Source organism: Aquila chrysaetos, chromosome 14 (genome assembly GCF_900496995.4).
Source record: "Aquila chrysaetos chrysaetos chromosome 14, bAquChr1.4, whole genome shotgun sequence".
Lineage (NCBI taxonomy): Eukaryota > Metazoa > Chordata > Aves > Accipitriformes > Accipitridae > Aquila > Aquila chrysaetos.
In genome coordinates, this window is record NC_044017.1 from 28437326 (window position 1) to 28499711 (window position 62386).

The following is a 62386-nucleotide window of genomic DNA, read 5'->3' on the forward strand; positions in this document are numbered from 1 at the left end:
TGCTGTACCAAAGGGGTTCCTCCTCCCTCCCTTGGGGGCTAGACCACTTCAGAAATGGGATTCCGCCAGGGCTGGCAGCCTGCTGTGACCTTTGCCTGTTTGAGTAATGCACGATAACGAGAGATCTGAGATACTTCTGAACACACAGCTTGGCAGGATGTTAATTAAAACAGAGTAACGCTACCTCTGCCGTTCGCAGGGTCGTAGCTCAGAGCACTTTATGAGCGCCTAGGAGGTAAAGGAACATGTTCAAGGCCACACAACACATCTATGAGAGAGCCGGGAGTAAATCCAAGTGCTTTTTGTTTATGTTATCAGCATACAACCTGGCGTATGCAATGAATCCAGGACAAGACCAGGTGGATGCACCAGAGACCAGTGGCGTGAGAAGGCAGAAAAATTTGCTTCCAATCGCTTCGCTTGAAAGGGAAAGAGCATCTTGCCTCCATCCTCGCTCACTCACACCAGCAGCAAACCATCACTGTCCAAATCGCCTTTGTAAAGGTCACCGCGGTCCCTCGCTCCCCTGTCGGATGATAAAGAGGTTCAGTTTGTTGCTTCCAAATTCATGGCTTCTTTGGGCGCCGGGATGGCCGGAGTTCTGCTTCGTTTTACCACCCTGTCGTGACCTGGGTTTTCTTAGCAGTTATTTGTTTTTATTTATTTAACTGCATAAACTGATTATCCATGTAACAACTTCAATCAATTATCTGTGGCAAAGAACTTCTCCGGAACTTAATTAGCAAAGTTCTTCCCTGACCTAGCAATATCTGATTGCATCATATAAGAGCTTAACTTTGAAATGGCAACACAGTTCATTAAAAATAACTAATAGCTGCAGGGTTTAAAGATGTAAATGTTAATTTTCTTAATGAGAAAAAAAAAAGGGCATGCAGACTCTACCTGTCTATATTCATTATACTGTGTCCACATGGGATGACTCACATTTGCAAAACTCAGGTTTAATTAACATGCTTATTTTTACAATGATATTTCTCATTATAATAAATTAAATGTTTAAACAGCCAGTGCAAACATTTTGATCCAAGACAAAAATGCTTGCACAGTGCTAGTTTAAGCATTTAATTTATTATAATCCTTTCCATAACAAATGCCTTAGAAGTTGATTTTTTTTTTTTTTCCACTGTGAAAGGCTATTAGTATTATTTCCTCTGGTAACGTTTAATCCAAGACAATCAAAAATGTAAGGCGTGAACAAAACCGGACTGGAAGCAATGATGATAAATGAGATAGCGAAGGAATCTGCCTGCGCCGGAGCCTGCAGCTGGTGCCAGCTCTGCGGCCAAGCTGCACCCTGGCAGGCCGCGTTGTCATGAGGAACTTATACACAAATTAATCAATTTAATGACGCATTTCATCCCGGAGAGCATCCACCCCCCCGGGCGTACCCGGTTGGGGGGGGGGGGGGGTGTCTTTTCTAAAGAAGACCCCCTTCCAGTGGGAGTTTGCTTTCTTTTAAACCCCATCCCGGCTGGAGAAGGGGGATGGATGTGGATTCTGACCGGGGGGGGGAATGTCAAAGCCCCCCCCCCGCTGCCGACGGGACCCCCGCACCCCCCGGGGCCGCCACTAGATGGGGGTACGGACCCGGCGGTCCTTGCCCTGCCGCGGCCGGGGGAGGGAGGGCCAGAAAATTGGGGCTGGGGGGGGAAAACATAGGGAGTAAGTGGATGCAGCGGATGGAGGAGAGTCCGGCATCCTCCCCCGTGAAAGCGGAGAGGGAGGGGGTTATGCTAAACTCGTGATTTTTTGCAAGATTTAGGAGCTCCCTGGTCAACGTAACTCCTGATTTTGGTGGAGTTTCTAGCCCGGGCATCGGTGCGGGACAAGAGGTTCAGCCATGGAATCAGCGGCCCTCCTTTCAACAAGACTCAGCTGCTCATTTCTAAAAAGCTTCTGGCCCAGCTCCTGCATGGCTGGGGTCCTGGGGGGGCAAGCTGGGGCAGGGAAGGTGTCCTCCTCCGCTTGGTGTAAATTCCCCAAAGGCAATACTATTCCCCAAAGGCGATGCTATTCCCCAAAGGCAATACTATTCCCCAAAGGCGATGCTATTCCCCAAAGGCGACGCTATTCCCCAAAGGCAACGCTAATTCCCCAAAGGCGATGCTATTCCCCAAAGGCGATGCTATTCCCCAAAGGCGACGCTATTCCCCAAAGGCGACGCTATTCCCCAAAGGCGATGCTATTCCCCAAAGGCGACGCTATTCTCCAAAGGCGATGCTATTCCCCAAAGGCGACGCTATTCCCCAAAGGCGACGCTATTCCCCAAAGGCGACGCTATTCCCCAAAGGGATGCCGGCTCAGTGGGCTCCGGATGGGGACGTGAAGCCTGGTGAGAGGCAGGGAGAGCAGGGCATGGCGGGGGCTCGCGGGGGCATAGGGAGAGCTGGAAGGGATGCTCGGTCCGGCTGGGAGGTGGGAGCCAACCTCCATCCGACTTTCCTCAGGTTTGCGGCCCCGGGAGACATCTCCTGCACATCCTCGGGGGAAATTTCCACCTTTGAGCCGGAGCGGAGTCTGCAGAAAGGAACGGGCCAGGAGGCAAAGTCCACTCGAAGTGGTCAAGTCTTGCAAGGGGTAAAGCCAAGGTAGGGTCGTGCAATCGGGTGAGGAAAGCCCACGTGTTCAAAGCCCCCGAGCAGCTAGAAAAACACAAGGCAGCGAGCCGTCTGGGCTGGGGACAGGCACGCAAGGACCCGCCGCGGGTCCCCAGCGTAAAGCCACCAGCATCCCCTGCCACCATCCCACCCTCGCATCCAGAAAAGCTCCCACCCTGGCTCGGCGGCTTGGAACCGATGTCAAATAACCGTAGCTGTACAGGATATTTCGGTGATGCTGAAAAGTTAGTTTGCAAGTCACTCCAGTTTAGTACGTAATTCAAAAGTATATCGTTTGAATTAATAAGTAAAGCCCTTCAGGGGAATCTCGTTATGCTGTGAAGAGCATTAGCAAAACACGAGTTGGGAATCAGTTTAGCCAGTTGACAAGCTACAAACCAGCCGATGGTCCAGGCTGAGCCAAATCAGCAAAGGAGAAGCAAAAGCTCTCTTGGATTTACCTCAGATGAATGACCGTGACGGATTTTTTTAAAGAAACGGGCATTAAAACACTCATGGACAAATTACCAAGTCTACCCAAACCACTGAATTAAATTCAGGGGTTGCTTATGGTCTGACAAACGTCCTGCCAGAAGGCGCCCATTTATTTTTCACTGCTTGCTGCTTGACAAACCGCTGCGTTCACAGAAAACTCAGCGGATTAATAAACTGATCCCACTGCTTAACTAATTGCGAAAAGCCAAAAAGTGATTTGAGTAGTAGGACGATGGTCATTACAAAAATATCCACTGACTTTGGAAAATTGAGGGCACAACATTTTTACCTCGGAGGGCAGCTTTATGTAGGCCACAAAGTGCCTTGGGTATTTCTTAGAGTCCTCCAGTGTATTCATGTATTATTTCCTCGGATATTCAGTATATTTTTCCAGCAGGCAAGAAACTGGGGCTTCTGTGTACAAGTTTCATCTGCTCAAAATGTGAAAAAATATAGATCCCCTTAGCACATTCTGCTACAGTAGAAGCAAAGTGTAAAAGAAAAATTCCAAATATGTAGATTTAAAAATAAAAACACAGAACTCTCTCCTCCCTGAAAGGGATTTGAAGCAAAAAAACCCCTGGGCTACAGATAGGTCTAGACTTTAATTGTCGAGCTGCCTAAGAAGAATTGTTGGCCTGAGGTCATTTTAATCAGGTTGCATGTCAGCTTGCAAAATCTCCAAATTAGCTTACAGCTCGGGGAGAGAAAGATGTTTTTCTTTCCTGAAGAACACAAACAGATTGTTGTGACATGTTCTCAGTCATCATGACAGATCAGATCCCTGCGTTGCGCTGCGAGCCGGGAAAGAAGTCAGCCGCTTCTCCGGCTCCTTCGGAGATTTGGGCATCTCCCAATTTGTCAGAGGCAGGGATGGAGTTCATAGAAATCCTTCTGAAAGTGAGGTTTATATGCAAAGACTCTGATAAAAGAGATTGACCTTAATTGGGAAGCAAGTTTCTTTCACAATTTTTAACAACCTCCAGGCCTTCCTAGCAGTCTGATGAAAGGGAAGTTGTGAAAAGAAACAATCTGTATTTATGCAGCAAGAACTATCATACCCTGAGCTGCGCGGAGAATGACAAGGAACCGGCTCATCCTTTTAAAGAAAGGATTAATTTGCCATTTTCTTCCCGAGTTTGTAAAAAGTAAGGCTGTGGGTGGATTTCAAAACAGGCTGAGTACTTTAGTTAAGATTTACGGCAGGCTCTGAGCCCGTGTGAGGCTCCGCTGTGGATCAGCTGAGCTGGGATGGTGTCCTCCCAGGGTGTCCTCAGCCTGCGCGTCCAGTTCAGTCCCTTGGCTCTAGCACATTTGGATGCTTTTTTTCTTTTTACTTCTCCATGTTCGGTTTTTCATCTGCATCAGCAAATGGCTCCGACGCGATCACCGCGGGGAGGGGAAGCAGGCGGACAGGACCTGGGCTGGTGACTTGGTTTCATCTCGATGGGCTACCAGGGGGAGAGGCAAGAGCAAATTCATGACAACTGGCTGACACTGGGACACGTCTCACCTATCTGGTGGCCCCCAAGGGTCTGCACCTCAACTAGTAACCAGCAGTATCTCGCTCACAGGAAGAAGGAAAGAAATAGATGTCTCCAAACGGCAATTCCTCCGACTTCTAGCTGCTACCTCTTTCTCTTAACTAGTTCAGGCACTTTATTTAGGGAAAATGAATCTATCTGTCCTTGGTAGCGGCCAAGGGCTCAGTGTTGCCTACAGCCAGGAGAGGACGCAGGCAGACGTAGGAGCCCTGCCCCGAGACCCTGGCACGCTGCAAGCGTCGGTGCACGCCTGGGCAGGGACGGACCCGCGGCGGCTTTGCCGGAACAGGAGAGGATGGGACGCGCAGCCGGCGCTCCTGCGTTCGCCACGAAGGAGCCATCCTCGGTAGTCGACGTAAGACCCCCAGGCCTTTAAAATTGGATGGGACGAGAGGGTGGGGGGGGATCTCTCCGTTGGGACAACCCCAGCGGCAGCAGAAGAGACTGTATTTCCCTCTCCCCGCTTTTTCTTTCTGTGATTCTGCAAGCCAAGAGAAGTCACAACCGTACGTCTCCGGGAGCTGCCGGTTTCTTTCTCCCAAAGGCCTCCGCACTGACAGCAGAAAAATCTTCATCTTCGCTGTCGTAGGAGTTTGAGGACTTTGTTGTTGTTGCTGTTCGCTGGCTCCCTGCCATCAGCCCTGGTGGGACCCAGGGCAAGGCAGCAGTGCCACGCAACCCAGATGTCAGCAAACCGTTAATCCCAAGGGACAGACCCCCGGGGTGAGATTCCCGCTGCAACTTCTCCAATTAGACGGCTTACCTCCCGCTTTGCCTCCGCTTTAGCCATTTCGGACCTAACATATTTTATTGTTCAGGCTCCTAGTTAAACGGCTGGGAAGCTCTGGATGCAAGCACGCAGAGATTACTGGTTCAATAATAGAGTCGGGCACGTTGGCTTTACTTCGTTTTGCTAATAAAGCTGCAAAATAAAGCTGTTGACTCTTCTTTCATCAGCATCAGCCCCATGAGGCTCTCCCATGTCTCGCCTGGTGATTAGAGCGGAGGGCTGGGAACACGGGTCTGGAGTTCAGCCCTTAATGAGCCACCCGTTCAGTGCGTTTCACTCGGGGCTCTTGACCTCTTTGCACCTCGGCCAACTCAGCTGTAAAACTGGCTGAAGGGCAGACCTTGTGGAAACGAGCCACCGTGCCCCGGTTGAGCCTTGAGTCCAGGTTTCCCGGGTAAACACAAAATAAAAATCAACAACAATTTGAATCTGCGGCGACCCAGCTCAAACGCCACGAGGACGTCAGGCCTTGCCAGCGTAAACAGCGTCAGTCTCCGGGGTCCCCCGTTACAATGTCAAGAGCAAATCTAAGTCGCGTCCCTGCGATTTGTGCTGCAGCGAAAAAACCAAGGTGCTGCGGACACCAGCACAGACAAGGCAACGTGGTGCCAGCTCCGGCACCTGGGTGCATCGGCACCTACAGCACCGAGCAGTGCTGGGAAAACCCGGGTGGCATGCCCCCATCCAGGCGGGGATGAGATTCCCCCAGCCGTAGGGAGCAAGATCCCCGTTACTTTCTAAGTCTCCGAGCCGCGAGACAGCCCACAGCCCATCCCTTCTCCAGGAAGGCTCCTCACAACAAAACCGGCAGGAACCGGGCCAAAATAGTTCCGTCCTGATCCCACAGCCAGGATGGCAGCTCTGTTTTAGCTCAACGTAAGAGAAGGAAATGGAAGGAGGAGTCCGCGTCTGGTACAGCCTGTCTGCTGCGTAACACCTTCTGGGTGCGATGGGGATGCTGAAGAGAAGTCCTGCCGCAGCCATCGGACCCTGCCCAACACACGCGCGCGCCTGCTCACATGAAACACGGTGGTTTCTCTCAAAGTTGAGACCGATCGAGAGATTTTTTTCCCTTTTCAAAGGGAGGTTGCAGGTCAGACTCGGAGGTGGCATAGAGGAGCCAGAGCTGGCACTTTGTGAGGGGGCAGTGAAGAAGGGAGAGGGACCGTCCCTTGGGATTTCAGCGGTGTGAGGTCAGCCTTGCACGTGCTGTTTGTCACGGCAGGCTTAGTAAAACGGAGCCAGACAGATTTTGGATAGAGGAAGAGCATGTGGGATCCTGTCAATCCAGTCCTGTGGCAGGGCCATTCGCTCCTACGCCTTCTCTGCACGTCCTCATACAGTCCTCCACCGTGCAGCCATGGGGAGATGAGACTCCTGAAGCAGAAAGCTTCTCCTTGGGCATCAACAAGAGTCCCAGATGTACTTCTCCAGATATCTCAACATTACGCCGCCTTGCACCATGCAGATGTACCCAACCAAACGTAGGCTTGGAAAGGGCTGAGGTTGAGAACTGTCTTACAAAGCCTTCTCCATACCAGGTACCTACCACTTATAACCCCAGCTGCCCTACAAAGTGCCCTTTAGTGACTGGTGACTTGTAGATGCGGAGAAGAAGCTGGCATGAGGCGTCTTCTGGAGTTGGGAAGGTGAGTATTTACACGGTGTTTCCACCGTACGACGCGGTGGGATCGGTGCGGGTGGCTGGGTGTGAGCCCAGACCTTCAGCGTACAACGGAGATCAGTGTTCTGGTGTAAGGATCCTTTCGCTGAGGATTTTCCATCCCTTGAGGAAAATATGCTAACAGGCTTTAAATAATTAAACAAATCACATTGCAGGCAAAGCCAAGCTGATCTTTAAAATGCATTATCCTCAGAAGGGGAGAGAAATGCTCCGTGCTTTCTGCCTTCCTCCGACCTCTTCACACATTTAACTAATTCATCGCACGAGGGACCACCCAGCTGCGTCTCGACCACGGAGCAAAGGCTATGCCAGTCACCTCCGTCTTTAAAACCAGTATTGCCACAGCTGGGGGCCAGGTTCCTTCAGCGCCAACGAGGGCAGGCAGCGGGGGAACAAAGCTCTTTTCATCAGGCCAAGCTTGCACGGAGGACGTCGCTCTGGCAGAGCCACTTGCAGGTCTCGGCCGGGAAGGGTGGGCTTCCCTCGGGGCAAGGAGATGCTGCGGGGCAGCCACGGCCACCTCCTCGCAGGAGCGGGGAGTCACGCGTGGTCGCGGCCGGGGACAAGTTTGGCTTTCCGTGGGCAGAGGCAAGGAAATCAGCTACCTTGAGCATCTCCTCTTGGCCACCGAGGCCACGGGTGGTGGAAGCCTTCGAAGGGAGGAAGGCAGAGCAGCTGCGAGGCAGTTCCCTCCACCTAGGGCAATAGCTCTCTGCAAGCTAACTCTTCTTCTTCCCCCCCCCAAAAAAAACCACCCGGAGGCAAGTCCTTACTGCCTGCGCCAGGCTGTGCGAGGACAGGCGAGCAGCTGGAGGCAGCGACCAGAAGGTCCGTCAGCAAGGAGAAAGCGTTGCCAGCGAAGAGCAAGGAAAGCCCAAACCCATCCTCAGCCCTCCCCGACGTCCCCCCAGCCCGGCGGCGGGGCTGGGCTTCTCCCCGGCACTCGCAGGACCCCGCGGAGGAAAAACCGGTGGGCAGAGAGGCCGCTGCCACCCCCTCTCCAATTAGTCCGGTTTCCCGCGGCGGTGTTTTCCGTCTCCTCAGCTCTCCCCCATGCCGTGCGCGGCCCAGAGCAGACGGGCTATCACGCGTGGGGCCTAAATTATTTGACAGTTCCCCCTTTTGGGATTAGGGAACGCCGCGGCAGCGGCTGCTCGTGGCAAACGTGAGGCAAACCCTGAGGAAACAGGGCCGCGCCGAGGGTCCCACGGCAGCCAACCCTTCCCAGGAGCTCGTGATCCCTTCTCTCCCGCCTCGCCCGGCCTCCGGATTCAGGGGCTGCCATTCCTCCCCCCACCCCTCGCTCTTCCAGGCTGTCCGAGGGGAAAGGTCCCCGGCTGTTTTTCCTGCTATTTCTCAAGCGTTTGCTCCCCTCGGCAGACCACGCCAGACAGGCATGAGGGCCCCGCGGCTCCAGGCTTATCAAATCCCATCTCGGGGAAAGGAGATTTGGCCTTAGCCAGGCCAAAATTATTATCGTTGTTGTTGCTAGAGCTTGATTTCATAAGGAAAGCCGTGGAGGGAGGCCAGGGAGTGCCCAGAAATGATGATTGCGCTTGGTCTCTCTCTACTCTACCTTTTATCTCTCAGGGAAATATTTATCCAAGCGGTCCATGGCTCCGGTTGAGCCATGGCACTGTCTGCTGGGTTTTCCAGTGAGAACTCACCCATTTTCTCCAGGGTGTCCCACCCTAAGCACAGAGGTCCTCGGAGGGAACGCAGCTCTGACAGCCCTCAGTGGGCAACGGAGAGGCCCTGGACCACCTTGATGGACATGTCATAGTCTCCACAGTTATTTCTGAGGACCAACAATCTCAAGAAAAGGGATGTGAAGCAAAAAAAAAAAAAAAAAAATCAACGCAGCACTAAAATTCAGCAGCAGACATGGTTATGTATTGGTTTTTTCACTCTCCCAGGTTTAGTTTCTTAAACCTGATGTGAGGGAGGGTTTTTCTGGAAGAATTTTTTTTTTTCTAAAGTAGAGATCTGAATCTGGGGGAAGAAGCATTATAGATTGGATCAAAAATAGCCTGGTGTAAGAAGCGAAATGAAAGAACAGAGCATAGGTGAATAAGGATTAAACTTGCTGGAATCAACCTGCGCAAATGTCTCACAAAGGTAATGAAAGCAAAAAAAATGTTTAAAGTGTTGTCAGAAGGGTGAGTAAAATATACGTTTCAAGAGATTGGATTTGTGAAAAACATTCTGGCACTGCAGGTGCCTCCGGGACAATCTCATTGGAAAAATTCTCTAAAGTCGGGTCATGAAATTATTAGAAGAACAGTGCATAGATCGAAAAAGTGAAATATAGTTGATTCATGGGTGCTTTTGGATGAAGGGAAAAAAAAAAAAAAGCCAGGCTCAGCTTTTGCTACAAAGCAAAAAGAAACATAGCAGATTTCTCATCAAACTGTAAAGAAGCCTCTGGGAAAGAAACAGATTGATGCTACCAAGTTGTTTTAAGATAATAACTACCTCCAAAGCACAAAGCCGTGGTTGGAGGTTAAGAAAGAAAGTAGCCTATGAGCAATTTACACAGAATAGCTACAAAAGAGACCACATGGTTAAAGGTAGGAATGAAAGCATGTTAAGGACAGCTAGTTATTTTATTTCTTTAATTCAAGGAAAACAGAAGGCACAGCCACTAGCGAAATTAAGAAGAATAAGATGAAGACATATGGATAGATGGGATTCAGCCCTGGGGAAAAACAAATCAGCCTTTAGTGTCCTGGGGTGAGGAAGAGCAAACCGTGATGGGCCATATGTCCTCACCCGACTGCAGGAGGGAAGGAGAAGGATTCGGGATGAGCGAGGTCCTGCTCCGAGCACGTTTTGGGCCATCCTTTTGAGCTGTCCTGCGGAGAATGCACCCCAAGCAGAGCAAACGGGGATGCCCATCTTCTCCTGAGAGTAGCATCGGAGCAAGGGACGTCGCGGGGCTTTCCAGGGAGAATTTCACGGCCTAGCAGGAAAAACAACGGTTTTGGTATTTGAAATTCCGTGTGTTGCTGGTCAAAGGGAGGACGGTGTCGGCGCAGCCCGTGCACAGGGCAGGGGGAGAGATGAGGAAAAGCGAGCGTCCCAGGGACACCTCAACATCCAGGGCCACCACGGAGACGAGAGCCATGACGATGACATATATACATGGGTTCTCATCCTGTGGTCTCACTGCCAGCAAGAATCCTTAGAGTTTCTCAAATCCTCAGGCTGTCATCAGTTAAATACCTGTATTGGGTTTGTGTGGCAAGGTTCTGGGGGGAAGATCTACAGGGGTGGCTTCTGTGAGAAGCTGCTGGAAGCTTCCCCCATGTCCGACAGAGCCAATGCCAGCCGGCTCCAAGACGGACCCGCCGCTGGCCAAGGCCGAGCCCATCAGCAACTGTGGTAGTGCCTCTGGGATAAGGTATTTAAGAAGGAAAAAAAGTTGCTGGAGCATAGCAACTGCAGCCAGAGAGAGGAGTGAGAACATGTAAGAGAACCAACCCCGCAGACCCCCAGGTCAGTGAAGAAGGAGGAAGAGGAGGTGCTCCAGGCGCCAGAGCAGAGATTCCCCTGCAGCCCATGATGAAGACCATGGTGAGGCAGGCTGTCCCCCTGCAGCCCAGGGAGGTCCACAGGGGAGCAGATCTCCACCTGCAGCCCGGGGAGAGAGGAGCCCACGCCGGAGCAGGGGGATGCCCAAAGGAGGCTGTGACCCCGTGGGAAGCCCGCGCTGGAGCAGGCTCCTGGCAGGACCTGTGGCCCCGGGGAGAGAGGAGCCCACGCCGGAGCAGGTTTGCTGGCAGGACTTGTGACCCCGTGGAAGGCACCCACGCTGGAGCAGGCTGTGCCTGAAGGACTGCAGCCCGGGGAAGGGATCCACGCTGGAGCAGTGCATGAAAAACTGCACCCCGTGGGAAGGACTCATGTTGGAGAAGTTCGTGGGGGACTGTCTCCCGTGGGAGGGACCCCACGCTGGAGCAGAGGAAGAGTGAGGAGCCCTCCCTCTGAGGAGGAAGGAGCAGCAGAGACAACGTGTGATGAACTGACCCCAAGCCCTATTCCCCTGTCCCCCTGCACCGCCAGGGGGAGGAGGTGGAGAAAATTGGGAGTAAAATTAAACCCAGGAAGGAAGGAGGGGTGGGGGGAAGGTGTTTCAAGATTTGGTTTTATTTCTCATTACCCTACTCTGATTTGATAGGTAATAAATTAAACTAATCTCCCCAAGTCGAGTCTGTTTTGCCCGTGATGGTAATTGGTGAGTGATCTCTCCCTGTCCTTCTCTTTACCCATGAGCCTTTCGTTCTATTTTGTCTCCCCTGTCCAGCTGAGGAGGGGATTGATAGAGCCGCTTTGGTGGGCACCTGGCCTCCAGCCAGGGTCAACCCTCCACAATACCAAAGCCAAGATTTTCTTTTTCTGTAGGACTTTTTTCCTCAAAGGACTTTGGTTATTTTGAAGAGACGTCAAGTCAGCGGGAACTGAATCGGCACCATGTTATGGTGGTGTAAACGCGTGGAAAAGCAGAGCCGTGAATCAGGTGCCTGGTCTCAGTAGCCCTCACGAATTTCTGTTCAGGCCATCACGGAGTTCAAATAACTATTTGGGACACTTAGAAAATGAAGATAAAACGCATAAGGCACCACAAGAGACTTATGGAAAGGCATGCAGCATCACCAAATCCTTCTCATTTTTAATATTTCCATTTCTCCTTCTAAACTTTTTCTTTAAACTGAAAAATAATGAGAAAATGTGCTTCCCTGAGACAAGCCAGTACTATCGGCTAAGCAACCTCACATTCATCGTAGCACTCCAAGTATTCCGGAATGCTTTTCAGCCCAGAGGATAATAGCATTAGACGACCAGAAAGGCTGTCCTGTAAAATACTGTTATTATGATTTCCAGTCTCAGAAGTTGGCTTAATCCAGCTGAGCACACACATGTTATTTAGAGAGGAGACTGAGCTCAGACACTAGTATCATCATCATCTTTATTGCAAATGAAGAATTCAGCCGGTGAAAGGCAAGTCACGTTTTTTTGTCCTAAGCCCTGCAAACACTGGCTGTTGCACTCGTCTGCGCTCCGCAGCGAGTGTCTGGAGCTGCTGAATGCCGAGCTGTTTGTATGGATTTGCATCTGTCTAAAAAAATCTCGTTTTCTCTCTTGTCACCTAATCAATCAAACAGCAAAAGATGTGCTCCTCGCACCCTCCAAGGAAAACAGCTATGTGCCCAGACAAAAGGCAAAGCATGAGCGTAGGGGTTAACTAGAGGTGGTAAGCTGCAAACCGTGTAAAAGGAACGGGTTTTTTCCCTTGTGTCTGCTTGAAATTTCATGCTGCTCTTCCTCTGCCTGTGGAACAAAAGAAGAAGAAGAGGCAGCGATGCTCTGAGTTGGGGGAAAAAAAAAAAAAATATCTGGGATCGATCCCTGCATGAGAAAAATACGTTTGGAGGATTACTCGGGGGATTTGCCCGCTGAGGACCGGCAGCCGGGCACCCATCCCCGCGGATCGGCCCGTGGCTGGCACCATTGCTTGGGATCGCAGGAGTCTGCCCGAGCCAAAACCTGCCGGGGCCACCGCCGCCCTCGACCGCACAGCCCCGGGAGTGTAGGTACCTCCACGAATATCCAGCCTAGATGTACTAATTACACCTATTCGTTCTTGCACCGATAGCGTCTTTGCTAACGCTCCTCCTCGACACCCCAGGCTCAGCCGTCCTTTTGCTAGCCGAAATGGCGCAGCCTCCCTCGGTCCTTCCATTCGCATCCCGGGGAAGGAGCCGTTGGGCACTCGGATGGGTACCGGGATGGGGGGACACCGGCTTCCCCCGCCTCAGTCGCAGGGAAGCAGCCGAAACGAGCCGAAGCCCGGCGAGCAGCAGCTCTTCCCGGGCAAGCGCTCCCTCCCTGGCACGTTTTCCCACGGGAGATGAGCACAGGGGCCTTAAAATAAATCTGTCTTTTTAAAGCAGCGATGCTAAATGGAGGTTTGAGATCAAAGGCTGGGATTCGCACATTTTGCCAAGATAGACATATCCATTCACGAGATTTTTGGTGTAACAAAATACTTGCTAATGAAGAGGATCATAATCTTATTATTAGCCCCAACTACAAGAGTATGTCATTCGAGAGCGGGCTAGAATATGCCCTAGTTTAGGAAGTTGCACAGTAGGCTTCGCTTTTGATTTAATGAGCTGTGATTGTGTTTATTTTCGGCGGCAACTATGCCCGTTAAATGTTTGTTTAAGGTCTGATCGTTAATGACAGTAATCGACAGGAAGGATGAATTTGGGTTGAAGGGAAGGAAAATGGGGATCGCGTCGCTGGGATTCGGTCCCCAAGCACGTGGATGCAAGGCGATCGGCGGGGCCTGAGTTTTCTCCGCTTTTGTGTCGCTTGATGGTAGTTTTTAAGCTACTGGTCACGTCAGTGAGGGGATTTAGACAGGAAAAGGATTTTTGCAGTTATGGAGCGGGGACGCAGAGGAGAGGCAAGCGTAGGAAATCAACTGCGGGGGCCAAACCCGCCTCCTGAGGGCACGCGGAGCTGGGACGAGCCACGGTGGGACAGGGTCACCGCCTGGCCTCTGCTGTCAGGATCCCAGAAGGTGTAAGACGGCGGGGATGTGTCCGTAGTGTGCAACAACTGAGCAGGAAGACATAAACCTGCCAGATAAGCGAAGTAGAGAAGAGGCGGGAAGAGAAATATAAACGAAGATGCATAATTTGAAAAAAATTTGCTCTTGCAGAGTTGGTTAGCGTAGGCACTGCACCGGAGTGAGATGGGGGCCCGTGGGCCAGGGTCCCCGCAGTTTAACAGCCCCCCCCCCCCCCCCCCACCCCTCCAGTGCTGTTCCCTGTCTGGGAAACTGGAGCTGGGCCACTAAGCAAGCAGGGCAAGGCAGAGCACGAGCCAGGCTGCCCCCCTTCACGCTCTTTTTTTCCAGTTGATATTTTTTTTTTTTCCCTCTGCTTCCAGCCTTAGGAAGGATGCTCTGCTCTGTGTTTGGTAATGTCAGCCCCAAAGGGGTCCAGCACTATTTGTTTTCCAGCATCAAAGAGCGCAGGCGCAGACACGCGCCTGCACGTTTATGTACAGGCAGGACGTCCGTGCGGTGCGTGAAGGGCGGACAGACACACGGACAGACACACGGACAGACACATAGCCGGTCGTAGCCCTGAGTTTAAGCTTCCCATGTGCAATATTGGAACAAGCAAATAGGTGCAGATGAACGTCCCCTCCAAGCCCAATTCCCCTATGATCCTACTGTACTTTAGATGCTCAAAAAACCCCAACTGGGCATCACGAGCGACAGGAAACAGAAGAAATCCCAGGGATACGTCCACTTTAGAGGTCAAGTCGCAAGGTAGCCGTGACCTTGTGAAATGAAAAGATGAAATTACCCCCCAGGCTTTGCCCCCAGCGAGCCTGTGCCGGGGCTGGGCTCGACGCGGGACCCAGCTGGAGGCGAAGGGCTCTTCGCTCGTGCCAGCCACCGCGCTCACCCAACAGCAGCGTGTCAGCTCCGGCGCCTGCCAATTCCTGCGGCAAAGCGTAAAAAAAAAAAAAAAAAAAAAAGCAGTTAAAACGTCATTCTGTTTTAAAAGAAATTTTAAATTTCTTTTTTTATGTCGGCCCTCTGGCTGCCGGGGCACCTCACCTCTCCGCGATGGCATCCCCTGCGTTCCTGACTCCCCCAAAACTGGAGCCAAGCCCCGGGGACGGACACACACACATACACACAGGGTTGGGAGAGGGGGTCACAGCCCCGGGGGCGGGGGGGGCTCCCACGGCTGCTGCTGGCCCGGCTCAAGGGGCTCATTGTGCCCGGGAATGGGGCGGTCCCGTCGTGTGTCCCCCCCCCCCCGGCTCCGCCGGCCGGGGCGGGCCGGGGCGGTGCTGCCCCCCCCCCCCCGGGGGAAGGGGACCGGGCCGGGGAGAGGGGCGGTGGAAAAGGACGGGAAAGTTTTCCCTCCAGCGACAGCCATGGCAGAGGGCTCCGAGAAGGTGCCCATCGCCCGAGCGGGGCCCGAAGACGTGGAGCGGTGCCTGCCCCCCGTGAGTGCGGGCCGGGGTGGGAGGTGGAGCGGGATAAAGCGGCTCGGAGCGGGACGCCGCGGAAAGGGAACGGGGAGAGGGGAGGGGGGGGGGGGTGTCCCAGGGCCGTGGGTGGGTGTTTGTGCGGGAATTTGGGTGTCCTCGGCCCGCACCCAGCCCCGCGTTTTCGGCAGGCGTACGCGGCGGCGGCGGCCCCCCCCGGGCCGGGGCGGCTGCTGAAGGCGGGGGCGGCCGTGCTGATCGCCGGAGCCCTCCTGCTGCTGGCCGGGGCCATCGGAGCCTTCTACTTCTGGAAAGCCACCGAGAGGCAGGTGAGGGCGGGAGGAAGGACAGCAGCCCACCGAGGGGGGCTGGGGAGGCGGGGGGAGAGCCTGGGAAGGCTCCTTGCGAGGTCGGTGAAGAGGGCTTGAAGGAGATCTTGATTATTTTTTTTCCTCCATGCTTTCACACAAAAAAAAAATCCAACCTGAAAAACCAAAAACTCACACTCGTTATCTTTACCGGCTGTTCGGACGGAGCCTCGTGGAAGCGCGTTTATTAATGAACACGAAACGTAGCTTTGAGAGCACAGACACTACATTGATTTCTGCTCGCAAATCCTCAGCGAACTCAAACCCCAACAAGTCCCCAGGGATTCACGTCCTGGGCAAACTCCAGCTCCCAGGACAAAAAAACCATTGAAACGTGTAAATTCCTTTTTCACATCAGCTGCATTCTTGGTCCAGATTCTGCCTGGACCCTCAAATATGTAATGCTATATTTAACCCATTAACAGGCACCATTATTTCACTCTGACGGTTTGTATGACTGTGTGCACACACAGGCGTTTATGGTTAGCAGCTGTGGAACAATTTTTAAAGTCATGGTAAGTTTTATTATTTACATTTTCTGGAGTACATGAAAAACCCTGTATGCAAAGAACAAAACTGAGAAGGTGCTGATCAGTTTAAGAACCAAACTTCAGAGCATTAAAACATGTTGTTATATTAACTTTCCTGTTTACATAAGATTTTGGTTTAAAACATAGTGGCGCACACGTGAATATAACTTGCTCCCTCAGTGCAATTAGTATCTTTGAATTTACTTTGGAAGAAGTTTTGTACCACCTCCAGCCACGCACCAGTCCCCATCAAGGAGAGCCTTGTGCGAACCCCAGCTGCCGGAGCAGAGGTGTGCCGGGGAGACAGACCCACGCACATAGGAATAATTCAGATAATCAGAAAGAACGTACAAGGTTTTACACCAAAAAGGTGTAAAGGGAGAGGGACCCGAATGGGTTGGGGGGGGGGGGGTACAGCGCATTCAGCTCTGACCGGGTGGGTGCATTTCCAGAGTACAGGACAAAGTTTCCTTTTTTTTTTTTTCTTGATTGCTCCCATCATCTAAATGCGGATTTGCAAAACCTGTCACATTCGTAGTTGTCTTTACCTGGTGATCGACTTGGAAGCTTAAAGACACGGGGAAAGCTTAGAGGTATTATTCCAAGCTGCCTTCAAACTCAGAAAGCTACACTTGACTTGCAAATGTTTAGGAAGCGACTGTAAAAATTAAATGTAGGGTCATTCATAAAAAAAATTAAGGCAATTTTTAAATTATTATTTTTATTTTAAATCTTTAAATTCTCCCGTAACTGTCAGGAGTAACAAAGTCTCAGCTCCAGCTCAGGCCCTAGCAGGGGACACCATGTACTTTGGTCTGGTTTTATGGACTGCTTTCAACAGGAATCCTAGACAGCGGAGAGAATATGGGACTGAATCTGTATAACTGAGGAACCATAAATCTTTGGCACCTTAGACTTTCCTAAGCAAAGGTGAGAGAAGAAGAAATTTGTCTCTAGCTGTCAGTGTAAATTTTTCATTAAAATGCTGTAAGGCTTTTTTAAGACCAAAAGTAAACTGCTTGTGCAGCACTTTTAGCAGAGCTGCACAAGAGAATCGCAAAACCCCTCCACAGATTGTGGTCCTCCAGCAAATAGAAACCACGCTGCAGCTTTCCTCACTGAAAATAGGATAAGACCAAATACGCTGACAAGGAAAATACGAGTCTATACAACTTCACATCCAATTTAAACAAAGTTCACATCCATTACAAGCTAGGAAGCATGTTCATAGTCAAGAGGAACCTGTTTTCCTGCGCCTCAGCAGAACACCCTAGGAGATAAACAGGGGTTAGCCTCCTTCGGAGTAGGATGTTCACTCCTGCTCTCCTTTGGGAATCATGCCAGCATAAGAAGCGATTCCTAAAATATGACCTAGAAGGAGGTTTTTATGTCGGAATGAGCCTGGATGTGGACTCACCCCACATTGTTTTTGAAGTCAAGCTGCGAGTGCTCCCTGGAGGAGGGACCTCAGGAGGTCTCTAGTCCTACCCGCCGCTCAGAGCAGGGCCAGCTGTGGGGTCACAGCTGGTTGCTCAGGGCTTGATCCAGTCAGGCCTGGAAAACTCCCAAGGATGGAGAACGCACGACCTCTCCGGGCAACCTGCCCCGATGGCGAAGTGTTGCAATAGTGCGGTGTTGGTTGCTGGAGGGCTACGAAATGCCTACAGAGATAAGAGTCAGGAGGTGAGTAGGGATATGACAAGTCAGATTGACCCATCGCCTGCTGTAGGAGGAAGGTAATAAGCAATTACTGACATGTGCTACTGCTCTTTTATCGATTCCAGGTGTACAACGTTCACTATACTATGAGCATTAATGGAAAAGTACAAGATGGATCAATGGAAATAGATGCTGGAAACAACTTAGAGACATTCAAAACGGGAAGCGGGAACGAAGAAGCCGTTGAAGTTCATGATTTTCAGATCGTAAGTACCACCACCCTTATCCTTCACGTAACACGCTCCAGCGCTGGACTCTAAGGATACCCTGCCCTGCCCGACTTCTCCGTCCCGGTCGGTCTCAGGTTCCAGCCCCCAACTATCCACACAAACATCCTTGCTCTCCCGGCTTGCTTTCACAGCAAGCCAGGCCGTTTCCTCCAAAACAAAGCCTAAGTGCCTTTTGGGGATAGGCCGTGCCAGGTCCCGCTCTGGGAAGCAGTACGGATTAGGCTGCATCGGGTTTGGCTCCACGAAACACTCTGCATTTTCAAACCATTGAACAGAGCTACGACACGTGCCCTTGGAGTCTTGCTAGAAAAACCTTCTGGCAGGCTGTGACACAGCCCTTGCGTGATTTCATACGATTTGAACTGGAAAAAATACCTCCCCCTCCCCAAAATATCACCCTTTTAGGAGCATTGGGTCAACACGATAAGCCAAGTAGACACCAAGAAGAGACCACTATACAGTGCTGGACCCGGGCAGCTCGCTCTGCCCTGAGATCCAAGGATGGGAGCTGCTCTCCATGGCTTGGCTTCATCTCCAGGGGAGAGGGTGGAGGCATTTAGCATAGCTTATGCATCCATGCACCAAACGGACAGTGCTGGGCCGCTGGTGCTGACAGCAAACACGTTTGGGTACCCCAGCAACTTGGCTGTGGCGGCTCGGCACAAAGTCTGGACTAACAGATGCCGAATCTTAGCAGAGCTCAGCAGCTCGGATAAAGTGGTTCACTGAGCTGTACCAACTCTGAGCTACTAAAGGCACATCTATGTGATGTTGCAGAAAGCTATTTACAGGGCCCGGATCCTGCAATTAACATTCTCAGGTGCAAAACACCCTACGTAACTTCAGAGTTAAGTCCTCTGTAAGTCAAAGCAGCACCTAAAACAAAGATGCTGCTGCTAGGAAGACCTACCCAGGGCTTCTGGAGCAGCCGCCTTCCCCTTGCTGCATCTAGAAAGGTGAGGAAATTCAGCTCCTTGGCTTCTCAGCAAGTACAAACCAATCCACTCCAGGAGACCCAGGACCCAACAGCTGCAGATCAGCCTTTATGAAACTCTCATTAACATCACCATAGCAACATTATTAGCAGCTGAATAAGAGCAGCCACAACGAGCTCTTCCCATTTTTCCTTCGCCATTCCACATCTGCACAAAAGCACCAGCCCACTGGAGAGATGCTGAATTCATATTGCCTCCATGTGTGCTGCTGGTAAGCTACCGCCTGTCACAGCCAGGTCAGAAATCAGCTCCCAACACCAACCAGCTAACGGGACCTTCCAGGGACAGTGCCTGCTTTTAATTACAGCGGGCCAGGGACAGGCTCAGCGAGAGCAAAGGGATGCTGCCAGTTGGGGTTTGAGCCAAGAATGCACACAAAGGAGAAAGAAGTTGAAAAGATGTGCTTCCAACAGCCAAGTATTTACATTAGCAGCTTTGGATTGACTGGCGCCACTCAAATGATTGCACCGTCAGTGAAAACTTGGATTTAGCAACATTACGATACTTACTCCTAGCAGGCTCGGTGCACCGCAAAGTCTCATTCCCTTGTGCACCCATCCCTGCAGAGCCATCCCCTCTCTCACTGCTTTAGAATGAGTCATTTGGTTTTGATGGGTGTCTGTCCAACTGTACGGGACTTGCAGGCACACGGGCCAAGACTCGGGTGCCTCAGTACCGTCCATCTCAGGCTGCACTAGATGCCGGAGGCATCCACGATGCCCGTACGAGGCAGGTGAGAGGGGTCACGATGACACCCATGTCCCTGTCCTGGCAGCGAGCGGCCGGGCAGAAAACCAGCACACCTCGGACGGCACTAGATAATTATATTTAGGTGGCTGAATGGAGCTTGCGCAACCCTATGAAAAAAGTTTTGCCATTTACAACGAGGTATCAAAACTCGTAACGTGAAAGAGAGCTCTTTTACGGGTACCCAAAAACCTACAGCAGAAACACAGAAACTACAGCCAAGGCTCCCGTGCCAAAATGTTGATGCCCAAGATGCTGGCGCAGGGCTGGCAGATACGACCCAGGACTTGCAGGAGACCTGGAGCCCTCTGGAGCTGCTGGGATACCCTTCTCTTGCTTAAAACTAGATATCCATGGTTTAGGCAACCGCATTTCACCCTCATAGGCCAGATGAAGGGAGTCCCACACACAGATTTCTGCACCAAATTCCCCATCACGAGCTTCCCCTTGCTGTCACAGTCACTTATGTGTATAAATTGGACCAAGCTGCCCCCGTATTTTTGTAAACCTGTGTCGTAAGGGTACCGCACCACCAGCTAACACAATTTTGAGGCTGCCTACGTTAGGTGCTAAGTTACAGTTCGAATCGTGTCAACTAGTTCCTTAACAGAGCTACTCCAAGTAGCCTACAGCGGGCATGGAAGCACTTATATAAAACACCCCCATCTCTCAGAAATCGAGCGAAAACTTCTAGACCCACTTGACCAAAATTGTAAAGCTAAAATGATGAGGGAAGAGTGTTTTATTGCATCTGGTTTTAAGTAAGATTTAACCTTCAGACTAAAGATTCAGTGGCAATTTTAGCAGAGCTCGAGCGCTTTCTTGGGGGCGGTGGGAAGCCGGAGGGCTGCGCACAACCCTCTGCCTTCTGCTTTTGCAGGGCATAACTGGAATCCGTTTTGCTGAAGGAGAAAAGTGTTACATCAAAGCTCAGCCAAAAGCTCACGTCCCTGAAGTTGATGCTATGACTAAAGCGAGCCTCTCGTCTGAGCTGGTAAGGGGTAATTTATTTACTTTTTAAAAACAAATCTTTGTATAGAGAGGGTCTTAAAGCGGTATTTAAATATAAATATGACATTTGAAAGCCACTGTGGATAGTGGTAGGGTTGTTGAGGGTTCATTGACTGATTGCAAGGGGTCCCTGAAAGGTAAGAAAAGCAAGATTGGCATCAGAGGCATCGCTGTGTCCAGGGGCATCGCGAGAGGCTGCACATTAGTGAGGGGGGAAGCCATAGCCCAATTTCTACCAGATCCATAGACCTCAGTGACAAGAGCAGCTGCCTGAGATCAGGCTGTGCACAAGGCTGGAAGGGAGAGCACGGAAGCAGCAGCTCCTTTAGTCAATGCAAAGAGGGGTCGTGGTAGATGCCAGGAGATTTCTATCAACACTCTTGAGCAGAAGCAGGGACTCCGTCACTCAAGTCCTCTTAAATAGTCAATAAAGGGGAATTGTGGAAAACATTACTGCAAAAATTGAGCTAATGCCGAAGCAATAACAGTTTAAAAAGTCAAGAGTTTGTCTTCTTAGACAGCATCAGCCTTCATTTTACGATACCGTGTTAACTAAATTTCATGGAATCTGCATCACAACCACCACTAAAGCTGCAGTTCTCGCCCAGATACCGCCAAAACCTCTCCTTACCTCATATTTGTGAAAAAGTCTATCGCTTTATGTGTGCAAATCCTGAGTTTCCCAGAGCTCAGAACCCCAAACCCATCGCTCACGCAGGAGTGGCTCCCAGTGACTTGAGTACAGCTGAGCCCGGATGCTGGCAGGGGCTCAGCCCCCGGCAGGAGAGCCACAACCCCTTTCCCTGGGTTTGCTCCACTCCCAAGAAATTAAAAGCAGATACAATTAGCTGGGAGAGAGGCACTGTTAAGGCTGCACCTACCTGCAATGGTGCTGTGATTACTGAACATCTACTTTAAACTTAAGGGGAAAAAGGTCTCTCTAAATCCAATCAGCAAGGCACCAGCAACGTGGCGAAGCCCCCTGAAGTTGGTGGGATTTTCCCCATGATGGGGAAGAGATCTTGCCCAGATTCCAGGCAGAGACCTGCATTTTTCCCGCCTTGCCTTATTTTAAAGGCAGGCTGGGCTTCTTGACTTCATTAGCACTATTGCCTGAAGTCAAGGTTTCCATTTTCCATCTTTTTGTAAGAACAAAGTCACAGTCCTGATGACATTATCCTCAAATAGTCAAAAAGGAATTTCTAATCTTCTACCTGGCTGGAGCAGACCTATTCCCTTGTCCTGTTTTCTGTGCATCTTCTCCAAAGATGCATCACCTACACAACCACTGCAATAAATTGTATGCACTGAGGCCAAAACAAGCAGCCGACTTATTCCAATGGTAGCACTATTAACCTTTCCCTGTTGCTCGACTTTCCAGGTTAGATGTACGACGGGAATGGCAAAGTAGTATTTATTTTTCTAGAGCAAGTCCTCTCTCTGAAACACACATATTTAGGAGAAAGTACGCATATGCCATTTTCTTACAACACGTATCATAACCAACACTGCCTATAAAAATGGTTGATTAAAATAAGCTTTTAGATACCCAAACTGTGCCTGCTCACAAGTCAGGATCATCTCAAAAAGAAACAAAGGATATTTTTATTTCTGAAAACTAGATTCAGATATTTCTGATGCTGATAAAAGCTTAAGTGGGAGAATATAAATAAAGAGCACTTCTCACTAGACAGATTGGATAGCGAACTTAAATGACTTGAGACCTACAAAAGAAATCAATAAACACACTAAAGGAACAACAACTCGACAGAATAAATTGATCTAGTCAGTTATATAACAAGTTTTGATGACTTTTATGGAAGCAATTTAGAATTTTAACTTTGAAATCATACTGGTTTTCATGATTCAGAAGTTGGGTTTCTTTTAATATTTCACTGTTGCTATAAAATACTTACACATTTTATGTAAAATAATACTTTGAACTAACAACTTTAAAGAATCAATCACTGGCATTTTCCTACATTACTTTGAAGATATGAACCAAAAACCTGCAGGGTACACTTCAAAAAGGCAGGCTCCTTTAACTCGCACTTCAAACTTTTGGTCAATTGAATTGCTTTTACCAAACAAGACCTTTAATCAGACCGATCATGTTGACTTAAAACGGGAAGCTGGAGCAGTTCTCAAGCTATAATCCTCTCTAAAACTTTTGAACAAGATTCCCCCCCCCCACACACCTCACTGTAAGCATAGTTATATCTTGGAGTACATCAAATGAGAACAGGGCATGATAAAAGATTAGGGTCTTGGTTTTAGCTGGCGTATTTCATTGGTGCTTTGCTGAAGGTGGTAAATCTTCAAAGTTTCTACCACTTGAAAAATCTGGCGCTTTGGGCTGAAAGATCTCTGACACCTAGTCGTTGTACATGGGGCAAAAGCCTTCCAAGACAGAGACAGATGAAATCTTAGCCCCAGCAAAGCTGACAGTAGTTTTGCCATTCATTTCAGTGGTGGCAACCTTTACTCAGGCTTTGGCTCGGTACAATCCGTTCACATTCATGAAATACAAGGATGCTCGGTATTAGCTGCAGCGGATGATTATACAGTTTGATGCTCAAGAATTAACAGCAAGCAGGCACATGCCTGTTCACTGAGCAGCAAAGGATTTACGCTGTTCTATTTGCAGGAAGATGAAATCATGCCTGTGAGATTTGACGAAAACTCCCTTATCTGGGTGGCTGCAGACGAGCCTATCAAGCATAACAGTTTCCTAAGCCCCAAAATTTTAGAGCTTTGTGGGGATCTTCCAATTTTCTGGCTGCGACCAACATATCCCAAAGGTAACACTTCTTTTATTTGAAAAGTATGCTATCCCTCCCTTCATCTAAACACCTTCCCCAACTCAGGTTTGCCACCGAGACTTGCACACCTGGGAAACCAGGATCCTTTATCCTTTCCTCCCTTGCCCAGCCTGTCTTTCAAGCACTTGTGGGTTGGTGCTGAGACAGGTTTGGAGTTTATCCACACTTACTAGTCATTTTCCATACTTGTATTTCCTCAGACAATTTATATAGCCCACATGGGTGACTTACTATGAGATGAAACATTCCCAGAGGTCAGCTTCCTTCTACAGAAGGACAAGACACAACAGCTTGAACTAGCCCCCGAAATGTTCAGGCAGCTGACACCAGGTAGCAGAAACACTACGCTTGGCCGGGAGTTGGGGAGTATCAAGCTCCTGATCTGGGACTATAGCCTCTCCTGTTTCCTACCCTGCTTCTCCCGAGGATTTCAGTGGAGCAGAAGGACGAGAAGCTTTAGCTAGGCAACTGGTGGATGAAGTTTATGAGGTCCTGGGGGCAGTCCCAAGACTGAAGTACTCCCATCAGCCAGAGCCAAGCTTAGCAAAGGTGTTCAGGAGTCACCAGGGAGATGGCAACTTCTCCAAGTGACTTCCAGGCCTGGGAGGAGAGAAGGCTTGAAAAGATTTACTTCTCCTTGGTCCAGTTAATATTAGAACACTCAGAAAGGGAAATGGAAGGAAAAAAAAAAACCACACAAAAAAACCCAAACCCCAACCCAAAAAAACCCACCCAACCCAAAAACCCCCAAAAAGACACCACATTTTAGATCGCCTGTGGATGCAAACTGCCAGTACCTTCCACTTTTCTCATGACCTTGCATATCCCACCGGGCAACAACAGAGCAGTATCAAAGCTGTCCAGAAGCTGTTTCCACCAGGTTCACTAGCTGTCCTCGGGTGCAGGGCACCAGTCTGTCACAAAAGCACTTTAAAAAAATCAGATGCCTATGACTGGTCTTGCTAGTGCTGGCAACTGCTGCTGAGTTAACATCAGTGACCACAGGGTGGGTCAAAAAAACTCAACAGATCTCACACCCATTTTGCCTCAAGGGGAGGAAAAGGCAATCTCACACCCCTTTGGACTGACATTGGCTGGAGATACAACACAGGAAGGCAAGCAGCTCCCATGGGGATGCTCAGCAAGTTTGCCACCACACGGTTTCATCTGTCCCTCTGGGCTCCCCTCTTTTTTTTTTTAATATTTAAAGAAATCACTGAAGCCTTAGATAACGTGTGGATAAATATAAGGACACGCTAAAGGTAAGATTATCCTCTTGTGATTATTTCTTCAGATAACCAAAGGAGAGAAATGAAGAGAAACAAACGCCAATCGGAATCAAACTTTGATACAGAAGACTTGGAAGCTGCTACTGAAGAAGTAAACACCAGGCTGCCAACCATGCAGCTGACTCAAGAGCTTGGTCACCAGTCTAATGAAACCAGGCCAATGGGACAAGAAACCGATCAAACACTTAATCCAGACAATCCATATAATGTAAGTATTTGCACTGTAATCTTCTTTCAAAGCCCAAGACTGTTGTAGACAGGTAATACTGGTGATGTGGGGTTTGTCTTTTTTTTTTTTTTTTAAATCTGCGCAGTCTTTGCCCGTTCAGCTTTTCTCTGAAATTACAGACTTGTAAACACCTAAGAAGCTCAAACAAGTCTTCCCTCAGTCCTCTTCTCCCTCCCTCATCCCAGTTTTCATTAGACTTCAGTCTGAAACAAGCACAAGTGCTTGAGGTGGCAAGATTAAGGCAAGTTGATGCCAAGTTGCTTTTCAGGGTTTCCAGGTCGATGCGGAAGCAAGCAGCACTAGACAGTTCTGACAAAGATAGCACCTTCCGAAAACAATCCAAAGCTGGTCTTGATCAGACAGCTGAACCCCATCATTTACTGACAATGTAAGGAGTGAGTCCAGTAGCTAGAAACATACTTCTCCCTCAAACAGGAATTAGTATCAGAAGTGACTATTACAGAGGAAAGCAGTAGCAGTGTCTGGTTGCAAAGAGATGAGGGTTAGGCCAAAGAAACTTCTTTTCTCAGCCTCTTCTCTATCAGGGTAAATGGCTCTAGTCTAGCAAGCAATTCACAGAGGAGAACCTGATTAGGGACAGCAACAGTGGGTGGAGGATGACTATTGCAAAACGTGTTCTCGCTCTTGGAGTCGAAGCAGCCCGCAGAAAGAGCACAGGAGCCGCCCCGCTGTGTCCCAACACCTTTGCCGCGCTGCAGGAAAACTGACTGTACAGTAGGCACCTTCCAGTCTACTGCACCAGCGCCAGACAATTTACACCCACCATTTGGTGCAGCAGGAGTAAGTCATTTTAATACAACACTGTCACAAGATAAATGCCTCCTGCTTTGGAAATAAGTCCCAGCTTTGACTTGACATTTATGCAACAGCAGGAGATCATTATACTGTGACAGCATTCTGTCGAGTTGACATCCCTTAATTAAACTTAATCACTCCAAATAAAGTGGATCTAAATCGACTGTCTCACGAGGTCAGTGAAACAGCAGCGGCACTGGAATGTAACTTCTCCTCACAGCTACTAACGTGACCGTGTCCGTGGGGTCTGAGCTGCCCTGTCTCTGGAGGGCAGCGGCAGAACAACTGCCACAGGTCCCTTCTTCCAGCCGGAGGGTCCCTGGGCCAAACGGAGAACATCCATCAGATACGGTCACCAGACTTCCCTCAGCCTGCAGGGCGGGATTCACCTTCGCCAACAGTTAGTGCGTCGATGCCTAGATCCAAGCTTTCCTTACAGACTGATTCATTCTGTTCAAGAGGACCATTAATTACACTGTAGGTCTTTCCTGTACGATTAAATGAATCCTCCCTAGAGCTATTTCTCTTCACCCACTATGAGTGGAGTCTGGACAAAGAGCTCAGGTGTAGGAGTTCACACGGCAGGTATCCGAATTCAAGGATGATGAATCCTGCCCAAGGGAACGACACCCTCCCTGCTCTCAGGGCTGGCAATGGGTCGCTGGGGGCCTGAACGACACCAAGCTGTCACTAGTATCCCGTACAACCCCAGACAAGAGATGGCACCTTTCTGTGCCTCACCTTTTCGGTGTGCTGCTAGTTTTCTGAATGAAAAACGCTCAGGTAAAAAGCTAAGTGCTACTCCTGCATTTGCTCTCTGCTGCTGGTTTTCTTGAAATAACACCAATGGGCAAAGAACAACTGAGTTTCAAAAAGCAGAATATCCAGGTTACTTTTTTTCCCCAGAAAAGAGGAAAAGAATTTTGAAGGGTGAAGGCAGTAGTGAGAGCCTGCTTTTACATATTTTATGCATGCCTTGCTCCATGTAACTCCTTACTGTCAGATACAGAACAGGCAGAATTCTCACTGTCCACAATGCACCTAAGTGTGGCAGAGGCGGAGGGGGGGGGGGGGACGGGACCAGACTGAAAGACAAGGGAGAAATATTCAGAAAGCTGCAGGGTAACAGCTTACTGAACAGTTTCCTGGGAATGCTGTAAAAAGCATTAAAATACAGAAAATAAAACAGAACATTAAAAATACAGCATACACTTTGGACATTGTCATCTACATAAAAGACGGAGATAACTGTCTTGAAATCTTTTCCATCACTAGTATTTAAAACTTGGGAGTTTACTGCTGCTGGATCTTTTGCAAAGACTGTAGAAGAAATATAATGAAGTTTAGAGCTGTCTGTTGTTTCTTTCCATTTTACATGGGTGACTGCACCAATTCTACACTTCTACCAAACAGAGCAAGACAAAAGAAAAAAAAATAAAGCAAAACACACGGGTGAGTTAGTGAGAGTTCTGTTAATTTCAAAGGGACCAAAATTTCAGTTTTTACCCTTTGTAGGGTTAACAGGAGCATTGGTATATTCTACGTTCTCTGAGAATGAGAGCAGCGGGATGACATTTAATATTTTACATTTCAGCAACTGGAAGGTGAAGGGATGGCTTTTGACCCCATGCTGGATCACTTAGGCGTGTGCTGCATTGAATGCAGACGAAGTTACACACAGTGCCAGAGAATTTGTGAGCCTCTCATGGGCTACTACCCGTGGCCTTACAACTACCAAGGCTGTCGTACTGCCTGCCGTATCATCATGCCCTGCAGCTGGTGGGTTGCTCGTATCATGGGTGTTGTGTGAGAAAAAGCAGTCAGAGCCTTGACAAAATAAGCAGGAATGCAATGACGACAAACTGGTAAAAGGCTACAACCAAAGCAGCAGTACCAATCCTGGCTTTTAAAATCCAAGTGTGTGCTACTGCACCAAAAGCAGGGTCAGATATTCTAACTGTAAATAAAAATCTTAAGTTAATATTCTATTAGCTTTACAAATGACAAGGGTATACTAGCACTTAGTGAATTAAAAAACAAAGACATCCCCAAAAAAGACACTATTAAACTTTGCTCACAAACTGGTTTAGCAGTCCAGAAGCTTGCTCATCAATCCAAAATCAGCCTTTCTTAACAAAACCCTCTCTTTCCAAGCTACATGTGAAAATTTACGTCCAATTAGGCAACTAGCTCAACTTGTACACTTGGGAGTACCTTTCATCCACGTAGCTTACTTAAATAAATCACAAGTTAAGTTGCTCCCCGTTGCTATTCATACCAAGTTGCCAGGTCATTATGAATGGTTATAAACCAATTACAGCATACCTTTCCCACAAAGCTGCTCCAGGGGACACGGGAAAGCGCACATTGTGCTAAATCGGAAACAAACGGCAGGGAAAGGGGCTGCGGAAGGGAATGTGCATGGCTGCAGAATCAAAACCCTTTGCATATCCCAACATCAAAGAAGCCCCAGCATCAAGAATCTTGTATCCACGATACCACTCTAGTGTCTAACAAGTATCTGCTATCCAGCTACTATAGCAAAAGTATTTACACGCAGTTGCAGACCGAAGAATCTCCAGACCCTTCAGAATCTACAACAGGCACTGTATTTATAAATCCTTGAACTAGACACTTTTGACACAAGATTACAACCCCTCTTTATTCCACATGGATAGCAGCCATTCATGCTAGCTCTTTTAGCTCCGCTGAAGCTAACCTCCATTCCTCACAAGAGAAACTGCTTAACAGTAAGGAGAAAAAAAAAAGAAAGAAAGAAAGAAAAGGTTTCTAACCTCACCCTTTTTGCTTAGGCAAACTCTGCAATTATTGGGATTGAGCCTATTACATATTAAATCTCTAAGGAAGGTACTAAGCTGAAACACTCACCAAGATGGAATGACTTAGGATTTCTAGCCTTGAAAAACAAAGATAGAGGTATTACACTGCCTTCATCCATACCCTACCATTGAGTTTATGGAGCTATCTACATGGGCTTTATAAACAGAATGGTCCAATTTTTCTTAAAGTTCACTTTCTGGAGCATTCATTTTTGTGACTAAACAGCTCTTGAGATGTTGCAAGCCTAGTAATGTTATTAACACTGCGTGACACACAGAAAAGAGGAATTAATTTGACATAATCGTGGCTTAAAGAAAATAAAGACAACCTCATGCGGAATGCTAAACTGCATATCTAAAAAGCAAAGTGTTAAATGAGAATAAGATGAGAATAGAATTCAGTATTTTGTTCTATTGTAGCTTTTTTTAATATAAGCTTCACCTTCCCTTAATCTCAAGACAACTTGCTTTGAAATATTTAAATTAAAAACTTCTTAAAGTGGGATTTCAAGGCCTGTTAAATTTGAGTTTCTGCTTTTTAAAATGAAAATGACCTTGATCATTATGTTGTTGTAGAAGTACTTCATTCATACGCTTAGAAAAGTCAGTTGTTTTTTTTTTTTACTGCAGATTAAACAAATACATTAAAAAACGGCAATCGTTTTCTGTCCTTTTTTGCAATGTAGAAAGTATAATGGTACCTTTACATACCTGTTCAAGAACTGTCTTGAGAGGAAAACAAAAGGATCAGCAAGTGAAACACTGAAGACAAAGAGAAGGAAATGTGACAGTATATATGAACTAGACTGTTGCTGCCTTTTGCATCTAAGGCTGTCTCGAGGCAACCTGTGACCTGCTTCTCCCTGTCGCCCCAGTAAAAAAAACCAACACCCAGTCTCCTTCTGAAGACAGAAAAAACTGTCTTGTAGATGATTTCCATGCCTACACATTCTTAACAAAATTAACTCTTCCTAAACAAAAGGCTTGTATCGGTTGTTTTCTACAGGCAGTCACAAAGTCTGCAAGAAGTAAAAAAGCATCCTAGTCATGGATGCATTGAACTGTCACATATAGCATGTACGCTTTGAGAACCCTTCTGTATGCACCATGCCAAGAAAGCCCCAGTGATCATAAGAGAAGCAGATATACTACTTACACTGTGAGTAGCACAATTGTTGGAACTACAATATTGCCTAATTACAAGACAGAGGGCACAATTTATCCATTTCCAAAAGATATGCAACAAAATGTCTTCCCCAACTCATGCTTCAAATAAGCAAATTCATATTTACCTATGTATCATATTCAAAGAAAAAAAAAGTAAAGATCTCTTGCTGCAGCAAGGTTGAAAAATCTTATTTAAGCGCAACATCTAATTTTGAAGGAAACGTTCTGAGGCGACATAGCAGTGACAATAAAACCAATGATCCAACGGTATGAAAAGACGTAGCAATATTCCCCGCAGTGGTGGCTCAGACTACAGTTCCAACTCTCCGCAGTGATCCTATTCACTACTGTACAGCATTTACTACCAGTGTTGAAGACGAGTTTTCCACTGCCACCACAAATACACCTTGCACACTGGAGAGGTTACATGTCTGCATTTGGGGGGGGGATCTTCCTCGAGTCTGACCCTGCACTAGCAGAAACCAGTTCAAAACCTTCCTTTGGCCAAAGCTATGGGGAGGAGGAAAGAAAGAGGGATGGGATTGTCACCGATGGTGTTTCCCACTGCAGGTGGGTGGATGTTAGTCAGAACACTGTAATTCTACTCTCCTTAAAACTTAATTACCCATGTGATTATGTACTAGGAGGATTAGGATGGCAGGGAAGGTTAGAGCGGAAAAAGGGGATAAATTCAGGCTGGTGGAAAAGAGAAGGAAAACAGGCAACAAAGCCACAGGGTTAAAAGGACTGAAAGCCAGTGATGGGAAGGAAGGAGTCAGCTCTTCTTCCTGCACCTACAGCCCCCCCTTCTCCCCACTTACAAGGAATGAACCCAAGTCTCTCCTTTTGTCCTTTTCAATATGGGAATCATCCTCCACTTCTATCTACACTGAGAAAGTAAGAAGAAGCTGGGAGGTGTGGAAGGGGGGGATCTGTCTTCTGCCTCCCATGTAACGCTTCACCCCTGCTGCAGCAAGAATACATTCCAACAATGTTTCAGTGAAGAACAGACTAATCGCTTGTTCCATACAGTGAAAAAAAAAAAAAAAGAGAAGCGTAAAACTACCATTGGCAAAGAACAAAAGAACAGATTGTTGATTGGCACATCGGGGTGGACAGAATCTCTGCTCAGAAAGGGCAAGAGTTAGACTGAACCAGGAGCACCACCATCTTCTGCTTCTGAGAGGCTCAACTGATCTTTTATGAACACTGCACAAATACCAAAGATGAGAGAGGCAGCCTTAAGCTACAACAGACAGGCGTTTTCTATGACCCCCAGAACAGCAGCAAAGAGTAATCCCAGCTGTGGTATTAAATGGGAAAGCTACTGTTACCTCTTGCTGTCCTGTTCCCGTATTTGCAACAGGACTACAAATCAGAGCACTGAGGTGTAACTGCCTGGGTCTTCTAGACAGTACTACCTACAGGTGACCAAAAGGTTTGGAAAAAACACCTCAAGAGAAGTTTGAACACAATTAAAACATCATCCACTCTCTGTCCTTGCAGGCAGTTCACTGCCTCCAGCCAACTCATTGCCAGTGCTGCAACAAATTACACTCATCCTCTCCAGTCCCGGAGGAAATTCCCTTTGTCACTGGTACCCTTCAAAGCCTCTATTCGACCTCCAAGCTCCCTGCTATCTTTCTCTTAACCTAGGGCTTTTGGAACCATTCTGTGCTTTGTCAAGAACAAAATATACACTATTCACAAAGTTCATGAAGCACCTTCCCCCCATCTTTTTAAGGAAATCTTGCCTACTGCTTTAATCCAATGCCCTCCCACCAGAATCTCCTTCCCCCCCCCAGACAACAAGAGCTACCATTATTTGCTTAACCTATATTCTAAGGTGGAACACACACGTATTATCTGTGCTCAGAAACATGCTGGAATTATGTTTAGACCTGCAAACTTGGCTTACAGGATTGAGATGGACAGGGAGGTCTACCACTTGATTGCTACAAGTTTTAGCCTGAAGCTAAAGCATTATATTTGCATTACATGTGCCTCAAGAGTACAAAAGTAGCAATGCATTTTATTTTACTTTTTGCCTTAAGCTAAGTGAATTGAATCCCAAAACACTGAAACAGTACCCACTTAATACAAGAATATATTGTGCTTATCTGATGAAATATTCCTATGGTCCTTCTGTAAGTGAAAGTAGACAGAGGAACCCCTACCGTGCTCTCTTCAGTAAGTAAGAGCAACTTGATTGGCAGAAAACATCATCAAATTACTTTTTCATTTCTATTTAAGAGATTTTTATCTAGGTTTTTCCCACAGCAAGTCTTTGCTAAGCGCTGTTAAGTGCTCTGAATGACATTTATAAAGCAAGGCTGGCCAGGAGACAAGAACCCAATTGTGTGACAAAGTGAAGCGCTCAGACATTTGTCTTCCATCTACATTAGAAAGGAAGAAATGCCTTTCAGAGCATAAATAAAAAGCAGCAAAGCACTTATCCAGGAGAATAGAGTTCAAGTCCCTGTTCCAAATCAAGTCAACTTCAATGTTAGCATCCCATATGGATGGCAAATGCTCTAGACATTGAGCAACTAGCGACTCAGAATTCTCTGAAGGGCAAGAAATTCCCCACTGAAGCTAACAAATCTTCACTGAAATATGCCACAACTACATCCTTTGAGAAACTCTTCCAACAAGCAAACATTGCTCAGTAAGAGTCAAGAGGTAAGGCACACACAAAACCCTTCCTAAATTCAATCCATCTCCCTTCATCATATTCAAAGACCACGACAATGTTCAGTTCTGAAGGTCATCAAATTTGAGCTTTGGAAAAAATGACCCAGTTCTGAAGCTAAAAGTGATTGAAAAAGAAATCACTGCCCAGCTTGCGCTATAGTATAATCATGATCTGAGCACATCAAGAAACTGCAGTTACGGCAGGACTACAGTCATAGTCTGCAGCTGCCCAATGTGACAATCTGAAGCTCATAGCTATGGCATACATTCAAAAACAAGCTCTCTTTTTAAGATTTGTGAGATTTTTAAGATCCTGGTATGTATCTACTGCACAGGCATAGTAACAATAGTAGGAAAAAAACCACTGCACCTTCCCAGCATCACTGCAAAAATCTAGATTCCTTGTCCTCAGGAGGAACAGAATACATCCTTTCTTCCTCCTCCTTGATTTTCAATCATCTTTTACATATATTTATTACTGTAACAGCTGCAGACTTCACCTGTCCTATTAAAACACCTGTTGTAAAAGCCTTTATATTTTACCAAGCTCATCCAATTCTCACTGTAGTAAAATAATGTACCAAATACAAAGAAAAAAAGGCAGAATAACAAACAGTCTGGAAAAACCTACATAATCAGGAATTTAAGGAAAAGTGTGCTAGACCCTGTCCAGATGGCTTTTGAGCATCTATAGGCCCTTGCAGACTTATATCTAAGTAGTACAAGCATAGACAGTATTTCTTACATTTCTCAGTTCTTTTTCTGTAAATACCATTATTTATAATTCGATTAAGATGGAAAAGCTGTACTGATGGAAGCAATTAAGGACGCATGGACTCTTCTCTAAAATATAAACAGTTTCCAGTATTCTGAAATAACAGAACTTAAAGCAACTGCTTGCTATCTTTGATTTCAGGCAACTGCAATAGATCCTTCTTTCTGAATATAGAAGGCAGACAGAGGACCCACTTTTTTGTAGAAATTTCCAGCCACAACTGACTTTCTCCATTCCATCACACATGACTGCAGTTCAACCTATCACACAGGTGGAAGGACTCCAAAAGTGGAAATTTTGTGTCTGCATCAAGAATAGCAATCTCATGCTCTTCACTGAATGCACATTTTGCTCCTACGCATGCCAGCATTTTTTTTTTTTAGCAGTGTGTTCACATTCTTGCCTACATGCCTTCAGCGATTCCCCTATCAAAAAACAAGATTACTAAAAATGAAATGAAGCAGCTTCCGTATAGAAAAAGTTATATTTACATTTTTATTTAGCAGAGTTTAAGAGCAAACAATGTTAACGCTGTTGTTGAAAAGTGTTTTTACCCAAAGTTGCCAAGATCTAATAAGTTACTGAAAAGAAATACCAGGCGTAAGGCAATAATCCTGACCAGCCATTAGAGATCACCCTATCCCCAAAGAGCAGAGCTGATAAAGGCAGTAGAAAATTTAGACTGATTGACTCAATTTCCAAAAATTAGACAGAGATGATGAAAATAGGGTTCCACTCTTGAGTATATCTTTAACATCTGCGGATGAAGGAATTTCTAAAGCACGCAAAATGTAAAGACAATTCTTGTTTCCAAGGGAACATTCAGTGCTTTGAATCCAAGAATGCTATGTCCATACACAGTGGTCAGTACAGGACTATGGCAACACATAGATGGTAAAAGATTAAAAATAGGGTTAGAATTTTTTCCATTCCATGTCATCAGGAGGATTTACTTCTACCTTCCTTTTACCAACATCAGACCAGTTGGTGCTCAGAACTGTGCCTCCAGACTCCATCTGCAATATGAGAAAAAGCTTGTTTAGCTTGCTACAGGAATTCTAGTAATATAAAAGCCACATTTCTTACAGCAGATTAACAAATTCAGAAGAAACGTGAAGAATTTAAGCTTCATGTAGTAGCAATTACACAGGAATTTTGTGTACGTATAGAAAAAAATTTGACAAAGCCATCATTCCATAATCTTCAGCTCAACAGTACGTTTATCGGTACTGGACACAGTGAGATGTTAATTCACTAACAAGAAGCTTTCGAAGGGTCAGTCATGTTCTTACCCATGAGGACTGTAAATAAAAGGAACTAGATACAAACAATTAAGAGGAATTTGATCCTTTCATCCACGGCAAGCCTTCAAGCTCTATATGAGCCAAAACCTATTTCCTTTGATAACACTGATTGAGAGACCAGAGACAAAGCACAACCTTGGACTTAAAGAGTCACATTCATTAGCGTACAACATCGTAGCTTTCAGCGAGACTTGTTACACCGGTATGTCCAACAGAACCGCTGCTGTTCATTATAGGCCCAAGGTTTTGGTAGCTAGAGGCTTCCACATTCATGCAAAGTTTAGTAAATTGTGTCAGTGTGCAAAAGTTACACGTTTCTTCAGAGAAAAAGAATGAAGACTTACAAACGATTTGTTCATGGCACGTTTCACTTCATCTGTACCATCTGAATAAATTTGCTGGAAGAGTTTATTTAAAGCAGCATCTCCTTCTAACTTCTCATTCTTCTCCTCTTCTTTGATTTCAACTACCAGTTTGTCCCAGTTCCTCGTATAGTGAGAAGATGATGGATATAAGTGCTGGGTATCTGAAATCAGAAGTGTTAGTTAACTAAGCATTTTCTCACAAATTTCAGAGCAGCAGAGAAAACAGACGTATACGTATCTGACGAATCAGAGATGATAATGGAACATGAATCTGAAAATGCAAATAGATTCCTCCTTACTGATATAAGCACTGCAGTAACAAAAATAAAGGAAACTAAGAAATGCTAGCCACTACGTTGAGTACCTACAAAAGTTTACTTTTAAGTAAACAGAGTTACATAATTCAGCTATCCAACAAAAAAAAATGCTGGACAACAGCAATGCAGATAATTAAAGACGAGGCAGGAGATACTGGCTGACAGCAAGAAAAAAAAAAAAAAGAGAGACACAAAAAACCCCAAAAAACCCCAGCAGCCTAGAGCCGTAGGAAAATTTGAGCTTAATTTCAAAAAAATACCTGAAATCAATAAATCAGGAAATTCAAATTCTCTCAAAGACAGATTGTTAATCTGTCTTGAAAAACTGCAAATGTATTACTTTCCAAGAGAGATGGAATACTTAAGTAAATAATACTTACTTACTTAAGCAGCAACAGAGGCGTAACAATGCATAGAACTGCAGAACAGTGACCAAAACAGCCAAACAGATAAGCCCAGAGGAATTAATGAAAAGCATATATCCTTAATAATCCATCAGATTAATGGAAGTTATGACTAAATTTAATACTTAAGTTTTAGTAAAGCCCTGCAGACTTTTTCTGTCAATTCTTGGCAGTAAAAACAAGACTATTAGGCTTTTCTTTGTAAATATGAAGCTGTGATTTTATTCACAATATTTAACACAAAAAATATTATTAATAACTGCAAGTAGTTTAATACATATAAACCATTTAATACTTAATAGTTCAGAGAACAAACCTGGTGTAAATTGCTTTAACTTAGGAGAATCTCCCTGGCCCTCCAGCTTCTCCCATCTTACAGCCTCTGGCTTCTTCATTTTTATCTCAACCTACAAAGCACAAGACAAAGAACAAATTAATCCAGATGGCAAACAGTTCTGCCAAATAGTTTCAAAGTAGTTGGATCCTGTAGCAGAAAGAAAATAAATGCATTTGTTTTTAGAAACACAGTCTCTAATATAAAGCCTATACTTTAGCAAATTTTACCTACCTTACAAGACGAAGTTACACGACTTCCAAGTCGTATGTCAGCTAAGCTCTTATGTGGCTGCATAGATCTTCTATCAGACCTTTTATCCTTTTGTTTAGTACCACTTAACTTTCCTTTGCTTACTATTCACTTGATTCTTTTTGTAGATTATGGCATCCCCAAAGTAACAATGAGTCCCCATGTCTCTACACTGCCAGGCACCAAGGTATTACCTTGCAAGCATCCTTTTCTTGCCAGTCAGCTCTAATAATTAAACAGCACTTTTGAAGGACTACAAAATCCAACTTTATCTAGGTTTACATTTCAACCACCAAAAAATTTCGTGTTTGATGTGTAGTACACAAACCAGAGAAACACCCTGGGACTATGCAGATCTTCCCACTGGAGAAATTCAGAAGCTCTATTAATTTGGTTCAACGAACAAACACTGCTATGGAGAAAACTGTCTAGTATTCATTGACAAAACTGGCAATTAAAAATGGATATGGTTGCAATTATCATAGGAGAAACAAAATTAAGTGAAGTATGTCATGCCCTATTCACAACTACACATAATCCCTTTAGACAACCATATTGAAATGTTTTTTCATAATTAACCTTATCTGTTGGTTACAGGGTTACAAAGTTACAAAACATTGTCTGAAAAACAAGGACTGTCTAATGTCACTCCAAAGGACAAATTCACTTAAGAAAATGTCACAAAGTTCATATGACGCTATTAATTAACTGAAATCAGTGCTTGCTAAACTTCAGCAGTTCCTTATTTGTGAACTGCTGAGCAGAAGCGAGTTCTTAGTTCTACCTAAAGCCACTATAACCTGGGGATCCCTGCAGACCCAAGAACAAAGGCACCACTGTAAAAGCTAACCCTAGAGATCCTAACAGCAAGCTCCTTGCACAGCATCATGTTGATCTGAAATTTGAACTTCATCTAATCCATTCTTCAAATCAGTCACTGGTAAGCAATAGACCGAGATACCTTCTAAAAATAAATGAGCTCATTTAAGTTTCAAAGCTTCCATGTTTGCAATCATGCTGCATTTTAAGAACCAGAATACTCAATTATGACTGCTTCTCCCCCCCCCCGTTTTTTTTTTTTTTCTTCTTTTTCCCCTGAAGAAGCTACCATTTCCCTAGACAAGTTTAAATACCTATTTTCCACCACTAACTTGTACTGAGAACAACAAAAAGTTTAAGACATGAGGCATGGAATGCCCTTCAAGGCAGGGGAGAGTTTCAGTAAGTTTGTAAGTCCAACAACCACATGTATTTGACTTCCCACTTCCCCTGTCTGTTGGATTTACAATGTTTTTAGCAACTTTACAAGTCACAAATTAAGCATCAGAGTATCAGTTTTTAAAATAGTGAAAGTCACAGTCACAAAACCAAAAATAATCAAATAACATTAAAATATTGTATTACTCTAGTTGCTCAACCTACTGTCCTTAAAGAAGGCCTGTACTCCAGAGTTTAATATTGCAATCTGTAAGGACGCAGAGATTTCTGTCGAAACTATGCAGAAACAGCATTCAAACTGTGCCAGTAATTAGTCTTCAGTAAAATGAAAGACGTCAGCAAAGCTTCCTCCATTGGACTCTTCTAAAAACACTTTGGAAACTATAACCTTGAAGTTCATTTTTTAACATCTACACTCATAAATCTAACGCTCTGCAATTAGCTTAAGGAAGCCAAAAATATTTGTGTATCTACATATAAGACAAACAAGTAGTTCCCTGAGTGCCAGAACCAGCAGTTTTTTGGGTTTGATTCCCACCCCCCAATGAATTTGGATCTCATGAGTCAAACATTTAAGTTAATTAGCCACTTAGAAAGATACTAATTAGTTACAAGTGAAACCTGAGTATTAATTTAAACCAACTTGTCTTTCCTCTGCTTCTTATATAACTCTTCTCAACCTGAGGAAATTGTATTATCAATTCAGTTGCACATGGAAGTTGAGAAGGCCTTAATTTTAAGATTTTATACTCTGCTTATTAGCGCATCCTCCCATATGTTCTATTTAAAAAAAAAAAAGAGAGAGAGTGTAAAGGCTTGATACTGAGACTTCTCAACCCTGTATCTCTTCAATTTCTCTTCTGTTTGTTTCTTCCTTCACTATGTCCTCTGACCCTTACGCTTCAGGCTTTCCACCAATCTTTCAGTATCTCATCCACACCAAGAATGACCTCTAATGCAATGTAATGCTTGATGTGAGCTACTAAACATGGACTTTTTTCTTCTCAGAATACAATCCTCCCCAAAGAGCCCTTATGAAGGCCTTTGGCTATTCATCAGAGTACTCTGCCCACACATAGAAAGAAAAAAGAAAAAAAAAAAAAAAAAAAAGGAAGATCTTTACTTTTGCTGCTCCAGTAATCCCCCTCTCCTTTTTTAATCTGCTAGTTCTTACACTTTTGTCTTGTGAAACTGTCCCTAAGCCAGTACTACATGACAAACATCCCTAAGGAAAAGGAAATGCTACAAACTAATTCCCAGTGTCAGATGCACATTTCTTATATCTAAACCATTTCAACGCTGCCAAGCTAGAAGTATAGACAGCTGAAGAGTTGAGACAGAATGCATTTATGACATGATTAAACCTCTACCCCATCTACTGCATCCACTTCAATCGAAGTTACTCATTAGGCAAAGTGGCAGGCAGGAGTAAAACTAGGGAAATCATTAGCTTCATACCATTATACAAGCACATTTTCCAAAAATATAAAGCTATAAAATTCTGCTTGTGAAGGCGCATATTTCTTCAACTTGAGAGCTTTATTTGATCTAAAGAGAAACAACTTTGCGAGTCCCAATTATGTGCACAAACGGCAATAAATGCATTTTAATGAACATTTTAAAGCAGATACTGATAGCTATCACACAGAAAAGTAACGTATCAGTACGGACATTTGTATCGTGTCTAACACACAAGTACTGTTAGCTTTTTCCTCTCCTTTGAAAAAAAATTCAGCACTCGGGCAAGAGAAATACATCAACACTTCACCAACTACTTTGATTTAACATCTATATTTCATAAAACGTATGCCTGTGTGCCTCGTGCCAACTTTAGAATAAAAGACAGGAAAATTTCATTGCAAATTAACTGCTTTGCGTGCCACTTAAGGACAAGCCTAATTCCTCAGCCTCTCCTTGTAGCTCATGCCATGCAGCCATCTCACCAGCCCTCCACTAGGACTTGCTCCACTACGTTAGTGCATTTCCTGCATTGGGAAGCCCAAAACTGGACACAGTACTCCGGTTGTATGAGAAGTTCCAACACAGAAATAATCTACTTTCTGTTGTAATTTTTAAGTTCCTAGTATTTGGGGCCCAAAGTAAGCAAAGCACAAAAAAAACCCAACTGAAACATGGATTTTTGACAGAGTAATTCATGCACTACTTGTCTGAAATACTGTCTTGAGAGAAACCTACCCCTGAGAAGAGGGTCAAATGGGGATTCATTGTCTAGAAGAAACCCCATCCACAGTGAAAGGATACAGAGAAGATTCTACTGACAGAATTTTCTAGTCATAAAAGTAATCGATTTTTTAAAAATCTATCAGAGATTTAGACAAGTTTGTTTGCAAATTAATCTAAGTGCTAGCTATCAGAAACGATGCCACAGAGTAACTCTCAGAAGCTATTCTAAACTATTTCATTGGTCGTATAAGAACACAAAACCCCCTTACTTTAAGATGACTGGCATAAAAGAGCATTTAATCTAGTTTTAAGAAAGAATTTCTCCCCTTAGCTACAGATAAACACATTGCTAGTTAGCCGACATTAATTTTCTACATAGAAGCTTACTGTTAAAAAGCCCAAACCTCTGATGAACTAGATTTCACTTGAACTAACGTTCTGGGACAGACATTGCCAGTTTAACTGAGAAACATTAAAAGAGAAAGCGTTTTTATCTTCCTCCCTAAAAGAAGATTCTGGTGTACACTGACAAGTTACAAGAATTTTCTTCTAATTTCTATTGTGGTTTGTATTTTACAGTCCATGCTAAGGGGAAGTTCACCTACCACTGGCAAATTTGTGTCAAGCTCTGATCAGATGGATGAAGGAAATCAGAACTGGCAAAGCTTAAGCAGCAGTTCAGCCATTCATTTGAAGATGCATCAAAAAATGCCCTTTTAAATTCTGATGTTTTGCTACATCAAACACATGAAAATGAGAATTCAGGGTTTCCAGTCAACTGCTTAGTTATTTACTGAACTTCTGACTGCCTTGTCTGAGTTGTAAATTTTAAGTGTTTAGAGTTGTCATTTTGCAATCATCTCATGTATTTTGTTACCTAAATTTAAGGGCAGGACAAACCAGCACTGTCTTCTAAAAATGTATGACCTATTCAAACTTACCTCTAAGATTATATGCGCATACAGTTTTGGTATCCTACTTATTCAAAGACCTTTTATACATTGCTTATATTGTGAATTCCAAGATCCTTGGTCCATAACTTTAAACAAAATACACTGAGATGAAAATAACTCTACAGTGTTATCACAAATACATGATAATTAAGAAATTTATTCTGCAGTGAATATATTGCAACAGAAGGGATTTAGTGTGCACCTTTCAGTTTCTTTGCCACCTATGTACTATGGAGAACTGAGTGCAAAAAGGTCAAAGTTTCTACCACACTGATATTACACAGCAACCCCTTGTTAAAATTTTAAATTTTAGAGAGCTACCAATACAGATCATTTAGGTATCCTAAAACTATTTGTCACTGCACCCTCAATGTAAACCATCACTATTCCAATAGTTCTTAAATCCATCTTCTCTCAAGACAGAGAAAAACCCTTATGCCTAGTTTTCCCTTATGCATTTATATAAAGCATAGGCACTAACTTACATGCTTGTTTAAAACATAGTTCTCAGAGTATTAACAAGTTTAAATCTGCCCCACACCAAATGCATTAATAAAGAAGAAGAAAAAAAAAAAAAAATCAAACTTATTTTGAGCCAAGTAAATATCATGCCAATCATTGGGAAGGTTTCTTTATGGTCTAGCCAGGAAATTGCTCCAACTAGCCCTACCTAAGAGATGCAAGAGATTTCAGAGAAGCGTCCAACACTTATCTTAAATATCAGTTTATAATTTACAGAAAGCGCTCAAGAATATATATGGGAGATATGAATCTGCACGAAAGCCTCATAGAGAAAACAAGTACAGGAGAGCAGGGAAGTCTGCATTCAAGTGTCTGCAAGCAATTTAATGAAAATACCCCAAACGAGAAAGTATCTTTTAAGGATCGGACTGCAATGGTAAGAACCAACTTCAGTTAAAATAAATCTGTTCCTCTGTTTATCTATTTGTGTACATTTGCCTCTGAATAGAAGCTCTGATGACAGTCCAAGAGTATGTGAAACAGTTTCACTCTTTGCCTTTTCCTTTACATCTAGTAACAGGCATCGGTGTGCTTTTCCAGTAAGCTGCAGAGAGTATTTCACAGTTTGCAAACCAACATACTACCAATGTTGGTTTGAGGAAAAGAAACATTCCACTGATGCACACTACCATATTCTTGGCTTGAAGCTGCTTAGAGTGTGCTTCTACCTCAGACATGTCTATTAACTAACAAATGTCAACTGTAAAAGAGGCTGAGGATTTCTAACACCTCCCCCCTGTTTGCAGCACAACTTTGATGTCTAATTAAAGGACAGTTCTGGGGTAAAGAAACCACTTTTTACCACTTTTTCAAATGGCTCTAAATTGCTGCAAGTCATTGCTTGCAAAAAGCCCAAACCACTAAAAACTCAAAACTCACAGTAATTGTCCCCTGACTATTTGTAGATGCAAGAGCAGAGGGGAAGAAAAAGAGAAAACACTAGCTCAAGTTTCCTTCAAGTTCATAAGCATACCTGCTAAAAGCACATAGTCATCCTCACTCTCCTCTTCTAGGTTGAAGGAGAAGAAAAACCTGAGCATCACCTAGAACACAACAGAAGACCTAGAAAAACTGCTCACGTTACACAAGTTTCCAACAGAACATGGCAGAATATTGCCCTGGAATCCCAAAATACACTGACTGATAGACTGAACAAAAGAGGGAGAAGAAAGCTAGGCTGATTGTGCACAAAGAACTGTTTCAGAACAACAGAAATCCTTACAATATTTGTGCATTTCTACTTTCCTGCCATATTTTCTGGCCAGAGACAGATCAGCTAGTTTTGCCTTAAACATATTTAGTCACACACTTTAAGTTTTTATGCCTTTTCCCTTTTATGAAGGGAGCACGATGATATTATGCAAACCGAGCTACCGGATAACTGCACGCAGGCAATTACCGAAGAGCAAACTTGGTCCAGCTTTTACATTTTGGCTCCCTCTTCTGGAAAGAAGTAAAAAACCAAGTAGCACCACTAAAGGGTACCTACCTTCCTACTGTTAAATGCTGCAAGCAACGTGCAGTTTTCAGTGTGGCACAGTTTTTCCCCAACTTCAGCTGACACCTGAACACAATTGAGGATGACCACCGAAAATCCTACCTATTGTGTACAAAGTCATGCTACATACAAAGACCAGATCAGCTTCCATTTGTAAGACACAAATCTCAAATTTATATGGTGCTTTTTGGAGCTGCTGTTACTTTTTGCTTGATCGGACTACTACAGTCAGACACCTTTGACAGATGAGGAGTATAGCCAATAATGTCAATTGATCTAGTTATGCTAGTTATGATCTATCAGCTATGCTGCTCATGTACAAGAAAAAAATGCTATGCATATATGGCAATTAATACAGTTGTATTCAGCATTTTCTCACATGAACATCAAGTTGAGGCCTTAGATCATCAGAATTATATGCTGAACAACACCCGGTAATTCTAAGGAACTCACGACTAAATGTGAACAGGAAACATAATCAACTCAAAGCTGAATTTGCAAGTAGTGATATCTATTAAATAGCAAATAAGCTTTTGAATTAGGTAAAAAAAATGGCTCCAAGCATGGCAGGAATACATAGAGCCACTATAAAGGCCATCTGTATCATCTGTAAAACTGTTGACAATTAGAGAATATACAATACTAGGATGAATAAAGAAAGAGATGAAGATTTTATCTCAAAACTGGACTTCACCCACACATTATGCTGTTCTTGCATCGGCATTAAGTATTTTACCTCTTCCAGCTCACAGCTTGAAGTCAAAAGTCTGCAGATTATGAATGCTAATTTACTTCTGCTCATACAGAAACCAAACACCTCCAAACATCTATGTATGCTACCTCTGTACCATTTGCTAGTTCTGCTCTTTTCCAGAGACTTTGTATCTCAGAGCTAGACACAGCATGGATTTATTGAAAGGTATAATTTTTATTTCATTGCTAGGAAAGAAACAATTCTTAAGGTATCAATTGCATTTTTCACCACTGTTAACATTCCCTGAAAGAAGCAATACCAGAGTCTGTAAGTTCTGTTTGCTCTTTGCAGTTATTTTAGAATCTGTAATTCTGCAAATACCATTAAGGCTATTTTTTCCTCCTGAATTTGCATCTTTACCTTTATTCCTTTGCATTTGTCAAGCGATGCTTAATTTCAAGCAGTATTGAGAAATCCCTCTCCGGCTTCTCTTAGCTACCAAAACACGCAGGATTGTTCTACTATCTGCCAGTTTTGTTGTTTCATCCTCTGTCCATTACATTTGTTAGTTTTATGAAGTTCATGGGAAACACGAACTATCCACCACATAGCCTGTCCATACATTCCACTCTGTTTCCTCATACATTTCCTCATACAACTGGAAAGGAAAGACCAGACTCTTTGTTGCCCAGTGAAGACTACACAATGCTAATGGCAGCGTGGCTCACATGTTCAAAACAGCAATAAAAAATAAAGCAGTGTGAACACATGCAGTTATTCTTATTTGAAATTATTAATCCACAAGAACAGATCTGTTCCTATCCCATGAAAACACAATTTCTTTAGGAATATGTAGCAAAAGGTTCATATAATTGGGAAAATAATGAGATTATATCTTTCTTTCCAAGTCTTTACAAAAGGTCTTCATGTAAATGGTACAAATTAATTTGTAAGGGGTTTGAGAAGTTCTAAGATAGTTTATTCAAAGTAATAACTGCACATTTTCCATACTGCTCGTAAGAACAAAGTACATACATGAAACTTATGAAAAGAAATCTGAATTTCTAGTATTCAAACACTAAGGCTGTATCATTCCCTTAAAGTGCTTAATGTTTTTCAAAGTAAAATATTCTAAGCCTTTAAAGAAGTCTTTGCATGCTTAACATAGACCTGCTTTTAATTTTTTTACTTCAGCCAGACTCCATCTGCTGGTCGGTACCGGAATTAGCTGGAGCATCATTTAAATTGTATTCCTTCACAGATGTCTTTACACTATATTCTTTTCTGGAAAAGGAAGAACATGTTGAAGCACTGACTTCTGCTGTTAGAACACCTCCTGTGTTCTCTCTTATCCCGTTTCATCTCAAGAACATTCTCTCACAATTACACAGGAACAGTAACATTTGAAAATTAATGCAAAATATTTACAATTCAGACACTGCCTGAACATAACTAAAGCTTTCACACCACTTTAGGAACCTCAGTCTAAACCAGGCTCTAGACTACTAGAAATTATTTCAGAGATTTACTAGAGATGGTAGCGTAGAAAGACAAAGTCAAGTTCATTTCTACAGCACTCAGTGGCAAGCAGATGCTTCATAAAAGTAATGGTAAACTTCAAGACAAATGAAAAGTATAACACAAGCTAGATAGGAACATAAAGCAAATAGGACCTCACGTTACTCCTCTTGACAAGGTCTGTGCCCATTCCACTCACATTTATGTAAATACTAATGGACTAGCAGATTTTCTACGTGCTTTAAGCACTCTGCTTATCTCCCACAGCATGAGAGCTCACGTGACTCAAATCACATAACCTGCCCAGCTTCCTTAGCGCAAGGAATGGAAAAATGAGACCAACGTTCTATGGTAATCCTCTCATCTCATCTTGAAGTCCCTCTTCCCTGAAATGATGCAAGAACTATTATAGGTACCTTTCTGAGAAGGGAACGGATAAAATGGAACCTGAAAACACAAAGGAATTTCCAAAAGCTCTGCAGAAACACCGCTGAAATACAAGGAAAGCATCAACAACACAATCCTGCTTCAGAGATTCAGACTTGGCTCTATGGACAAAGCACATGTCTGTCTATGCATTATACCAACAATATATGCTATGCCAGATCACAGTCAGTTTCTTATTTTTCTATACCTGTAACATAGAAGAAACAAAATGTTGAGACAGAAGCATTCTCTCTCATGCCATGCGATTTTCAAGTGTCTCCAAGCAAGTACTATTTCCAGTAACAGTGCAGAATACACTCTCTTGAAAAGCCAAGAACAGTTAACCATACGGCTAACCTTTAACAGCAAGAAGTCATGAAAGGGTAAAGAATTATTTCAACATTGAAATCTTTTATTTCTTGGGCACACAAAGATAACAACGTTTCACAAGGCTCCTAAAAGTTTAGCAGAAAGGTGTTAATACTTTCCTAACACCCGAATTTTAAGAGTGAAGACCACAGTTATTGTTCTACAGCAACAAGTAAAAGCATCCTCAACATAACCATCATTTGCACTTCAATAAGTACCAGCGTATTACTATTTCTGATATTTGCAAAAGTTTAGAAATCCTCCCACTGGCTGAAAGGCACCTTGAAGAAAGAAAAAGCATTTCTATATGAAAAGCAAGATATTATGACTGTTGCAGAGAGACAAGACAATAGAGCAGAAACGTTTTCAACATCAGGAACGGTCAGAGAAGTAATTTACACTTTAAGAAGCTTACCTTTGTTGAAAGCACTTTAAATGTACTTTGCTCTGGCACTATAGAATGAAGAAGAACAAGCTTTAAGTTGTAGTCTTCACCTGATGGAAGTCTCACTGATGCATTCATCTGTTAACAGTTAAAAACACATCTCTGGTCATCTTTGAGAGCAGTTTTCCATTTCCAAGTAAAGGATTGTCATTTGGCACCAAGATTAAGTGATTAAATTAATGACCCTTCTCTAGGGCACTTAAAAGCATCAGGTGTCAGAATTTCAGACAACGCCATTACATTACTGCATTATTGAACAAGGTGTTTCTAAAGTATACTAGAAAATGAACAGGAGATTTCAATTCTTAGCCAGCAAGTACTTGAAAAGCCTATTATCTTGTCAGCTTGATCTGCATTCTTTGGGGAAAGAATTATATGGCAAATTAACTATCAACACATTAATAATGGAATATGAAAACAATTTGCAACTTCCCTTCTAATACACGCAGACTACGTGGCAAGCACTCACACACTTTTAACAATCTAAAGCAGATAGGAACAACCAAGTACTTCTGGTAGTTTGTGAAGTATCAACTTAGTTGAGAATAAGAACCTAACTCTTCAATACTCTCAGCTAAATTAAACATGAACGTCATTGGTACTGCATATGGCATTACAATAGATTACTGCACTTCCTTGAAGTAAATACTTTGCTGCCATTAACAATTTTAATGATGCCAAAAGCAAGAAAAACCCACCAACCAACATTCATTCTTTTTCTATAATTGTCCTAAAGCAAGATACTACTTATTCATAGCTGTTTTTAGAATACCTTGTCTCTGTCTGTTCCTACACCAGATGCATGCATACTCAAACATTTTAAGTCCAGATCACTTCTTCCCCCATCCTTCCAAACACAGAAGCAGCTGAAAAACAGATGTTCCCTTTGCAGCACGCACACCACACTACCGCTTGTGTATAAATCCTATGGACACTGCTGCGGCAATAGATGCCGGTTCACTTGACTGGGCATACACACACATATACAGCATAACTGTACATAAAAAAAACTCAGACTGAAGACCACCTGTGCCATTCTTTTCATGCTATTGCAGCAGATAATGTTCACTGTTTTAATTACTACATTTTAAGGAATCTAGGGATGCATATCAATAACCAATACAGATCACCTCTTTCTCCGAGAACTGCACACTGACATCATCCTTCTGTGCATTCTTGATCATTATAGTCACAATTACTTGAGATTCTGTTTGGTACCAGTCATATCTAAAAAAAAAAAAAAAAGAAGGAAAAACTGAGAGATATACAGTACACTGTGTAGTTTAATGGGAGAGAGAAGACATACAAAATTAGATTTCTTCCTCTAAAAGAGCAGTTGCAGAATTGGCAAGATAAATAGTTAAAGAACAAAGAATCTTTTTTAATCAAGAAGCATACCAAAATTAGGTCACTTTCTTGACCAATTCATAATATTGTTTGCCTTCTATAAATTAAATAGCACCTTTTTAGTTCAGGATCTTAAAAGAATCTCAGAAACATTACCTGTACTAGTCACAATGGGGCAGTCTTTTAATTAAGCTCAGCATGAGAATTAGAAACAGAAGTCAGAATGCTTACTCCATTCCCCACTCTCCCAGTGAGGCATAATCTCCTGAAAGTACAATTCAGTCTGAACAAAAGTGATGACACCAAAAAACACTTCAGTTAGACTGCCACTTTTTAAAGTTACCCAAAAAGAATTTCTACAGTCATTATCTTGCTTCTCCAATCCCCCAGTCAAAGAATGTCAATTATTTTAATTCTCACAGTAAAGCTAAAGTCAACTTACTTGATCTTTGGTGGCAGAGGTTGCTGCTGTGCATTCTAGTTGAAGCATATTCCATTAGAAAGAAAGTTACATCAGTGTTAAGTGAAAATTTACGATCAAGTACTTTTCAAAGACACAAATCATTTTCATACTGATTGCTCCCCTTTTCTTGATTTATGTATGAGCATTAACTTACAGGTGAAGCTCTTCACTGTTCTCCTAGCCATTTATGCCAGATTAAGAATTAAAAAGTTTCAATTTACATTAAATATGTCAGTCTGTGACTTAGAATGTATTGGTCAGACATTTTATAGATAGCAGTAAGTTCTGCTCTAACTCATTTTCTTCCTGGATAAGAAGTACACCTGAGACACATACAGTGGCTATGTTGCTAATCTACAAGTCATGAAGGAAACCTGAAATAGATCTGAGAACTCAAGATATAACTTTTAAACATAAAAACCTTTTAACTGTAAGATCTGTCTTTACATTACACCCACCACGTTTTCTGTACACTTTTCTCCTCTACCCTATTCTTAAAACGTAAAAAATGGAAGTAACTATGAAAGAGGGAGCAGAACATCCAACGCAAATTCCCATTTTTTTGTCTCAAGAAAAAAAAAAGGGGGGGGGGGGTTGCATCAATTTCAACATTTCTTCTAAAGACTTCCAGTAAAAAAAGGAAACTGAAAGCTGCACAAATTACATCAGAAAAAAGTCCGCAGAAACCACTTGCAAGCTACTGGAAAAAAAAAAAAAGTTACTTTCTAGCAGTCACAAGCAAGTTAGTATTGACAACATGAGCTGGTTAATTTGTAAATTAGGCCACAGACTGCAAGCCAGAAACTTAAAATTTACTTCAATGAGTGCAGAGTAACTGCCATATTTGTATGCCGTTCCTAGGAGTTTCCAGGGTTCAAATTTTGCAACCTTGGTCTCAAATAAAAGAACACATGTTTAGAAGGAAAGTTAAATCCTTCCGAATTGCATGCAATAGAAAAGATTATTTTTAAAGCCTGAAAGTTGTAAGAACCCTCTGAAGCCTAAAAGTATGCTCTAGCTTAACAAAGAAATTGAAACAGTAAACATATTAAGGAAAACATCTTACCACTTCTGTCTGTGATGCTGTAGAAAGAAAAAAGTTGCACTTTCAGAAAAAGACATATTGAACTTACAAGGCATATACTTATTCTAGCTTTCTTCAGTTACTCCAGACATTCCGCATTTATTCCAGTCTCAACAGAGGAAGTAAAAAACATGCCAGTTCTACCTCTAGTATTTTGCTTTTATGACACACTACTTTAATCAGATTTCAATCAGCAACTTGTGCAAAGAACAACTGTAACAGAAAGCATGTTCCGATTAACAGAAGGAACAAACTTTCCATTACTTTCCCTTGCTTATCAGAAACATATACAGACCTTTTTTAATGAAAGCAACACCATGGCAAACAAAAGTTTTAAACATAACTTCCCACAAGTCTGTACGAGGTTTATCATCCATCCCTAGGAATAGCACAAAGTTCCCCTCAAATCTGTATCTTGTGCAAGGCAAACCCACCTGGGGAACGAGATGGAAGCTTGGCAGAGAAACTCACTCACATGACCTTAAATATACTGTAATACCTGGATCTAAACTATAGCTCAGTATCTCCTCTTCTAAATATTTTTTCCTAAAATATTTCAGACTAAATATGTTTAAAAAAAAAAAACCTCTCCCTTTGCTTCTTTATAATGCATACTGCTAAAAAAAGAGATAAACAAAAAAAAGAATATTCATTTGTAATTAAGAAATCAGAGTTGTTCTTTTGTTGGGATTTTTTTTCCGCTGGTGTATCAGAGAATTAAGAAAATGGCTCAAAAAGGCAAGACATGAATGAATATTCAAAAGAAAACAGGACAACTGAGTTGAACCAGACAAAACACCGCAAAAAGTAATTCTGACATTACAGAAAAATGTGTATTATAACCTCTTTCCTTGAGAGGGCAGAGAAAATTGTCACCCAAGATAATTCTTTGCAAATAAGACCGTGCTTGCCAATCACTTACGCAATTTCTCCAAATAAAAATAAACCTGGCAAAAATGTATCACGAAGCAGAAATCTGTTCGTTCCTATACAACACAAAAAGGTTCTACTCTATTGGCTTTTTAGTCAACAGGTTGACATGAACTTGTTCTACTGTCCCATTCTCCAGTGTGCACCACAAAGAGGAGGGAAAGTCACAACAGGTGGAAGAAAAAGTGACATCAGTTATTGCATTATATCTCATTAAAATCCACAGGCAGTTTAAGCACTGTGGATGAGTTAATTGTCAGGGGTGTCATTCCGTAGCAAGGTATGAAAGGAAGCTATACTCACACTCACTGACTACCACAGGTAAGACACCACAGCAGCAATTAGCACCTAAGGCACTCTCCACATGGAATCAAGGACTAAAATCCCCAAATTTCCACCTCATTCCAACTTTACATTCTGCAAGACTTGAAAACTTATTTTGATGTTGTTTTTAGAAAGCAAGCTGACACATGCTTCCACAGTTAAAATTAGTTAGCAGTTGTATATGAAAACAAGTTAAAATTAATTATGATTGTCTGAACTTTAAATAGGTACTCCCCTGTCACATCTAATTATTACACTAAAACCCTAGTATTAATCTTCCTCTAAATCTGAGGTATAGAAGTGTTCAGGATGTCTACTCTGAGAGAAACAAGAGATAGGAAAAAGTGATTTAAAAAAAAAAAATTCTTTTGTTCTAAGTAAGAGGTAAGCTGTAAATCTTTGAAAAACATAACACAGCTTCAAAGCGCAGGGCATATCAAATCCCTTATCAAGTAAATGTGGTTTTTCTTACCATTTAGTGTTTCTTCACATCTTTTAATCCAAATAGTAAAGGTATCATCTACATCTAGAAGAGATCAAACACAGTAACATTAAAACTCTTCAAGTACTACACGTATTGCATAAAGAACAATTCCTCACAATTGCCAATTGGAACAAATCCATCCCAAACTCACATCAATTTACTAAAAAAAGGTATTATTTCCTATTATCTTCTTGTAACCTCTGTCATTCCAGTTAAGCTTTAAATATTTTTACACAACTCTACTATTTAACTCTGTTATATTTAATTAACTTCAAATTAATTTGTAGGACACTAGATTTTGTTTGAACTGACCCAAATACGCTATTGGTTTCCAATCTGCTCTATCCCTATATAAGTGTTTGGAAAGCAAGAAATACAGTTTTACACATTTTTCCATTATTCTTAAAATTATTTTTTCAAAGTCACACACTTCCTCTCTAGAGGAATAATCAGAAGAGACAGCCACTTCCGGGGACAACCCAAAGTTGCACAAGTTTTCACAAACACCAAGTATTTTCTCCTGACGGTTTCACATAAACTTTACAAACACATCTGAAGTTTCAGAGATGTTAGAAATACATAGGTGCCAATACCATCCTATGAATCAAAATCACAGAAAAGTTTAGTAAGACCTTGATATTCTAGGAAGCAAGCTCCCCAGATAGAAATGAAATTCACTAGAAAATAGCTCAAAAGGTAGCAGTGTAACAACAGAGTAATCATCTTATTCAATAAAATTCCCAGAAAAGTCTTTCACAGTCAGGAAAGTAAAAAAGTGGCAACATTGCTGACCAACTACTAAGAACAGCTAAACTTTTTATCTTTTTACTATAGAGAGAATTCACACTGAGGAGTTCACACAGCCAACTACCTAGCAGACACCTGAAGAGGCTCGACAAGAGAGTTCACAGCAGACATGCATGTAACGCCAACTGTGACTCTACTGCAGTTATGCAAACTATGCCCCCCAACCCCTTCAAATATAAAATGTACATAGATTTTAAGGTGCGCCTTAGGTCTTCAAATTGCTACTCCACTCCTCAAGCCATTTCCTCTTCCCTTTTCTTCTGCCATCCCCACCACTCATCTTAAAAGTTACCTAAATTTTAAACTACGTAACACTTATGTAATCTCTCAGTTGTTTTTAGGAAAAGATAAAAATGCAAATAATAATATGGCTGTCTTGACATTACAATACAATCAGCCACTGACTGCTGCAGTCTCTTCTATATTCCTAGCAAATCCTAGAAAGAAGATACCTGTTTTCAGATGGAATTAACCAAAATTAACTATCAGAGAGTTCTGTTGGGGGATCCAAGGGCTGTCTTCAATTACCTAATGTATACTTAAGGTGTTCAGATGACTGATCGCAGACTGTCCTCAGAAGTACATGGGGAAAGGAAGCGAGGCAAAGGACCCAGGATGCAGTAAAGTAAGTTCTGATTAGATAAGGAAAATTTTTACTAAACGAGTGGTCAAACACTGGAGCAGGTTGCCCAAAGAGGCTGTGGAATCTTCAGTCTTGGAGATACTTGGAAATCAACAGAAAAAGGACCCAAGCAAACACATGCAATTTCAAAGTTAATACTGCTCTTGGCCAGGGCACGGAATTAGATGAGCTCCAGAGCTTCCCTGCAACCTAAATTAATCTGTAATTTTAAAACTTAGCACCCATACTCTAAAAAGACTCCCAAGTATTGCAGCCAGGAACAAAGTTTATTTATCAAAAGTGAAATTAAATGAAGTAGGTTCAGGAGTCCAAGCAAAGAGAAAAATGAGTCAAATCTCCACTGATCCAGCCTCTGACTTGCAGCAGCATGTGAGGAATTCTCTTTTTAACTACAGCCTATGACAAGACTGCTATACAACACAAACTTTAAAAGAAAGGTCCAGTGTTATCTTCCCTATTTTCCTAGAAGATCCCCCTCACCAACCACGGCCTCTTTCCCTGCATCCCAGCACATTTTATAATTTGAGGCAAAAGAATTTTTTTTTTGTGCTCTATAACTGCATCATCATCCCAAAGAACTTACCAACAACTTCTATTAATAACTTTCTAGTTCAGAAAACCTAACTGGGTCTTCGCTTACTGAAAAATCTACTAACTCTTAGAACACAAGAAAAGTACCTATGAAGACATTTCTTTAAAAAGTTGATGCATTCCACCTTTACTAAATCTATTAGGTGGTCACAGAAAAAAACCAAGAAAATTTGAGTATAATTGTCCCAAATCCACATAACATACTGATGAGTAAGAGATCACACTGCTTCTTCAATCTAAGGCAAATTAATGAACTCCAAAAATCCACATGCGTCTAGTCTCACAGTTGAGTGAAAGGAATCTTGCTTCCTCATGTTATTTTATAAAATAAAGAAACATTGCACATTCAGCAATTCATCACATCAAGTCCTATTTAGATATCCCTGTAGGTGGGTAATGGGAAGCTTGCTGTCATACCCTGGGCCTGTCAGTCATACCAGTAATGAGCATAAGTAGGAAACTCATCATTATTAGCATTCCAGATTAAGATGTAAAACAGCCCTTACATCAACAAGGAAAGAGAAACATGTAGTGGTGTACTTCTGCCCCCTCGTGTGGCAAAGAAACCGGCCTTGCCAGCAAAGAATTCCCCACCACGGCAATTCTCTCTGAGGCAGCAACAGCTAAATTCTTCTCTCTTTATCACCTGCTTAGCAGTATGTGGCAAATTTTCCCTCTGAGCTTTGTTCGTTTTGCACTAGCTGCATTGAACTGGAAGTTAATTGTTTTGCCAAAATGCTTATGCTCACAATTGTTTTCACCTGGGATCTATCAAACATTCCACAGAACTGCAAAGGCAAATTCTCTTACCAACATAAACTTGCCAGCAAATTAGGTAATATATGGAAGAGACTCAACTAAAAATCCATATTTTTAAAAAGGCCTTCAGGAGACTCCTCATCTCACAGTAGGTCACAGAATTTTGTAACGAGACACGGGAAGCACAGCGGAAGCGATCTTCAGATAAGAGAGTAATCAGGAAGGACTGGGGAGCTTCAGAAACACTTCAGCTGGGTAAGCAGCAAAACAATGGCAAATTAAATTCAAACAGGTAGAAGTCAAGCAATTCAGCACAGGAAAATGCTGTGCTGTATTTCAGGGATTCTGAATAATCTAAGAGGATCCTGGTAGTCACCAACTTATCTAAAAAAGATACTTTCAGCTCTGTGTGCTGTTGCACCCTACAACGTAAGTAGGATTGAGGTTAAACAGAATTAAAAAAAAGTGATGCTCTGGCTTGAGATTTTGTTTACAATCTATATTTTGAACAACTCCAACTGACAAACTAGAAAGGTGACAAAATCCATGCACGTGAAAAGCCTCAAACTGATAGTGATTTCTTGGGGTGGGGCAAGAATATGAAAAAATATAGATCAATCATTCAATTAAATTCAGGAGTCATGAGTTTGGAGATGTATGAGAAGTCACCTATCAAGTACGGAAAGCTACAGAAGTCACTGGAAGGAATCGCTTTCTTTCATGGGAAGACACTAAAAGAACTTGGCTAGACTGCAAAGACACACTTGTCTTTCTAGCGTACAAACCAGTGGAGACTACCTAGTTATGCAAACTACCAAAACTGAAAGAACTTTAGGAAATTTCTTATATTTGCTTATTTGGGAGAGGCAAAGAAATTAAATTTTTGCTAAACTTTCAGGTCCCAGCCACTGTTACAGGCAAGACCACATACTAGAAAGATCTGAGACCATGACAATGCTTACCAGATTAGTGCACTTTGCTCTGTGTAACCCTTCAAGGTGCTTTTCTTACCATTTCCTTCCACTGTTGGGATGGGAGGGAATGGACTGAGGAGAAGGTTTTATTTGAAATGAGGGATAGGAGGGAAGAGAAGGGAGTCGCAACCATCTTGCAATTGCTTTGGTTTATGCTTCCCCATGTCTTCTACCAAAGCTTTCTGTATTAAACTACTCCTTTCTTGCTTCTAGAATAAAGTCAGGTTTTAAAAAAAAAGCTCTAATTCTTCCCAAACTAAAAAGTGCCCACATCCAGCCGGGAAGCCAACACTTTTAATAAAAAAAGAAATATAATAAATATGCTTCTGTAATTAAGTAATATGTAATGTGAGGTAAAAATCCATTTTGTCAGTCTGAATACCCATCAAGTTGCATGTGCTTTCTAAAGACCAGTCTATCAAACAGTTTAAGTAAGAAATTCCAGCTATGTGTAAGGAGCCTGTTCTGTTCAGAAACTCTTCTACGACACTTAATGCCACACCATTGCCACCATTTATTTGTAAGACCGCCAGGAAGCAGGAAAACACTCCCCTTTTTATAAAAAAAAAATATATATTAAAAAGATTAAAAAATCATATACTACTTGCTAAGAACTTTGATACACGTTTTTAAGCAGTTTTACACTTTTATGCAGTGATTGCACAAACCTTCCCAAAAGCTAGACATCTGAAGTCAGGCACCTAATTCATTAGCCTTTTAAAAAAAAAAAAAAAAAAAATCAAGAAATCCTTGGTCTTCACTTTCAACTAACGCATTAAAAAGTTTTTTCTCATTAGCAAAGGAGTACTGTGCACCAAAGAAATTTTAATACTTACTGTCCAACCTCTGTCCCTCTCTGAAAGACTCTAAAGCAGATGCATAGTTTTTGATATGATATTCACCTAACCTGACATGAACAAAGAAAAACACAAGGAAACAGTAATTACTTTTCAGTCTAATCCACATTCTGAAGATCACGACATCCTTAGTTCACAAACTATACTGGTTAAAATTACAAATGTAAGAATTTAAATAACCTAAGAGGTGTGTTTTTGAAATGGCTAGGATGTTAAGATAACCACACCAAACTAAATCGCTTCTTATAACCACAGCTTTATTACAGATGGGTTACAAGCAGTATGGCATTAAGTTTATTCATTCATGGTGTTGCAAAAAGCTTGTACAGAGCCATAATCCAAATACTAGTATTGCCCTACAGATTTATCGCAAGATTCACAAAGTACAATATATGACACATACCCTTTTCTAAGGAGCGCTACAGCATTATTGGGGTTGAGTTCCAGGGACTTCTTTGCATCTGCAACTGCATCTGTTGGAAGTTTAAAGGTGAGAAATATAATAATGTGTTATAAAAAGCAGTGAACTGTGAGTCTTTCAGTATTGAAAATTTTTTAAGGTGTACTATGTTAGCTTTCTTAGCTTGCAAACAAATCACACCATTTGAATTAAATCTAGCCACAACTGCTACAGATGAACCCTTCATTCAGCTGCAGAGCTCTAGATATGATGTAGCCTGACTTCCGTTTAGTCAAATACTCTGACTTAGATCTGAAGTGTGAATCTGTTCGTTTGTTTTTTATTGGAAAGAAAAAAATAGATCAAATCTTCAGTTATTCAGTTAAAATTTTTTCCCAGGGATTACTCAGTTATCACATTCCTACCACAACAGGATTCAGTCTCTACCAAAAACATAAGGATGGAAGATGCTTACAACACAAAAGCTTAAAATCTGCCTAAGAAGTCTACTTAAAAAAAAAAAAAAAGCTGCCAAGATAATAGCAGACTAAAATCGAATGGAAAGCTGGGACTGCAAAGTACCCAATTCATTGGAAGTTTTGCAGAAACAAAAGAATCGAAAACAAAGTAACTATAAAATTATGCACTAACTGTAAAAGCAGCACATTAAGTTATAGATAACACTTTCTCTTATTACTATATTTCACTTCAGATTGAAGACATCTTCTTTAAAGAACGTGTTATAATACACTTGTAAGAGGATTCTCAGTGTTGTCTGAAGATGTTACCAGCGTATTTCTGTAGAAGAATATAAGCATAAGCTCGTTGACAATAACATTCGGCATCATCTGGATTCTTTTCCAAAGCTGTTGTCAGTTCCTGTAAAGACACATAAAAAACTCCATGAAATGGCACCTTGGAAGTCCCCATGAAAAAATACAGTACCAAACTCTATCAACTAATAGACATTTCAGAAGAAAATACCCTAACTGGCACAACTGTACCTGTTGATCAGTTCTCATCCACAAAGCTTAAACATCAGAGCCTGAAGTACAAGGAACCTGCCAATTATATCAAATTCAGGGAGCCTGTTTCTTACTGAGAAGGAAACAGGACTTTCAAATGCCTTCAACATGAAGTCTAATGCACAGGTGATCCTCTACATTCCAAAGACTTTCCTATAATTCTCAGCATATTTGTACACAGGTCTGCTGGGTTTGAGGAAGCACTGCAGTATTAGGTATTTGGAAGTCAACATGCAGTATGTCAAAACACTTGTGTCGGGATAACATGCTCAAAGCATTGTGACACGTGATGAAATAACACATTACATGGTATTATTGAGCATAAGAGATTGTTTCGATTTATGCTGAGCACAAAAGCAGAGAACAAAAGACTTATGGGGCACAGGGCTCACAGGAAATACTGCTGCACAATATAAATAACCATAAAGTAGTCCGTTGTTAGGGGAATCACTGGGTATACAGATTGAAATAATTATATTTTGTTCTCTGTGAGAAAAGTTTGACTTTTGCACAACAGAATAAAATCAGGACTCGACGCACACACCTGGAAAGAGCATGTCCAATTCTGTCCTTATTAGTGAGTGATGCTCTTCTCTTTGCTAGAAGACAGTAAGTCTTCCAGAGCCACTGCAGTACATCACTACAGTACAGTAACTCTGTTTGCCAAGTTGACTTCTACTCAGAATCTAGCAAGCATGAATGTAACTAAGATATAGGTTTTAAACCTGCATAAATATTAGCACAGCATAGTTGCCAAAACTCTGTCCCACCAAGCCAGAGAAAAAGGAAGAACAGAAGGACTTGCCTTAGGTTTAATTCAGATCAGTGTCTTTTCTGTTTCACACATCACATAAAACGTTTACACCAACTAGGAGTTAAGTGGCCACAACAGCTTCTTTTAGTAGTAGCATGAGTTCTTACCAGGTTAAGATATGCAAATCTATATGAAGGTACAGCATATAAATCTAAAACCTTGAGGGTCTCTGAAGAAAGTGGCAGGCAGTAGACCATTGTAACTTCACCTAATTGTACCGATGCCCTCCTAAGATTTAAAGTCATTCAAAAGCAGTCATCATTACAGAAATACTCATGGCTATAGGTATTCCCTATGGGAGGGACATAAGGTAACCCACATGTAAAAACTGGTTCATACTATGCTGAGAGGTGAAGTACAGCTTTTGATCCTCAAAACCCAGCGGGGTCTGACTCTGACAGTGAACACTGAACATTACAGGCACTTCACAAGCAGAGTCGCTTCTGTGACAGATCACCTCTCGCTCCAAACGTTATTTCCTGTGATTTACGCTGATGACAGAAGCAGCAATTAGAACCAGCAGACAACATATGAACCGATCCTCCTACAGAAGTAGCCCTCCCCCCAGGAAAGCAAAGCAAATCAAACCCAAGCATCTTCAACAGCGTGAAACTCATCTCTTTGTTGGCTTTTTAGCATAAGTCGTCATCTCATTCAGCCACACGCACACGAAAGAAGTTACTCCTGTAACACAGCTATTTGAGAAGACAGCCAAGTAATACTCAACTAGCACCAGGAACTCCAGACTATGGACATCAGCAACAGTTAACTTCCAACAGGCTTGGACGTTGTCCTCACAAACACTCAAGTATGTGTTTTCCACATATGTTGACTCTAAAGGCCCTTACCATAGGACCAAGTTGCAAATCTATTTCTAAATATATTGGGAACTTTCAGGTCCCTCCACGCTAATGATAAGAGTTTGTACGAATTTAAGGTGCTTTCGGTCTCCAGATAGTAACCTACTTTTTCAACTTAAAATGACGAAAATGTCATTAAAGACTTCACAGCTTTATCATTCAGAGATTATTTAAAGATGGATGATGATCTTTCATTTGTATCAGATTCAGGTGCAGAAAGCCGAAGCATGCTCTCCAGGAGTTCAAGGAATCAAAAGTCCTGAGGACACAGTGCAGAAATTGCATGCCAACTGGAGACAAGTCTAGTCAGCAAATGTGTCAGCATTACACAGCACCATTTATACAGTATTGTGTCCCAGATTAGAAATTAAGTACATGAGCTAAAAGACCACACCTAAGATCATGCAAACATGGTATACTAGGTATACCACCTGTAGATCCAAGCTTCTAAGTCAGCAAAATGCTACACTGAACTATTGCAACTTACCAGTTCAGAGATTACCAAGCACAATCTACCTACTCAATTGAGTCCTTTTAAAAAAGGCTACACAAGTGACACCAGTATTACCATATCAGGTATTAAATAATAGCTATAGAACGTTACATATTGTTTTGAAGCACTGAATGTACAAAGAACCGAAATATAAACTAGAAAAGCAAAGCAACTATGTTGATTAAAAAAAAAACCCAAATGCATATTCTGATAGTATTCTTTAATACTTCCAAAGACCTTTTGGTGTTGAGGGTTTTTTGGGTTTTTTGTTGGTGGATTTTTTACCCCACAGTGGGAAATGTACTTTTTTTTTTTTTAGATCTTAAATTAGTTTTACTACGCCAAATATATTTGGTTATTCCAAATTGCTTATTAGATGTCATTTATCCTCTAAAAACAAGCTACGGCCTAAACCTCAAAGAGCTGTAAGATTTAGCTTCACCATTTTCTTTATGTAAAGATAATCCAGTATCATCTTATGCTTCTGCCACCTACTCCATTCAAGTAGAACTATCCATTTACATCCTCTCCCCTTCCAAGTATGTTAAATAGAAATACTTATCCACCCTCCAGCTCTGCCTTCTCATTAACCCTCTGTTTTAAGTAAAAATAACCTTTGAAAGCACATTAATACATGTTAACAGGTAAAATCATAGAACAGGCCAGGTTGGAAGGGACCTTGAAAGATCATCTGGTCCAACCTTTTGTGGGAAAGGGAGCCCAGATGAGGTTATCTAGCACCCTGTCCTGTCGTGTCTTGAAAACCTCCAGTGATGGGGACTCTACCACGTCCATGTGGAGGTTGTTCCAGTGAATGAGCGTTCTCACTGTAAAAAATTTATTTTCCATGTCGAGATGAAATGAAAAATCGGTGCTGGTCCCCACAAAATACAGAAAGAGGAAAAAAGCAATCGGGGCAGAATAAAAACGAATGAAGATTGAACACGTTTTCTCCACTAAGCTTAATGCTTTTTTAACCACAAATCGCAATTGCTTTATTTACTTGAACTACCATCTGCCTACACGGAAGAGAAAGCTGGTTCAGGGTCTTTTTTCTGCCTTCCTTCTTTGCAACACAGGTAGCCCAAGTATTTTGACAGAACGGCGCCGAACCCCTCTGCCTGCAGACCTCACACGAGAGGTTTGTTTCCAAGGGACACTCTGCAAGCCACCCCCCCAGCAAGGGCGACCCCACCACCCTTCAGCCGTTCCCCTCGCCCCTAAGCCCGGCCCGGCAGGCTGCAAGCCTCGGTTCCCCCCCAGCACCCCAACACCGGCGGCTGGGCAGACCCACAAACTTCAAACACCGGCCGGGTAAGACCCGACGACCGCTTCCCAGGCCCCGCCGGCCTGGTCCGCCCCGGCCCGGTCCGCCCCGGCCCTCACCTGCGCCGCTGCCCCCGGGTCCCGGTCGACGTCCCCGTCCGAGAACCTGCCGAGGAAACACAACGGCGTGAGAGGAGCGAGGCGGGAGGGGAGCGAGGCGGGGAGGGGCCGGAGGGGGCTCACCGCAGAGGAGGAGCCGCCGCTGCCGCCATAACCGCCCGCCGCCCCCGGGAAACTTCTGGAGCCGCGCGAGGCCCCCGCGCCACAAACCCCGAAGGCCGCAGCCCGCGCAAGGCCTGACGGGATAGCGGCGGGGCGAAGCTCCTCCCGCGCTTCTCCGGGAGTGGGCGGGGCCACCGCGGCCGCCCGGGCAAGCGCGGCTCCGCCCCCCCGCCATAGAGCTGGAGGACCGGCGGTGGTAGAGCGGCCCCCGCGAGCAGCTTCCCGCCCGCCTCCTTCCTCCCCCGGCGGCGCTGAGGGGGACGGCGGTTCCGTCGCGGCTGTTGCTGGAGCTCAGAATGTGAGGCCTCGTTTTGTGGCTTACTCCAGCTTCTCCCTCCCTTTGTCGTAGGAAGGAGAGCTAGAAGGACGGGTACACCCGCCGGGTGTACCCCCGGAGCCTAAGGGACACGGGGAAGGGAGTGATTTTCCTTTCCTGTTGGTTACACAACAGTCCCCCGCTGGAGACGCGTTAGTCTGCTGGAGGTTTTCCCCACCTCTCCAACTGACATAACTAAGCTGACAATTCGTTTTCCCTTTGTGATAGCTGCATCTGTGGCGACAAGTTCTGTCGGCGAAGTTGTAACCTTATGGTGTGATTTTTTTTTTTTTTTTTCCCCACGTTTCCAGTAAATCAGCAAAACAACTTCCCCATGTTTAAAAACACTTACGTCAAGCATTACCGCTTAGATTTCCAAGTATTACGAAATACTTGTACTACGGGAGAAAGTCCCCATTTTATAGTCTGATTAAAAAAAACCTAGCCTCCCTCTCCGGTGCTTTTCATCTATCTGAAACAGCCCGCGGGATGAGAACTGTACCAGGTACGCTTCTACAAGGCTTACCAGAATTCCTAGGAATGTTGCCAGCGCTCCCCAGCTGCGGGCAACGCTGCCAGATACCCACCCGCCCGGACAGCTGGCAGCGGTCCCTTCGGTTTGGGTAGGGCCAGCCTTCCCGAAAATGGGGTGGGGTGCGTTGGATTTGCAGGTGGAAGCCTGACCGCGTGGGAGTCGGAGGGAAGAAACGTGGAGTTAAACAGTGGCAGAGAACTGCTCGTTCGATATGGTTGGTAGAGTTACTTCTATTCAACTAGAGCAAACTCCCTCTGGCACAGTTCTGCTCCCATTAGTTTTTCTAGTACTCACGTGCTTTAAATTTAACCTCATGAACCAATCAATAAAACTCCTACACGAATTCAATCACTGAAAGTCGTGTTTCCTTTAATTTTATGTTCCACTGATCTTAACAGGCATCATACTTATTTTTAATCCACCTTCTGTTGAAACATTGCAATATGCGAGGTTTCGAAGCCCTAGTAGTTTGGGCCAACAGTTGTGTTATACGAGCTGCAAAGACCTTTGCGATGAATGCCACCCCAGAAGCACGTTCAAAGTTTTGTGTTGTTTGTCTGTAATATGTTGGGAAGTGATGGAAAAGGGGAAGTTTAAGTCCAGTTCTTGGATTTAGCTCAACTTTCATTTGAGCCATAAAAACATACACTACTGCAATTTCAAAGGATACCCACAGCATGTTGGTTGCGTTCAAGTCTGTTCAGAAGTGATTCATGAATTGCACACATCCCACCGCAGACCCGCGGTGATTAATCACATTATCCTGTTTCGCGGTGTATTCTGGTTATTTATGATGATCGTCAGGACATTGTAATAATATGAAAACATTTCAGAGTAAATACAGAAAAAAGTTTTTCCACTTGATTTATTTTCATAATAAACCAATTAAAAATACAAAAGACAAGGACCCAAGGTTCAGAGGGCTCCATCATTTAAAAATTTGT

General features: G+C 43.4%; 2 protein-coding genes across 5 annotated transcripts; one reads left to right on the forward strand and one right to left on the reverse strand.

The window, feature by feature from the left end:
• The first annotated feature begins 15042 nt into the window (after positions 1 to 15042).
• CNMD (chondromodulin) lies at positions 15043 to 29409 on the forward strand. 3 transcript variants are annotated; one of them, XM_030036449.2, is made up of 7 exons: positions 15043 to 15171; positions 15345 to 15482; positions 17836 to 17976; positions 20623 to 20736; positions 23401 to 23554; positions 24870 to 25072; positions 27504 to 29409. In XM_030036449.2, the coding sequence occupies exons 1-7, from the start codon at positions 15100 to 15102 to the stop codon at positions 27717 to 27719; spliced, it is 1038 nt and encodes a 345-aa protein (XP_029892309.1). In that variant the 5' UTR covers positions 15043 to 15099; the 3' UTR covers positions 27720 to 29409. The 3 variants fall into 3 exon arrangements, with proteins under 3 accessions (XP_029892309.1, XP_029892310.1, XP_029892311.1); XM_030036450.2 differs by lacking the exon at positions 15345 to 15482; XM_030036451.2 differs by lacking the exons at positions 15043 to 15171; positions 15345 to 15482 and adding an exon at positions 15986 to 16036.
• A 4457-nt stretch (positions 29410 to 33866) lies between these two features.
• Positions 33867 to 60683, reverse strand: SUGT1 (SGT1 homolog, MIS12 kinetochore complex assembly cochaperone). 2 transcript variants are annotated; one of them, XM_030036452.2, is made up of 13 exons: positions 60553 to 60683; positions 60430 to 60475; positions 56640 to 56730; positions 55855 to 55924; positions 55431 to 55501; positions 50809 to 50862; positions 49065 to 49081; positions 47978 to 48012; positions 47319 to 47415; positions 46159 to 46266; positions 36092 to 36182; positions 35034 to 35215; positions 33867 to 34401 (listed from the first exon to the last, which is right to left on the reverse strand). In XM_030036452.2, exons 1-13 carry the CDS (start codon positions 60579 to 60581, stop codon positions 34300 to 34302), a joined length of 993 nt encoding a protein of 330 aa, XP_029892312.1. In that variant the 5' UTR covers positions 60582 to 60683; the 3' UTR covers positions 33867 to 34299. The 2 variants fall into 2 exon arrangements, with proteins under 2 accessions (XP_029892312.1, XP_040984602.1); XM_041128668.1 differs by lacking the exons at positions 56640 to 56730; positions 60430 to 60475; positions 60553 to 60683 and adding an exon at positions 56503 to 56533.
• Positions 60684 to 62386: the final 1703 nt, after the last annotated feature.

Bases quoted from the DNA above. Each gene is read 5' to 3' on its own strand.
- CNMD (XM_030036449.2), top strand. From the start codon at position 15,100: ATGGCAGAGGGCTCCGAGAAGGTGCCCATCGCCCGAGCGGGGCCCGAA. The intron at 17,977-20,622 runs GTAAGTACCACC...CTGCTTTTGCAG, and splicing joins AAGTTCATGATTTTCAGATC to GGCATAACTGGAATCCGTTT. The intron at 23,555-24,869 runs GTAACACTTCTT...TTATTTCTTCAG, and splicing joins GCGACCAACATATCCCAAAG to ATAACCAAAGGAGAGAAATG.
- SUGT1 (XM_030036452.2), bottom strand. From the start codon at position 60,581: ATGGCGGCAGCGGCGGCTCCTCCTCTGCG. The intron at 36,183-46,158 runs GTAAGCTTCTTA...TGTGCTTTGTAG, and splicing joins TTAAAGTGCTTTCAACAAAG to GTTGAGATAAAAATGAAGAA. The intron at 34,402-35,033 runs GTAAGTCTTCAT...CTCATATTGCAG, and splicing joins GTGCCATGAACAAATCGTTT to ATGGAGTCTGGAGGCACAGT.